Source organism: Dreissena polymorpha, chromosome 7 (assembly GCF_020536995.1).
Source record: "Dreissena polymorpha isolate Duluth1 chromosome 7, UMN_Dpol_1.0, whole genome shotgun sequence".
NCBI lineage: Eukaryota > Metazoa > Mollusca > Bivalvia > Myida > Dreissenidae > Dreissena > Dreissena polymorpha.
This window is the reverse complement of record NC_068361.1, coordinates 14,985,440-15,057,528: the sequence shown is the minus strand read 5'-3', so window position 1 is coordinate 15,057,528 and position 72,089 is coordinate 14,985,440. Positions and strand designations below refer to the sequence as shown.

Genomic DNA, 72,089 nt, shown 5'->3' with positions numbered 1-72,089 from the left:
GCTTTGTTTTTGGTAGATTTTTTTTATTATTGCTTGTTGTAAATTTTGAATGTTCAGATGTGTTACCTACTTTTTAACCAAGTTTTGAACTACTATTTTTTATGTAACCACTGTTAATATTTTATGCACTTATATGTATATGTAGTTGTATCGTTTTGGATGTTACAGTTTTGATTTGAATAAAACCCTCAAAACAGACAAAAAAATAAAACATTTTCAAATGGATTGGACATAACTTATTATTTTTCCATGATCCTGTCACTGGTATTTATTATGAAATGGAGTCTTACAATACAAATAATGAGGAGGAAATCACAGACCAACCGACTATAAACAAGAGGGCCAAAATGGACATATGTCGCTCACCTGTTGACCATCGCTCTTTTTGGGATCTATATTCAGATTCGACTTCCATTGTGTCTAGGTCAGCGCTAAAGTGTATGTACTTGTATCAAAATGAGCGATTTTGGCTAATTTTCTTTATTAAGTGTCACCAAGATCAGTCACGTGAAGTTTTACAGAAAATAAATGGCATAGTGTAAGAAGTCGTTTAAAGGCATTTCTATTTTTAGCTCTGATGGCCATCTTGTTCAGTGGTGCAGAACGATTTTAGCCATTTGTTTAAAGGTCATCCAAGAATCATTCCTGTGCAGTTTGGTCAAGATCCAATAATTGGTTAAGAATGAGATGTCATTAAAGTGAAATATCTTTTTTTTAGCTCTTGTTGCCTGATTAAGCATTGGAGCGGAACTGCTATTTTAATGAGAAAAGAGGATCATCAACTGATCATTCCTGTAAAGTTTAATCCAAATCGAGTCATTGGTTTAGGGTGGAATGTCGATTAAGTGCTCCTGTGACCTACTAGTATAATGCATGTTAACGGAACTAGTTATGTAACTTGGTAGAGTACCATCCGCGGATCATTCCTGTGAAGTTTGGTCAAGAGCCATGCATTGGTTAAATAGGAGATGTCGATTAAGTGGCAAATCATTTGTTTAGCTTATGTGACCTACTTATTCAGCGGAGCGGAACGATTTATATAACTTTTGTAGATGATTATCCACTGATCATTCCTGAAAATTTAATCAAAATCCAGTCAGCAGCTTCAGGGGACATGCTGTTTAAAGCAAATGTTGACGACGGACGGACGACGGACATCAGACCATCCTAAAAGCCCACCTTGAGCACTTCGTGCTCAGGAGAATAAAAAGCATGATTATTCTCTTAACAAAGCGCTGACCGCAGTTTTACTCCAATTTTTTGCATTGCAGCTTTCTGTTTTCATGTAATTTGTCGCTTCTCTCACAAAGACTAGCTAAAATGTAGTACGCATTGCTTGTCTGAAAACATTTCCAGGGAGGCATAATATTTGTTTACATGTGTGAATCCTCTGGTCTGGTCCAAGTTTAAGGTACAGCATGCCAACGGATTTAACCGATTTAAACCACCAATGCTTTCTGTAATATTAATTATGTTACTTTTAACATTAAATTTTTTATTAAGCGTTTAGGATAGAAATGTAATGTTTTAGACTAATTTCTGAACATGTATGTTAACAATATTAAAAATATTGCGATATCTTACGTTTTTTGTTACCGTTTTCGTAAATGTATAACAATGAATGATGATGGATTTTTTCATAGAATAAAATTATTTGTCCAACGAAAAGAAGCCTTTAATATAGATATGCGCTTCAAACAGCATTAAGTGAAGTATCTGAAAGCGTTCATTATTGTCGTCGGCATAATCTAAGTTAAATTCATATAAAGAAATAAATCTTTAACAAAAACATTTTGGCAACATAATGATCAGACCTGAAATAGCACATCACTATTTAAATAGTTGTACAATTAAAATCCAATATGCTTAGTTGAAATAGTTCATTGATTTTTATATTTCGTCATATTAATACTGAACTAGCTTTGCATAAACATATATCCTTTTCTTTGACATATGTTTTCTCTTAAAACACATGTGTAAACACAGATGATGGCATTGTCAACAATCTAGTTCATGATTATTCATACTTAGTCTGATAGCTTTATTATTATTTATTTTATATAAATTTCCAAAATTAGGTTGCATTTTCCCACGTGTGAAATTTTTGTTTAGTTTGATTCATTCGGATTAAATGCAGGAAAAAGGATCATAATTTGTGTTTTCATTTTATTATATTAATGGCTAATAAGTGTGTTTTTCAGCATTACGGGGAATTTTAAACAAAGCGCTTAAAAAACATATTCCTGGGATTGCATAACTTTTGTTAACATGTGTATACCCTGTTATCCATTCAGGACCATGTTTTATATTCAGCACGACTATAACGTTTTCTCAATATGTGTTCGATACATAAGAGTAAAGCTCTATTTGCTTCAGCGTTTATTTATGATATAAATAAAATGTTTTAAAGTACCCGTATTTACTAACCATGTACGTTAGCACAATTCCGAAAATTGTGATTTATTTTATATATTTTATTACCGTTTTCGTGAATGTATAAATATGTACCATGATGGGTTGAAATATTTTATTTATTTTTATGTTTCGTTATATTAATACTGATATAACTTTGCATAAAAATAAGTCCTTTTCTTAAGAAATTGCTTTCTCTTATAATAACATGTGTAAACACAGATGTTGGGAAAATAGCATTGGCAACAATCTAGTTGATAAAACATTGTATAATTATATCTGATTACCCATTCTTAGACGGATAGCTTTATTATCATGTATTTTTATATACATTTTCAGAATTAGGTTACATTTGCTACAGTCTGAAATGTATGGTTGGTTTAATTCATTCAGACTTGCTGGAAGAAAAAAGTACCAATAAGAAAGTTTTGAGTTGTCATGTTATTATATTAAGGGTTTGTTGCAGCTATGTGATCAGAATTTTAGATCGTGATAATTTCTTACATGCATTTATATTGTTTTCTACTAAAACAGTATTATGTCGAAGTATATGAACGCATTCTGTTGATGGGGTCAACTTAAATATCTTCATATACAATTAACAATACATAGTTAATGTAGATTTTATGTTGTACTTTTTATATAGAAAAAACGTCAACGCTTATTTTAAATTAACCTGATTCATCACCTATATTTTCTGGATAAATGTTAACTTCATAACATTGACACTCTCATTTGTACGAAAAACTGATTTTAATATCGCCATATAATTATGTAATATGCATACAGTGTACGCCTGAATACGCATCTATGGTAGTCAAATAAAACGCATGTAGAAAAATATACATTAAACCAAAATAGTTTAATTATTTCGCTTGCATGGACAAACTTATTCTTTCTGTATGTGTATGTCTAGAATTAGGTGGAATTTTGATCAAAGCGCTTTTTAAAACATATTCCTGGGGTTGCATAATTTGTTTTTGCTCGCGTATACCCTGTAATCCTTTCAGGACCATGTTTAATGTTCATGTCTTTAACGTGTTTTAAATATGCGATCATTATATAAGAGTTAAACTCTATATGCTCCAGCCTTTATTTAGGATAGAAATATTATGTTTTAAAGTACATGTAGTTTCTGATCATGGGCGTTAACACAATTCAACTGTTGTGATATCTTTTACCGGTATATATTTTATAAGCGTTTTTGTGAATGTATATTTACGTACCATACTGGGTTTCAGCATAGCATACAAGTTACTTGTCCAACGAAAAGGAGCCTGTACTATGGGTTTGCCCTTAAATCAGCATTTAGTCGAAGTACCTGAACGCTTTCATTTTTGTCGTCGGATAATTTAAGTTCAATTTATATACAGAAGTAGTCTAAAACAATGATTTTGGCAACAAAATCGTTCACGCCGAGGGGCTATGTCACTTTTGAAGGGCCCAAATGGGCAATGTCTTCAAAAAAACATGAAATTAAGAATATAATTTGAACATATAATACTGGTATAAACTGGAAATATCTCACGGGAAATGTATTTATGTATTTTGAAATAAAAATCATTTTATAAATTTGTGTACATATTGATGTCATAACTTTGAGGTTCAATGCCACTGTAATGAAGGTAAACAAGGTGAAACTTCAGCTGCCATAGCGGCACAGCATTCCCATCATCAACCGCGCCTGGTCCTTTATTTACGGCCTATGACCAATTACCGATCAGCACAGCATAGAACATAACAAAACAACACACATAACAAAGGCCGTTGAATAAAGCTGGTGTCACCGCATTGGAACGGTCAATGCTAAGCATTGGGGGTTTGAACCGGTTTTAGAGCGCTCAACCTCACATTTGGCCCAGCGATATTCAAAACACATATACGTGTAAATAAACATTTACCTGATAGGATTGTAACACAAATTAAAAGGCAATAAAAGAGAACTACAAATGTTCAATTTAATTACAAATTAAATACTCTATGGTAAGAAGAAACCAGAACAACAGCGCTACAATTTTCTGAGGCACGATGCAATGAACGAACAAGTATCAATTACTTCCCATCTTTTGAAAAAAAAAGCTTTCAAGAAATAACCTCATATAGTTAATTATTCAGAGCATTGTCGCACATGGTCAGGAAGAAGATGCAATTATGGGTGTAAAGAGCCAAATTGTACACCTTGGTTGTGTATATTAATAGAACCGAAATATAAAGTAAGGAAAATAAGTATAACTTATATGATATTTACCACCTAAAAAAAATTCCTTTACAAGCAGTAAAATATGTACTGAAGAGAGAGAGGATTGTTGATAATCATATAAAACTTAAAGACATTTAGAAAGTAAACTATGTAGAATTATACAAATAAAAAATCATAAAAACAAAAACATCAAGACTGAGAGGTATATAAATGAATGCTAGCTAGTCGAAGTCAGCAACTCATTGTACATGGAAAGTTCTTTAAGTGTTTAAGTGTCCGAGTGTCGTATTTTAACACTTTTATCCGCAACAGGCCAAAGGCGCTGTCTCATATTGTTCGCTCGTATGACCCGTCATTCATTAGTTCGATTTGTACTTCGTGTTTTATTTCTTTTTAAACATTCTTATGATTTGTTTCGACCAAATTTCTCTTTTGTCGTTTTTAATATTTGGTTTATTGTACAAATATGTATCAGCATGAGGTATATGTAAAATACAAACAATTTTTATTTAAAATGGGAATCAATTGTCTTGTTGACATCAACAAGCTTTATAATAATGTATTTTTGCATACATTTTAAGAATTCGGTTGCATTTTCCACAGTCTGAACTGTTATGTTTGGTTTCATTCTTTGGGACTTGCTGGAAGAAAAAAATATCAATAAAAAAGTTTTGTGTTGTCATGTTATTATATTAAGGGCTTGTTGCAGAAATGTGATCACAGTATTAGAATCTGATAATTTTATTTAGGAATTTATATTGTTTTCTACTAAAACAGTATCATGTCGAAGTATATGAATGAATTCTCTTTATGGGGTCAATTTAAATATCTTCTTATAAAACTTAACATAAACAATTAAGCATAATAGTTTAATTATTTTGATTGCGTGGACAAACGTATTCTTTCTATATGTGTGTATGTCCAGCATTAGGTGGAATTTTGAACAAAGCGCTTTTTAAAACATATTCCTGGGGTTGCATAATTTTTTATTCCTCGTGTATACCCTGTAATCCATCCAGGACCATGTTTTATGTTCAGCATGCCTTTAACGTGTTTTAAATATTCGATCATTATATAAGAGTAAAACTCTAGTTTCTACAGCCTTTATTTAGGATAGAAATGTTATGTATTAAAGAACATGTAATTTCTGATAGTGGACGTTAACAAATTAAAAAGTTGTGATATCTTTTATATATTTTATTACCGTTTTTGTGAATGTATATTTACGTACCCTGCTGGGTTTCAGCACAGCATACAAGTACTTGTCCAACGAAAAGAAGGCTGCGCTATGGGTTTGCCCTTAAATCAGCATTAAGTCGAAGTACCTTAAAGCTTTAATGTTTGTCGTCGGATAATTTAAGTTCAATTTATATAAAGAAATAAGTCTATAACAATGATTTTGGCAACAAAAACGTTGACAACTTTAATAGTATATCACCATTTAAACAGATGCAAAATTTAAATCCAACTGCTAAGATGAACTAGTTTTTTTGTTTCGTCATATTAATACTGAATGAACTTTGCATAAAAACCATTTTCTTTAACAAATGCTTTCTCTAATAATCACATGTGTAAACACAGATGTTGGGAAAGTAGCATTTCCAACAATCTAGTTCATAATATTATCTGATTATTCATACGTACACGGATAGCTTTATTTTTATTTATTTTATCTACATTTTCAGAATAAGGTTGCATTTTCAACATTGTGAAATGTTATGGTTGGTGTTTAGTTGTGAGCGTTAGCTCACAACTAATGTAGAGAGGCAGTTTTGCAATTCAGTCTGCTTTAGCTAGGCTATGAACGATAACTGCAAGTAAGTCTGCTGTAAGCTATGCTATGAACGATAACCACTTCCTGCCTGCACTACCTGCATTGACATTATGCAGAAGACGAATGTTAGGAGCGTCTGCGCTACTACTGCAGTGTGTGTATTTAATCAATAGTGTTTAACAGCTTGTAAGACGACATTGGCAAGTCTAGTGTTTATCATTGAAATCTGTACATATTGGCTGCTTTCAGAGAAAACGGGCCTTAATGCATGTCAAATATGATTAGCCTGTACACATTGAGCCTGTGTAATTCGCACAAGCTAATCAAGGACGACACTTTCTGATTGTATGGTGTTTTTCGTTTAAAGACAGTATCTGGTACTGGGATGACAATTAATGCATATGCAAAAAGCCCTGTTTTCCCAAAATGAAGCTTAAATTATCTTTTTTATTTATGTTATAAAAAAACCATCTCAACCTGTGCTTTAAGACACACTCTTTATAAATTGAATGGGGTGTATTCATTTCAAACTTGCGATATAAAATGCTATAACATAATTTTGAAAACTGAGTTGCGTCTAAGATTATACAACAGCGAACAACTTCAGTGCCCCTAGCGCTTTGATATTCACACGGACTTGCTGGAAGAAAAGAACGTATCAATAAAAAGTTTTGTGTTGCCATGTTATTATATTAAGGGCGTGTTGCAGCCATGTGATCAAAGTTTTAGCTTCTGTTATTTTCTTTCATACATTTAGTTTGTTTTCTACCAAAACAGTATTATGTCGAAGTATATAAACGCATTCTCTTGATGGTGTCAAATTAAATATCTATATCTATATAAAATTTAATGATATACAAAATGAAGATGTTATGATGTATTTTAATACCAAAAAAAAACGTTAACATATTCACGTATATTGTAAATTGACTTGACTCACTACTTATTTGTTCTGGTTAATATTAAACTTATATCATTGAAACTCTCATTTGTACGAAATAATATGATATCGCCTTATTGTTATGTAAGAATTATATGCAAACAGTGTACGCCTGAATAAACATATATGGTAGACAAATAAAAACGCATAAAGGAATATATACATTTTACCATAATAGTTGAATTATTTTGCATGCATGGACAAGCTGATAATTTCTATGCGTGTGTATTTCCATCATTACGGGGAATTTTAAACAAAGCGTTTAAAACATATTCATGTGGTTGCATAACGTTTGTTTACACGTGTTACCCCTGGAATCCATTCAGGACCATGTTTATGTTCAGCATGTCTATAACATTTTCTAAATATATATTCGTTATATAAGAGTATAACTCTAGTTGCCCGAGCGTTTATTTAGGATATAAATGTTATGTTTAAAGCACCTGTAATTACTGATCATGTGCCTTAACACAATTACGAAAATTGTAATATCTTTTATATATTTTATTACCGTTGATAATTATATACCATGATATATTTCAGCATAGCAAACAGGTATTTGTCCAACGAAAAGAAGACTACAATGGGTTTGCCCTTAAATGATCATTAAGTCGAAGTACCTGAACGCTTTCATTTTTGTCGTCGGATAATTTAAGTTCATGGACAAACTGATACTTTCTATGTGTGTGTATTTTCAGCATAATGGGGGATTCCAAACTAAGCGCTTTTCTAAACATATTTCGAGAATTATATGATTGTTGTTTACACGTATATAAACTGTAATTCATTCGGGACCCTGTTTTGTGTACAGCATGCCTACATAACTTTTACTACCTATGTGTTCATTGTTACGGTTAAATCTGAAGTTGCTCCAGCGTTTTATAGGATAGAAATGTTGATCTTACGTTTAAAATTGTTAATACTAAATTTACGTTTTAAATTCTGAGCATGTATGTCAACAAAATTTCAGAAGTTGTGATATTTTTATACATATTTTAACCGTTAAATGTTTAATTATGTGCCGTGTTGGATTTTAGCATAGTATACGAGTATTTGTCCTATGAAAAGGAGCCTGTACTATAGGTATGCCCATATGTAAGTTTTTAGTCAAAGACCCTGAAAGCTTCCATTTATTTGACGTCTCGATAATGCAGGGTTCGTTTAAATATAGAAATAAATATATAACAGCCATTTTGGCAATACAACTGAACACATATTACACGTATACACACAGATGTTGCGAGAATAGCATTGTCAACAATCAAAATAAGATCTGAATTAGCCAAAAGGAGGTTCTCATAACGAAGATTAAAATATTTATAAACTTCGCTCATTCAGACAGTTTTGTTCTTAATTTTCAAACGGGTTATTGACGAGAAGCATTTTTGAAGAACAGATAAAGACATGTTTTAAATTTTGCTGAAAAAATGGTAATACAAAAAAAACGAGTATGCTCTAACTTTTGTATATTTTTAAACAAATATTGACAATTATAAGACCAATTTTCGTTTAAAATGGTAAAAATAAACTTTTTAGCACAATCAATCTTTAATATGACCAACAACACAACTAAAACGACCAAAGAATTAGTTTGACTCATACTATAATTGTTGTTATATAATGTTGACGCTGTAATACAATTTTAATATTCGAATTTGAATGAAATGACTATATACCGTTAAAATTGGTAAGCGCAGCAAGATCAAAATCAGCGTTAAGGTGCTGAGCTTCTTAAGTCTGTAATTGCTACCATTAACTGCGTAGCAGTTTCCGGTTTAGAAAAGAAAACTTAGTGTTTTTGGACAAGTCGAAATTTTGAAATGTATTTCTTATATATTAAACAACAAAACAACGAAATGTAAAATGTACAGACATCTGCAGCTTTCGAAACTTGTTCTTTACAGGGTCCAACCGAAAACATATATTATTGGTTTAGAAGAATAAAATCCACATATTTTAAAATGCGCCCTAAGGCTGGATTTCATAACCACATACATACTTTTTTTAAAGAAAAATCATGAAAAATGCATGTTCTATTGTAAAACGTCTTCAAATGTATTAATATACTTGCTATATCATGCTCTACAAGCATACCAATTTTTAAAGCGGAATAGTTAACAGGTAATTAATAATTAATTAAGAGAATTAAGTCACCTTCGCCATAATGGTCGAGGTCGACTTAACTCTGCAAAATTGAATTTCGGCTTCGCCCAACGGTCGCGATAGTATTTATATATATATATATATATATATATATATATATATATATATGCTTATTTTCAGTTATAATGTAAATACGTACTGATTTGAGAAAGATATTATATCAGTTATAAATTATATAAACAAATTCAAACTTTAGCTAGGTATTAAGTCAATTGAAATCAAACAATTATATAGTCACTTGAAACGTAACATAATCAGTTCCTCAATAAGAGTATTTTACATTTATTTACCAATTCTAGTATTATTGTTTTACGGTCTCAAATTTTTCTATTATGTTATCTAATTTATTGAATATTATAAACCTGTATCTCTGTATGCTTGATTTATCAACTCTGATGCTATTTTAAACTATATGTTTGCTTTTTCTTTTGTCATAAGCAGATACAACTTAGTTTATGTGTAATATATTCTTAATGTACCATGTTGTACAAATTGTTAAAATATGAAATGAATGAATGAATGAATAAAACTGAACCCTATATGCTATGAATGGATTCTGCAAAAACGGTATTCAAGCAATTTCCTAGGCAGAAAAACATAGATATGAAAATTAGTAATATCGATAACGGAAATATGTTCGAAAAAATATTTCCGGTCACAATAAGTTTTTTCTCAACGAGATAAACACACATTTTTGCGATAAAATTTCTAACAAAATCACTTTTTAGCAAATATTATTGTCCTGATAAAAGTTATAGCCGATTATAAACAAGACACTTGTAAGACAGTTTGTTTAAAATGTGCTTTCATCTGCAATCTATTTTAAGACTTTACACATCAATTACTCAACACAAAATAATTACCTAAATTCATTTAATTAGCATCTTATTCTTAGCATTGCTCTTTGATCCTATAAACAATGAAAGTACTCACTATTTATAAATGCGTTTTATCAATGCCTAGTAACTGACAAATTGATCAATGTAAACGTTTTACATCAAAATTCGATCAAAAACATATTGATGGCTGTTCACTGGACTCCCTTCCATAATCATCCTCTCGCGAACCTCCGTCACTATGTCATCCATTCTTTTCGTTATTGCCTGCAGCATAACATCTGTCTCATCAACCACATAGTTCTTATCCATACAAAGGAGAAATCTGTTATGTCTTTTGAGCTCCAGCATCTCCAGCTCCATTCTCCTCCTGCTGTACCATCGGAATGGTTCAGGATGTGCAACAAGGACTTGTCGTATCTTTGGAAGTCTCAAGATCATCCTCGGCCCTTCATTCATCATTTCTGAAATCGTTGATATCCATATACGCTTCTGTTCCTCCCCAAGTCCACAGGCGGCCATCAGATTTCTACCTGGAATCATATAATATGGAAGCTTTTGGGTTACCAACGCAGCTCTTAACACTTCCAATCCTACATGCAACCAGTGCAACTGACTTCTTTCATGGAACAAGGACTGAGGATTTTTTTTCCGCAATCCATAATACAATGTTTTTCAACGTGTACGACGAAACTTCTTTCTTACGTGGATTTAATACAGCGCTCTTAACCATTTTCAATAACACATACACTTTAATTTGAGTGTCGTTAAGATTGTTTACTAGTTCAATCTCCCCGGCGTTGAAACAAACTCTCCATTCAAAATCTTTATGTTCACTTCCTTTAAAACCAACAGGCGCAAGAAATGCCCCAAGTGATACGACTTTCTGAACGGCTTCCGGTGGCGGCCAGTGGCGAGGTCTTGCGGCCCATTTTGACAGGATGTGTGGGCAGTGGTAACGGAATGCATGTACATTGTCATAGTGTAATACTCCCCTCAATGTAGTTGGTAATGACGGTCCCGCACGCGCCACGTTCTCCCCAGGTAGTTTCTTCGACCAGTTTTTAAGATATAAGTCATTGCTGAGAATTTCTCGACCATACTCATCATCACAAAACGCATCGTTAACTTTCGATGGAATCGGTGTACCGCTTCTCTCTAGTAGCAATCTACAGTGTCCGGGGTAACTCAAACGGCTGTATGATCTCAACACGGTCATCTCCCTATGAAAGGTACTAGCATTAACACCATCTTCTAAACAGATGACACTATTGAGTATTTTTAACATGTCTTGATCACTTTCAAAGACGCAGGTCAGCCCCTCAGCCTTGCTACCCACAATGCTCCACGTTACCACTCCAGAGCTATTGTTCTTGCCTAATTTCCTGTATTCGTCTCCTCGTGCCCGCCGGATCTCCGGCCCATAGCCAAGCCAGCTCATTACAGTGCTTGTCTCTTTGGAGGCATTTTCCTGAAATATGTTTCAATCAAACAAAAATATGTTATATTTTATATATTGTATATGTTATTGATCATTGTCGTCAAAACATAACCAATAATAACATTTTGGATACATTTGCCTTATTTAATTCGATAAACTCCAATTAAATGACACGAGATGACTTGAGTACTTGCATGTAAATGTATCACGCACTTTGCATGTAAATAAAACTGCTATTTATAAGTTATGATCCCTTAATTGGGTGATCAGCTGTATCGGCATACGACGTGTCATCAATTTTAAAGCAACAAATTGTGAAAGAATACAAAATGTTAATATGTAAGTTCGCTATGTCAATTATATGATACTTTTATCGATTAAATTACCATGATTCAAATGAAGAAAATAAGCGACAATAAACGGAGGGTTAATAAAAAAAAATTCTATTAGCAAATACTTTATCAATTATCTCCATTATCTGAAAGTTTAACCAAACATTTTTATGTATTAGTTATTGATAAGAATCTCAAATTCAATTGATTCAAGCTGCATAATTAAACATTAGTATCTAAACTATTAAATTTGAGAACTTATTTGAGCTACTAAAACAACTAATAATTAAAACCGCTTTAGTAAACACTGTGAACGTTTAACGTAAGATTGTAGTTTTGCAATTTAAATGGGGCGGGGGTCAAAGTCAAAGATATATCATGTAACAAAGAATTTTCGTACTTTGCCATGTGTAGAAACTGATAAATTAATTTTAAAAGACTGGTAAGAATGGCATGTTAATTCCATTTATGAACTTTGCGTTTAATGTTGTTACGTTGTCTAAAGTTAACGCACACCTGCCTTTAAGAATGCGAACATTTTACCAATCAAGTTCGTCGTAAAAACTTTTGATATATCATACGGAAGTGCCGAATTATGTTGGAGGAAACGCTGCCTCAAATGTGTCTCTCATATGAAATAAATTGCAAACTACATGGCATTTTACCAGGGCTTGATTGGACATAGGGACCTGTCTATGGAACCCTGGTGTATCACGTCTGGCGCCACCTTCAGTCATCTTTACAGTGCTACTGTTATGTCTTTTACATCTGCAAGTTTATTAAAGTAATAGTTTAGTATAAAGAAGTGAAACTCCAGCTGCTGGAGCAGTGTTGAATTTTCATTATACACAATAAGTTGGTCCTTTCTTTGGCAAGGCAAGTGACCAATTGCAATAACAGCACAAAAAATATTCATGATACATTTAAGTGTAAATTAAATTTAACCTCATAGTTTAACCTTCAACAGTGAAAAATGCCCATAATATCACTTAAATGATTCCAAATTTTAAGAAAAGAAAGATATAGTGAATCGAAAACCAACAAACACGTGTTTGTAAGTACGTTAGCATCATATCCTTTTGTTAAAAACGAGTTAATTAAATTGAAAAGTTTCATATAAACATTTTCTTTAACATATTTTAATTTGCGAACACGCTTGAAAACATCTCCATAAAATGATGGATGGGAAATTCCATTAGTTTAATGCCATTTTAAAGAAACATTATATTTAGAAATTAAATCACCATACTTTGAGTGAAATTTAGCGAATTTACTTCTTAGGTTATGATACAAAAAACCTTGTTTTAGCAATTTCTTCGTTAATATAAGATTACGATCATAAAAATCTTTAAAACATGAGCATGCTCTGGCATAACGAACCAACTGCGAAATGTATATACCATAGGATGGACCTTTAGGGATATTACCATCTAGGAACGGAAAATTCACAATTTCAAAGTTAAAGTCGTCCCGTTTTTCGTATAAACTAGTTTTAATGGTATTATTATTAATAGTAAGATGTAAGTCTAAATACGCAGCGTCTGTGTTGGATTGACACGATCGATTTTAGACTAGTTAATTTGGGTAGATTTTGTGAATATATTGTTCAAAGAATGGATTATCTAAATTTAGTATGTCATCAATGTACCTACTATTAAGGTTAAAACATTGAATCAAATCTAGTTGTTTAGTTTTAGATAAATCTAACATAAATTCGCTTTCATAACAATATAAAAAAAGATCAGCTATAAGTGGCGCACAATTAGTACCCATAGGAACGCCGATAATTTGTTGTTGACATATTTTACCATAAAATTCAACAAACAAGTTATCCAGAAGAAAAGTAAGTGCTGCACAAAAGTCAAGACAGGTCCAAATGATGTAATTATCTAATATCTGATCTGGGCCAAAATGCAATCTGCAAGTAAGCTACCATTATAAAAAATGTCAAATAAAACTCATCTAATCGAGAGGAAACGTTTCTTTTACTTATAAACAATGACCTTTATCTTGACCCAACTGATCGCAAATGAATTAAACAGGTATGTTAAAAAAAGCTACATAAACTCAAACGTTTAAAACAATCTATCCACACTCAAGTTATTGATACAAACCCGTTTCTTTCTGTTTTGAATAACAGTAAACTTAACCTAAACCAACAAGAAATCCCATTATAGTTCAGCACATTAGCAACATACTCACCGCAATATCTCAATCAAAACTCTAACTATTTAACGGAAACCATTTTTTTCTTTTTTCAGAAACAGTGAACATGACCCAAACCAGACAGGCCCTAAATTCAATCTCAAGCTAGGAGTTCTTGCAATCTAACTACGCACACACTTCAGTATAATACTTCTATGCAATCTCAAGTAATTGAAATTAAGCCATTTTTCTATTTTCAATTAAAATTACATTAACCACCTGACTTCTATTTTCAATAAAATGTACATTAACTGGTACCCGACACGCCCGAAATACAATGCCCAGGTAAGTCACCCTGCAAGCTTGCAATATCCTAAGAATCATAAAGATAAGTCAATGTAAATTTATACGACTGAAACATTTAACCGGTGTTTTTTATTAACAGTGACATTGAAATTGATCGGTCTGGCCTCAAATACAATTCAAAGCTTAGTGTTCATGTAAGCTACATTCACACAAATTGCCATTACAATATGTCCATTTAAACTCAAGTTATTTAGAATCTCCAAATAACACAAATAAATGTTGGCAGATTTTTGTGCAATGGTGCATAATTGAATAAAGTTAAAAGAAAAATAATTATGATTTATAATGCGCTACTGGAAATATACCTATACAGTGCAGATTGCAAATGTTCTTATGCACCAGCAGTGTTCACATATACAGCTAGACAGACGACGAAAAAGAAGCATATCAGGTAACCAGACGATACATTTTTCCACAGAAGAAAAAACTGAGCTTGCGCAACAGGTTAGTAAAATAGAAATCATGCTCACGGTATTATTATAAACTTAAGCGCGCACAACCGATAAGTTAAAAATTAAGCGTGCACAATATATTTATAGAACATAAAGCGTTCATAATAGGCTGTTGAAAAATAAAGCGTGTACAACATGTTAGTAGAAGATACACAATAATAGAACATAAACCGTACACAACATATTAGTAGAAGGTAGAGCGTACACAGCATGTTAGTAGACGATAGAGCGTGTACAACAGTTTAGTAGAAAATATAGCGTGCTCAACAAGATAGTAGGTGATGAAGAGTGTGCTCAACAAGAAAGTAGGTGATGGAGAGTGTGCTCAACAAAATAGTAGGTGATGAAGAGTGTGTTCAACAATATTGTTGGTGATGAAGAGCGTGCTCAACAAGATAGTAGGTGATGAAGAGCGTGCTCAACAAGATAGTAGGTGATGAGGAGCGTGCTCAACAAGATAGTAGGTGATGAAGAGCGTGCTCAACAAGATAGTAGGTGATGAGGAGCGTGCTCAACAAGATAGTAGGTGATGAAGAGAGCGTGTTCAACAAGATAGTAGGTGATGAAGAGCGTGCTCAACAAGATAGTAGGTGATGAAGAGTGTGCTCCACGAGCTGTTAGGTGATGAAGAGCGTGCTCAACAAGATATTGGGTGATGAAGAGTGTGCTCAACAGGTTATCAAATATGATTTTGTAATTTTAACAGTTTGCCACTTGAATATCCTTTGTATTTTCGAATAACAGAACAAATAAAAAGAAGTTAATTGTGTAAGTTTAATCAGGTCCTTAAAAGATTTTAAAAATATATGCAAATGCATTAAAGTATTATTTCAAACATTAACCCGTTGAATGGTTTAGCTTGGTGTATATGTTTATCATCTTTATGTATTTCTACAACCAAACTTCATAGGACTAATTCACATCCATAAAAAATATTACTTCAAACATTACAACGTTGATTAGTTTATTTATGTAGAGAACAAAATCTTGTCTAATACAGTACCTTTTTCATTTTGTTCCAATTAATCAATTAATCAATTAAAGTGATATTAGACGTATTTGTCACTGTTGAATTGAGCTGAAAGGAATTAACTGGTCAAAAGAGTTAGTTAAAATGTGGTTACTGACCAATTATCTGCAACTCATTTTGCGTCGAGTTGTTTATAAAAAATATATATTATATTTAATAATAGTAAAGCCAAGCGGAACTTCCGCTTATATCATTCCCGCTGAACTACGTTACAATGAGAGGTGCGACAATGCGATACGGCGTCATAACTACAACGGTTACAGCGTCTTGACATACCTGCCTGCCTGCCTGCCTGCCTGCCTGCCTGCCTGCCTGCCTGCCTGCCTGCCTGCCTGCCTGCCTGCCTGCCTGCCTACCTACCTACCTACCTACCTACCTACCTACCTACCTACCTACCTACCTACCTATCTACCTATCTATACTGTCCTACCTACCTACCTACCTACCTACCTATTTATACTGTCTAACTCCCCTTTCGGATATTATGTGACATACACACGCGTCTACACAGGTAAATTCTTTGTTTAAACGTACATGTAAAACGGAATTTGGCATTTATGTTCTTGTTATAATGTTTCTTTTATCGCTACCTAAGCTATTGATGCATTTTCTCAACATGACATCATGATGAAAGAAAGATGTTCAAGCTCATAACATAGAAAATCCAATTAATTCGTTGTTTTTGGCTTGCAGTTTCTGTCACGATGATTATTTTCAATGATTTGCATCAAGTTCACGTTTTTACACACATGTGATGACCATGTGTATTCTATTATTGTCGCACAGGCGCACCTCTCAATGTAACGTAGTTCAGCGGGAGTGTATATAGTCCCAGATTTTAAACTTACCAACTTTTCGTCAAAAACGAAAGTACGGTTGATATTCTAATGCATAAGTTTTCTCTTTCCGGGTTATTGTTTAAGTATGTTGATGCTGCATTAACACATTTTAGTGTATATGAAGTGAAAACATCAAAAATAAACCACGGTTGCGATAGACACCTTTATACTGTTAGATGCGTCTAATAACACTTTAATATTTTATAAGATGAATGTAAATCGTACATATTGGTATTACTACATCATAGAACATGTTGAATACTTTGCTTCATTCACTTCACATGTTTAAAATATTGTTATGCATACGTTTCCAATCTGGCAACCATTATCAATGTCACACATTGCTTATTTACTCATAATTGTTGTAAGTAAATTGTGATTTACATTTTAAATCTTGCACTAGCCAAATTATATGCAATATACGTGTATGTTTTTCAAGCCTAATGTTAACCTTGCTGAAATACTCAATGATAAATTATGATATGTTTCTAATCAATGACACTTGATACTCATTAATCATAACAACACTTGTACTCATCCTCCCCCCCTCCCTCCCAATCACTCATCCATGCCTTTCAAATTTAGACTAAAAAAGACTTCATTTGCCATGTGTAAACTTACACAAGTACATGCACAGTATTGCATGGCATGCAATTTTACTACTGTAGGTCAAATTGACGCATGTTAGTACATTATTATATACAGCTACTTGATGAAACGATAACATAAAATTTTACTTACGTATCACATGGTCACTGACACAGGTCAAACATGGACATAGTTATCTGGCCTGACAATGTTGTGAAAAAGCATCGGTCAATGTCACGTGAATGTGTCCTTTCACATTTGCCAAATGTGAAATTACACGTTCACGTGACATTGACCGATAATTATTTGGAGTGTATAAATGAATTTATGACCAAATGATTAGGTCATTAATTCATTTGAACACTCCAAATAATTCCAAGTTGAATTACTTTAAACAGACAATTACAGTCCATAAATTTTAAATCTCTATATCACTTTAGTTAATATGCAAACTATAAATTAATCACTCTTCGTGAATATTCAGCAGATAAAACAGTGAAAACACAAACAAAACGCAAATGTCTGACCTAATGCCAGGGTTTACACACAGATAAGCGAGCGCCCTAGATAAAAATATATAAAACAATCAAATTAACCGGGTTTTAAATAGGCAGGAATGGTATTTGTACTCGGTAAGAAAATTTCGTTCAAAGGCTTCTTTTTTGTCCTACCAATTAAAATAATAATACAAATAACAATAATAATAATAATAATAATAATAATAATAATAATCATAATAATAATAATAATAATGATAATGATAATACAAATAATAATAATAAAAATAATAATAAGAAGAAGAAAAAGTAGAATTATAATTATAATAATGATATTAATAATAATAATTATGATAATAATAATGAAAATGATAATAATAATAATATGGTAGTTTATTTGTTATTGAATATTAACTTTCTTATCCCGCAAAACAACGTGCAAGGTGAGTAAGACGTCGTTAAGTAGTAATATAGCTACAATTATAAAGTCGAAGAAGTGAGAACCTTTCTTCATTAAATGTGTGCTTTTATGATTCAATCCTAACAATTATAGCATTATATGATACTTATGCGTACAGTGGTATTCAATGTTGTTGCCTTTTATTTCCATATGCTAATGTCTTAATTTCTGAAAAAAGTTATGAATAAGAATGTATTGAACTTTGGAATCCTTATGATTTCTTAATACAATAACAAACACTATAACACCGTTACGTGATCGATCACTGAAGTTGTTCTCCATCAGGATGAAAACTAAAGTGTCTCACCTGACTTGTATATATATATCCTGTGGACCACCAAACAGCTGTTTTATTCAAGAGTTTTCAATTGTCGTCCTGAAAATACTAAGAATATTATGTACGCAATAAGAAAACACAATTTTAATCAACGGAAATGATTAGAAATGACAAAACAAGCATGTCTTTATTCGCGAAATAAGCACAATCACACACAAATACGTATGCTACGAGTTATACTACGTTTCTGTTATAAATATTCATACACATGGATGGTGTATTTGCACACGGCGTAACAACGTAAGTAAACAGAAAGGAATGTTATCTTTTAGTTACCTGCATGTGTACACATTTGGGTGTGTGTTTGCTTTCGAGGGGAGGGATGCCGAATAATAATGATTAAACTCTCAGCATTTACTGAGATAATATCAATCGGTATTAACCCGGCTATTTTCGTATTGCTTTTGAGTATATTTGTTAAGATCTGTTACGCACGTAATATTTTATATAGTTTCATGTGAGACAACAATCAACAATTATTGTGGATTTCAAAATGTGTTTATTGAGGCTGCTACGTGGGACTGTCACATGTTAGTGTCGTATTGACCTTAACCACAATAAGGCACACATAACCCTGTAAAGTACACAGTGGGTGTAGGATGAAGTCAGGAAAACACAGGAAACACGGCGACAAGACCTGGATTTCAAGGTTTAAAATTTCAAGTTAATGTAGTGTGCGATCACAAGCTGGGTCTGCATTTATGCTAAATAAACATAAAATATCCGTGCAATATCTCCATTAAAACTCAAGTTACATAGTTGATAATAGATTTTATTTCTTTTTTAATTAACAGTAACCTTGAAATTGATTTAATTGGTCCACATAAATTCTGCATGTAAGCTACCATCATACAAAATTTCAGAAAAGCAGGTTATCAAAAGGACACATTGTTTCTTTTATTTCGAAAAAAAAAGACCTTACGCTTGAACAAACTTAGTGCGTTAAATCCCAAGCTAGATACAAATAAGCTACAAAAACCAAACAATCAATCCAAACTCAAGGTATTGGGAAAAAATGATTTCTTTCTTTTTTGAATAACAGTTATTTGTACCTAAACATGAACGGGCATAAAAGACATGTCTTGCTAAGTCTGCGCATAAGCAGCAAACACTTACAATTTCAGCACAATACCTAGATTCAATCTATTTTTTTAACATTATCCATATTTTTCCCAGTGAAGTGGATTTAAGTCTTAAATATCACACATGCCATTAATGATTTAGCTGCTTTTGATCAGAATCAATAAAATGAACATGGAATATCTTATCAAGTTATGATGATTACAGCACAATGTACCCAGTCGAATCTTTTATATGTCAATATTGCATCAAGAATCAAGATGGCGTTGTAACAACACCTTAAACGTAACAATATGTGGAATAGGCATGCGAACTTAGATATGAGCCTCGCTGTCTGAAACAAGGTGTTTAATGCATGTGCTTAAAATGTCGTCTCAGATTAGCTCGTGCAGTCCCCACAGGCTGATCAGGGACGACACGTTCCGACTAAACTGGAATTGTGCTAAGAAGACATTTTCTTTAAACGAAAAATATCAAAGAAGCGGAAAGTGTCGTCCCTTATTAGCCTGTGTAGACTGCAAGGGCTAATCTTAGACGACACTTTAAGCACATGCATAAACCCAGTTTTCACAAAGCGAGGCTCATATGCAGGCCAGACGGCATACTACTCAAATAAAATCATGTTCGTGGACATTAAAACGTCAACAAGCCTACAATCTACCATGTGTCAACACTTTGCATGTGTATTACTCAAACAATAACACCACCACATGTAAATCGATTATTTAAGACAACACAAACAAAAGCGAAATCCTCTTAAGATGAGAAACGATTATTTTACAAATACGTTTTTTAATAAAAGAAATTACAAATATTGATGTGATGATCATATTATGGAAAATATCTGTTGACAATTTCCAAAGCAATTTACAATTATAACCCAATTAAACACAAAAAACAGATACTTGTGTAACGTGTCTACCGTTCCTTCGGGATATATATATAATGGCTTTTCCTCGGGCTTTCCTTAGCCGTGTGATTTGATAAACAAATAATATAATTTGCCTCTATACAAGCCGGTTCCGTATGCCCTGTGCGACTTGGATTGCTTTGATCACTTGGGTTGACTTGGGTCGACTTGGGTCGACTCGGGTTGACTTGGGTTTGATTTGGGTTTACTTGGGTTGACTTGGGTCGACTTGGGTCGACTTGGGTTGACTTGGGTCGACTTGGGTTGACTTGGGTCAACTTGGGTCGACTTGGGTCGACTTGGGTTGACTTGGGTCGACCTGGGTTGACTTGGGTCGACTTAGGTTGACTTGGGTCGACTTGGGTCGACCTGGGTTGACTTGGGTCGACTAAGGTTGACTTTGGTGACTTGGGTCACCTCGGTTGTCTTGGGTGACTTGGGTCACCCCGGGTGTCTAACACCTATTGCAACTAGTCTGCAGTGTCTCCCCTCTGCGTTACGCAAGGGAGACAATCAATGCCCTCCCTCTGCGTTATGCAAGGAAGACAATCGGTCAGTGTTGTATAAGCGACAATCAGTAGCTTGACAGACTCAGGCTGACCTACGAGACCTGACACGTGCACTAACTGGAATGGAAACCTCTGACCCGGACTTATATACGAGTCTCTAGGCTACCCAGCAAGCTATGGTATGTTGTGCGCAAAGTTGCCAGGGTCACCTCCACTCGAAAGTATCCAAAGTCACAGAGATGCCCCTTGCTCAGGCTGACCTAAGAGACCAGAAACGTGCACTGTCTTATATTACCAAAGTTGACTGCGCCCGGACTAGTATGAGTCTCAAGCTTACCCACCAAGCTATGGTATGTTATGCGCACAGTTGCCTGGGTCACCCCCACTCAATAGGCATTCAAAGTCACAGATACTTCCAATGGTATTTGGTCTCTATAACGTATTAAACGTTGTGTTTTGTTCGACGATCGAACGCAAACTGCTCCCCATAAGAGCAGCGCTTTATATACTGATATACATACCACGTGACCCGCATGCTAAAGACATCACCCTACTATTTAATGTAAACACAACCCTACCGTTTCAAACAGTAACTGTATTATACTACTACTATATCCTGCAAAAACATATTGTGCATGTTTGTAACCGACTTTTTGTATTATTAAATAATTAAATTATGTACATGAAAATACAATGATCAATCTTAAATGCACATACTATGTGCGTGAAACTTACCGAAAAGTTAACGATTTGCCAACGGGAAACGTACTTTCGTTTTGATGTAAACAATATGAATGTACTCAAAGAATAATGAACCTAAAGGATAAAATACCGGCCAAAATCGTCACACTTGACTTACACCAACGTATTTAAATATGTTCCTTTTAAAAGGAAAGAAGGCACTTTCGATTTAAAAAAAATGCGTTGAACAGCCGATATATTTAAAATAGTATAGAACCTTCGCGTTTCATTTACATTTTTTGCGCATAAAATATAAATCCTTAGCATAAACCACATGAATCAAGAGAACAAATAATACAAATAAAATTAAACAGAAAGAATCGTTCGCTTCAACTATACATTTCGAAATCAGACAAAATTCCAAGTGGTCCGTTCCCCCAGGCAGAGTATACACTTGATTGTCAAGATGGCGACGTCCATGCCGAGACAGGTATTTTTCGCCGTGTTATACCCTTTATTACTTATATGAATTTGTTAAATGCCGCTCACTGTCCTGCCATACCAGCAAGAAAGTGATAAGTGTTTATTTCGTGGTAATATTCGTTTTTTATCTCGACTTTACTCGCTACGAATTTCATCAGCGGGAGCTGTAATTTTGTGATCCCGCTATGAAATTTCGTAGCGAGTAAAGTCGAGATATAAAGCGAATATGGACTTCGGAATCTAGTATATCTCAGTCCCTTTAACATGTCAATCTCCGCGCAGCTCATTGTATACATACCGTGACGTCACTACGTGTTTGTCATCCTATACGGATCCGTTAACGCACTTCTACATCGGCATATACTAATACATAATCCGCAAAACGATAATATTATTTCTTTACACGGATACTTTTGTTGCATTAAAAACGTTGATGTGTAAAAGTTATAACGTTAAAATTGTATATGCTTAAAATAACTAGAAACAGAGCACATGTTTGTTCTACAAAGTAGGTGTACTTGAATAGTCAAGGGAGTTTTTACTTTCACTGCCGAAGACACTCGAGTTAGTGAGTGTGTTTATTAATCGAATCCGGTGGATAAGAATTGTGTTATTGATATAAAGGGGCCTTTTCACAGATTTTTGCCTGTTTTGAAGTTAGTCATTAAATGCTTTATATTGATAAATATAAACATTGGATCTTAAAAGCTCCAGTAAAACATCAAGAATAAAATTAAAACAAGGAAAAAAAAGTTGCCCGCTGTAGGGTTTAAGCCAGTGACCCCCAGAGTCCTGAAGTAAAAACGCATTAGCCCTTTCGGCTATTCTGCCAAGTATACATAGAGGGCGTATTTTATACGTTATAAGCAACCTTCGTAGTTTCACAAAATTAAACGACAACAACAGAACTCTTCCAAATTATTCAATCGTTTCGCGTGGCAACGCTTTATAAGTTTTAGGTTTATAAATCGTCTAAAGATGCATATAATGGCTATATTAGACCATGGTAAATGTTCAGTTATACTTTTTCTCCACACATATCATAACTAATTCGAAAATTTGCGAATCTGAAACAACTTTTTTCAATTTTGTCAATTTACCAAAACGTGAAAAGATCCCTTTCAATGATCGACATAATTTCGTTCAACCAATAAACAGAATGAAAATGTTTAGTGGAATCGTCTCATGTACATTTTGGCGCAAAATAAAATAGTATGACGATATAACCCATCATACATCACGAATAAGAACATACGTTAGTTGAAAAATGACACATGTGGACATAATAACGCAGTGGTTACCTCCCCTGTCAATAACAGAAAGGTAAGACACTACTCAAACTCAGTCAATTAAACGTGTCAACCTCTGCGTAGGTCATAGCTCAAATCTCTGCAGCAATTGCACCAAGTTATGAATGTAGATACCGTAGATTTGAATTTTGTTGATATTAAATGTATTTTATATAAATACAAATTAAATGTTATTTTCTTTCACAGGTTTCACATGTTTAATTGCAAATCGTGTATTATAAGTTAAAGAATGTAAGGATAAACTCATTGATTCTCGATACAGAAACTAGAAAACTCTACAAACTAAAAATCATTCCAGACCAGATGGGAATATTTACACGTGAACGCAGTGGCTGTTTACCTGTTTTAGGAGAAGAGTTTGATCATGCTTCATCCTTAAATGGCGTTTGTCATGCTTTAAATATTCATTTTTTGGGAAGATTGGTATCAAATTCACTTAGTTGCTATTGAATGTCAATGAAAAAAAACGTGATTTGGTAAGAACGACATCTCTTGTGGATGCAGGCACCGATAAAAATTGTTACTTGACTGTATAATTATTACACGCAAACATAGAATGCTATATATTAGGAACCGTTTGCACAATATTTTCACAGAAACATAATTTATCGTAAAACATGTTTGGAATATTTGAAGCACGTACTCAAATATTCGAAATTATTCGTTTATCATACCTTTCCAATCATCAAATGATTATTTCACTAAGCAATGTGCCGGAAATCAAAGTGTTTCAATTTCTAGAGATATTATATGTAATAAAAAACAACACGATAGTGCATGCTCATTGTATTTGCATAAGTTAATTTGAACTTATTTAAAATAAATCGTTAACGATATTTCCTTTAGTGTGGATACAATGAAGTGTTTCAAAAACATTAATATAACATATCTCTCTTCATTTGTGTGTCTTTGCGTAATGAGCAGTAGTACTGGTTTTAACTGTTGTCATTAAATAAGCTCCTCCTTAGACAACACATGTTACTTTCCTTACATTAAATAAAGTGTTTACATAATCACATATTCGCTTTGCGATGTTTCAGCTGTTTACGTGTCTGATATCTGAAACTTTTCCGGATTAACTTGTTTTTCTTCAAGCACAACCCCCTTCAACAGTTTACGTGCCTCATGTTTTTGCTTAATATAGCCATAATTTATATGTGATAAGCATGTAGCGGTCATTTACAGCTTATTTTCCATATGGCAGTGATAACGTAATATAGATCTCGGACAGTTACTAAAGTTCTTTCCAAATGGATTAATTACTCAATTTCGCCCAATCAGTATGAATTATGTGGAATGTAAAATAGAAATCGAAGCCGTAGTATGAGAAATAGCAGTGCTTCTTCGGGCATTTATTTTTCAAAAGGTACTGGGATTCAGGTTAACAAGTTTACCGTATTCATGGACATTTTTAGTTAGTTTTTTGTCATTTACAATGCGATATTCACTGCGTTCACTGGACGCAACGGTCAAAATATGTTTGTGGTACTGGTAAATAATTGGGTAATTTGATATGTTAACAGCGTAAATGTAAACCCTGCATGTCAATTACTAAGATCCCTTTTAATGATACCAGCCATGGGCAATGTACAAACAAATGCAAAGACTGACACCAATGTACTTGAAAATTAATGTATTCACAATGTCACAAGAAACATTTAATCTGGATCTGGCGCTATTTTACTGTATAGTGTTTAACAAAATATTTTGTTTGAACATATACATGGCATATTTGACACGGATCAACGAAGCTGCTTCTTTTTTGAATTGTTCACAAAAACAAATGTATATAAACATTTATATGATATCGAAACTAATTAACTTACATACGATTGATGGGTGTGGTGTTTATAAAGGACTTTAATCGCTATGTGTAATACTAGTGTAGATGAAAGATAAGTAATTTCTTGTTTAACGAATAGGGAACCTGGTAACATATTTCGGTTAAACAAAACGAATAATGTTCATATTAGGCAATCATAGAAATTTCGTCGAACCCGTCTGTTGGTGTAGTAACAAAGGAAATGATAGGGCAAGTTTTTGTATTACAAATAGCTGTTTACATCTCCACATTCGCACTCGAAAATACATCACTTAAATATTTGTAAATATTTGTAAGGTAATTTACCATGAAAATCGACTATTTCAGTTATATACACCATACACCGAACAGTCACATATTTGTAGTGTTTTAATGTTTCAAAAATCACGTGCATGGTCTTTCACAAAGTTAAACGGATGTGGTGGAATATGTTATACTCCAACTAAGAATGTATTGCAAAGCTGAACCTTCTCATATGGTATATCTGGATACAAATTTTAGTACTTAAAAGACCCATCGATGATGTTGGGGTTTATTCTAGACCCACTTCATGTGCAGACATGCATTTCAAGTACAAATACTCGAATTGCTTGTCGGACGTCAACATTCATAATGTTATGTTTGACCTGTCTGTTGTATTATGCAGTGAACACATTGACATGTTTGTTGCATAATGCAGTGAACACATTGACCTGATTGTTGTATTATGCAGTGTACACACTGATTTGTTTGTTGCATTATGCAGCGAGCACATTAGCCTGATTGTTGTATTATGCAGTGAACATATTGACCTGTTTGTTGCATTATGCAGCAAACATATTGACCTGATTGTTGCATTATGCAACAAACACATTGACATCAACATTGCATTATTCAGTGAACACCATTGATCTGATTGTTGTATTATACACCAAACACACTCAACATATTAAGCTGTTTTATGCAGTGAACACAGTACCCCGATTGTTGCATTATGCAGCAAACACATTGACCTGATTTAGTTTTATTATGCAGTAAAAACATTGAGCTGATTTAGTTGTTTTAAGCAGCGAACACATTGACCTGTTTGTTGCATTATGCAGCAAACACATTTACCTGATTGATGCATTATGCGTTGACCACATTGACCTGTTTGTCGCATTATGCAGTGAACATATTGACCTGATTGTTGAAGTATACAGTAAACATATTGACCTGTTTGTTGCCTTATGCAGCAAACACATTGACCTGATTGTTGTATTATGCAACAAACACATTTACATGATTTAGTTGTTTTAAGCAGCGAACACATTGACCTGTTTGTTGCATTATGCAGCGATCAAATTGACCTGCTTGTTGCATTATGCAGTAAACACATTGATATGTTTGTTTCATTATGCAGCGAACACATTGACCTGATTGTATTATGCAGTGAAAACATTCACCTGATTGTATTATGCAGTGCACACATTGACCTGATTGTATTATACAGTGAACACATTGACTTGATTGTATTATGCAGTGAACACATTGATCTGATTGTATTATGCAGTGAACACATTGACCTGCTTGTTGCATCATGTAGCAAACACATTCACCTCATTGTTGCATAATGCAGCAAACACAATTTGACACGATTTAGTTGTATTATGCGGAAAACACATTTACCTGATTTAGTTTCATTATGCAGTGAACACATTTACCTGATTGTTGTATTATGCAGAAATCACATATCCCGGATTTAGTTGTATTATACAGCAAACATATTCATGTGATTTAGTTGATTTACGCAGCGAACACATTGACGTGATTTAGTTGTTTCGCGCAGCGAAACAATTGACCTGGTTTAGTTGTATTATGCAGCAAACACATTGACCTGACTTAGTTTTACTGTACAGCGAACACATTGACCTGGTTTAATTGTTTTATGCAGCAAACACATCGACCAGCTTTAGGTGTATTATGCAGCAAAGACATTGACCTGATTTTCAAAATCTTCATTGAAATAGGTTTATGTTAATTCATAATCTACATGGCTATCCGGTTAGCGCAGTGGATGGTACTTGCACGTCTCTCTTCTGCAATTGGGGTTCCATCTGGGCCCATCCCAGGGCACGTGAGTTTGGTAGGTGGTCACCAAACCGCAAAGGTGGGTTTCCTCCGGGCACTCCGGTTGCCCCCCCCCCCCCCCCCGCACACACACAGCATAAGACCACACGAAAATTGAATAACTTTCAGTAAAACCTAAATACACATATAGCTGAAAACTGAAGCTTTAATTTCAAATTCGTTTCAACTTTCGTGAGTCTAGTAATTAAATTAGGTAGGAGTGGCAGGACAAACTATGGGTCTCCACATAATGCAGGCCCTATTCCGGAAGGACCTCATAAACTTCGAACATTATCTATCATTATAATCTTCTATTTTTGGTAACACGCCCCATCAATTTACGTAGATCACTTTCGAGTGGTTAGGCAATGAATGGTTATCAGCATGTTTCTCAGCATGTGACATCCTGCCAATCCATCTAAGAGTAATATTTACCTCTACATGTAGTCTCGAATAGCAACACGCACATCAGGGTGTTATATTTTACTACGCAAGTATATCTGTTGCTACATAGACAATATTTAAATGAAGCACATGACCACAAAAGCCAATAAGAAACATAGAAATATTATTAAACACAAATAATGCTACATTTATGAATACAATCAGTCAATATGTTAGGGTCTAATGGTATAACAAGACGGTATACAAATACAATAATATTCTGCGACAGAAAGTGCAAGTTTATCTCCTTGGAAAATAATTACAAAGTATTTTACTCAGGTTCAAAATGGTATTCACGCACATAAAAGGGAGAACACATATACGTTTCCCTCCTACCAGTTTATAATACACACATAATAAGTTTAAACAAAATAAGCATACTAGTATTATGCATGAGGAATTTGAATTAAAACCTTTGTTACTATTTTTATGCCAGACACTGGGCATACATTTGTATTAAATGATCTAGTCTGATCGGGATATAGGTTAATCCAACCTTGGCATATTCACATCATTCAGGGATTGGCTTCAATATTTTACGATTGCCATTAACGGAGGATGTGCCGAGTCGTGTAAGGACACACTCATCAAAGCGCAGAGCTATTTCCAGAGTATATCGCTTATCGTGTTACAAAGCTTCTTCCAGAAGATGTTAGCTATTGGTGGCATAATGATAGATACAGCACTGAAATCACTATCTTCAGGAACATTTGCTTCCTTTGACACGCGTGGAAAGCACACTCCCCATAACAAAACCCCAGATGCAATCATAGATGTTCGTAATCATATATAATTATTTCCTACAGTAGAAGCACATTATACACGCCAATACACTAAAAGGCGTTTTCAAGGATCTGATTTTAATATTAGTAAAATATATTAATTTTACAAAGAAAAGTGTAAAGAAACGGACAGGCAATACATATCAAGTTTAATGTATCGTACACATTTTCTGTGAGGAGTTTACCTATTCATTCCATATAACCAAAAAGGACAAGTGTCCGATGTATATAGAAATAAGGAGCATGCGAGCTGATCACCGACTTTAAAAGACCAGATCAAAAACAAAAACAGAGCTTGAGATAAAAAGAAGTCGGATAAGTCTCGTGCAAAACAAAACAAGTCATAACATGTTGCAACATTTGATCTAGAGCCTATTTTACCGATCCCAGGTTCTCTTGTGCGTAAAGTGTATTATTAGACTTATTTTCCCTGTACACTAGAATATCTTAATTGTTCACAACAAATATAAAGTCCTCTGGCCGTTTGAAATCGATTACCTCACTAGAATCCTCAGAATAGGCTCTTCGATATCCGGTATGTTGATGACGTTACTTGACTCAGCAAGTGCGCCGCAAAACATGGCGTGAAACACCGGACTGCGACTGCAGAATAAATTTGTGACATTTCAGACGATTGTGGTCGTTTCCGGCAGCTAATATGACGTCACACAAATGCTCATCATCAAGCATCTTTAGATTCGTGTCGGCGAAGGATTCCGAATGCTGGCACACGGTCGTCATTTTCTGTGAAATAATGAACACATCTGGTGTAGATGACAACTGAATGGCTTAATTACCACAGATTGTTGGAAGCATACGCCGGTACCTTTGTATTTCAAAACATTATCACAAGTATATTTTGTTTTCTTTCATTCAATCATTATTGAGAACAACGTAAAGTATTGAACCGTACACGGCTGATTGTAGAACCAATAGAAGACATATACTGAGGCCTAAACATGTTTGTTAAACACTTACCCGACCATAATTCTTGGTGCCGACTTTATTAATATTCCAGCTTGATATTTTGACCAAATTGTTTATTCGATTACAATATTGAAATTGAATTTAACTTATTAACATATGTATTGCGAAGCGATTTTGAAGATTTATGGCATAAAGTGGGATTACATGTGTACAGCAAAACGAAAACGAAAGTTGTCTGACTAGATTTGTGTACCTGTAATGAAAAAACAACAACACTTGTTTGCCTGATTGCAACTATAAACTATGCTATCCAGAGAAAAAAATGTTTTGGAAAAGTTGTATAATAAAAGAGATTGGTTAGCAACTCGAAGTTGTTAAAAATATGTCGTAATATAATATTTTACGACTATGGCAGGTAACCACACACAACAACATGAAATACTTCAAGACAACATACTGATGAATAATATATTGCAGAACACAAAGTATCTCATAAATTGTTATATATCGCACGTTTATATCAATGAGCTTTAATTTTGCAACTCTGTATTTCAATAATGTTAAAATAATATTCTTTTTTTTTGCAAAAACAAGTAGTCTTTTCATCATATTTTAAAACAGAAAAACACTTAGAATCAACGAGTATTTCGTGATATATTTCGTAAAAATAAAGTTAACACAAACGCAATTATTGTTCCTTAGAGCAGTAACCACAATTTTAACGCAAGATGTTGTCTGGGCTTGTATTCATAAAGCTCTTAAGAATAAACTAAAGAAAATTCCTTAAATAATTAAAAATTCCTTGAGTCTTTTGCCTTTTTATTTTGGTGTCTTTTTAATTTAATTGGTTTATTTTAGTAAATTCTGCATAGAAGATTAGTATTTTGGCATTACAAAACTGAAATCATTAGAATTTTAATAGAAAATTGAATTTTAAAATGTTCCCTTAAATCCAGCTTATGTAAAGATTTGCCTTAGGAGCTTTATGAATACCAGCCCTGGTAAAATTAATTAAACGAGCTACTAAATGCTCGTTTTTATTTTGTGTGTGACAATAAAGTTAATACATTAATGAGGAGAACTTCCATGCACAAGAACCACAACCACACAGTTACTTTAATAAGAGTTATTGCCCTTTGCGTTTTAGCATGATGTAAATGTTAACTATATACCATATATTTCACAAGATTTCAACACGAAACTTCACTGGTGTATTTATATTAATGGCGAAAAATGCCATGCGTAAGAACCATCACCCTTCACTTTCTTAAGTTAAGTTTAAATGCCCTTTGTTTTGTTTTGCAAGAAGTATCATTTCAGGGTTAATAGCTGATACGATAAAATATTTTATGGCATTTTACTAATGGAATTTCTAACCCATCATTTTATGGAGATGTTTGGAAACGTGTTCGCAAATTAAAATATCTTAAAAAACATGTTTATATTAAACTACTCAATTTTATCAAAAGGATATGATGTTAACGTACATAAAAATACATGCTAGTTGGTTTTCGATTCACGACATCTTTCTTCTCTTAAAATTTGGAATTATTAATGGAATGACCATGTATACGTTTGATTCTTAAATATTCAATCATCAAAGCTGGTTAAATTGGTAATTGTATTTTACAGGAACTGCCCCTTTAATATTTTTATTTTGCAATTTAAAGTACTGCCCCTTTAATTATATTGGATTTTTTTCACGTCATTGCTTCTAAATTCCGTCATACGACACACTTTCACTGTTCTGAGATACATTGACTTTTATGACGTCCTCGTGTCATCGCTTCTATATTACGACACGCTTTCACTGTTTTAGGCTACATGCATAATTCATCGGGTTTATAGCGTTAAACTTTACTAATATTTTCTCTCTGACGGGCGTTTCTTGTTTGATTTATTTTTTATTTTTGTTTTTAAGCAGTCACATACACAACCAAGCTATGTAATATTAATCTTGCACACCCATTATTGCTGCTTCTTCCTGTATTTGCGCGATTATGATATGAAATATTAACTATATGATGATTTATTTTTAAATCTATTTTTGCTAAAAAGAAGGGATGTAGCTGACATTTGTTCGTAATTTCATTTCATCGTTCTTCAAAAAGTTGTAACTCTGTTGCTCTGGTCTCTTTCCTACCATTGAGAAATTAAATGGTAATTAAATTGAATGCGTTTTAATTTCATTTTATTATTGTTTAATTTGATTTGCAATGCTATGAGGTTAAATTTTATTTACATTTATATGTGTCATGAATATTGCTGGGCCAAGTGTGATGTTGAGCGCTCTGAAACCGGTTTAAACCCCCAATTTTTTTTGCATTGACCGTTCCAAGGCGGTGACCCCAGCTTTATTATTCTTATATGTGTTTATGTTGGTTTGTATTGTGCTGTTTTGTACTGTTTAGACAATTGGTCACTTGCCTTAAATAAAATACAAACTAATTTTACATAATGATAATGCAATACTGCTCCAGCAGCTGAAGTTTCACTTCTTTACATTCAACATGAAAGTTAATGGTTTTATATGTATCAAAAAGTGAATTGCCTTGCAAAAGAACCAGAACTCTACACTTTGTTTTAAATAAGAGTTATTGCCTTTTTTATGATGCACTTGTTCTTGGCTATATCTCAGACACGCTACAAGACTTCAACATGAAACTTCATGGGTGTATATATATAAATGAGGAAAATTGCAATGAATACACACAATTAACTATATTAATTAATGTTTTGATAATTACACCGTATTTCCATGGATTTTATCCTATCAATTAACAAAATGTATTATGAGGGGGATATATATTCAGCAAATTTGCGTGTAGCCTATGTTCGTAACCTGTCTTCTGTCATGTTGTATGAAGGTTTTGCACTTTGTAAATTAAGAACCATATTAAAGGCGTTCTTTTAATTAATCTGCTAGTGATTCACTTACCGAGCGTCATTTTGGGTATTTGTTCTACTTTCGATTTAAAGACTTAATTAAACCAAAATTCAAACGAATACGAAAGGCACGGCTAGATTCATTGCATCGTATTGACTTGAAGTGCTTTTGTTTTACTAAAATCATCTTAACATCATTGTGTAATTTATCTTGGTCCGATATATATTTATTTTTAGTTTCTTTATTGCAAAATAACAACTTACCTGAGTCTACGTCATCCAACAGTACGATTATAAAGAAGCAGGTGAATATTTCCTTATACACTGTATTCTGTGTAGAATGTATAGTGTTGAATGTAAGCTTTAATACATTTATTAATTTAATAAATATTGAAGCGCTCGTCTGACTAGTCGATAAACCGTTCATCCCGACAGGTATGAACCACGTATTAAAATTGAAATAAGAAGTGTATGCCTGTATTATGTGTACTGCGCGAGATTACCGAAACCACTTTCGCATTGAAATTAAATTGTCTAATTAAAATTAACCTAGATAAGAACAGGACAGAACAGAATATTTTATTCAGACTTAAGCACGCAAGGGCAGAAGGGGGGATGCTTTGCATTTGTATAACCTATGTTTTTTTCTTTGCATATCTGCACGGTTAATCTATACAATAACTGTCGTCACCTACTTTATTAATAATTACTCTTGCGACAAGATTTGATTTTTAAAGAGTAAAAGCCATTTAGAGTGTTAAAGGAATTTAAAATTCAACAAATTCATAATCCATATAAAATAAAAGTGTTTCACTGACTAAATGGATGCGATATAAATCCCATAGAAGTTGACATAAGAAATGCCATTAAAAAGGCGATCGGCGTTAAATTTAATAATATGCTGTTATGTCCTAAATAAACAACAAAAGAAACAAGGAAACGATGATAACGTCATCATTGTTTTTTTTTACATGTTATTAATTATTTTGTTTAATGATAATCCCTAACAATTGCCTTTGTATATACACAGCCGCGCCCATATTTTCGAGGAGACCCGGTTGCTACCAACCTGAATAAATTCACATTTTGAGAAGTCAGTTACAACATGCAATACAAATTTGATATAATCATAATATAGGAATTAATTAGGCGCGATCTATAATGATAGATGTATTAACATTATGCCCATCTGGAAACTATCATTAATCCACCATCTGGATACTACCATTTTTCCACCACTCAAACGTGTTTATGTTCAGAATATACCGTACAACTTTCAATAGGCAGACGTGAGAGATACATAGTAAGCTAGTTCCAAAATCGTGCACCAACATTATGATAACTTAGCATATGTTATGCAACATTGGTTTCGCACTTGTTGAATAAAAAACCTAGTTAATGGTTTTCTATTCATTATAGTGCTATTTTGATGGCTACCTGTTTAACATTTAGTTGATATAGTTTAACTTTGATACACTAAACTCAAACTTAAACACATTGTGTAATACATCTGTGTCCGATATAGATATATTTGTTTAGTAATAACAAGCAACCTACTTACCTTCGTATACGTCACCCAACAGCAAGTATGGTATTTTAGTTACAATTGAATCTGCCCTTATGCACTGTTATCTGTGTAGTATGTATAGTGTTAAATGTAGACTTAAATTTATTTTATTAATGATAAAACGCTCATAGAGATAACACGTCTATAAATCGTCAGCCAATCCGACAGACTTAAAGGGACCGTCAACCACGAATGACGAAAAAAGAAAAGTTCTCAAATACCGTATTTTTTTTACAATTATTAGTTTAAATTGATAATATTTCACGACTGATATATTACATAACTTGGAAAAAGTAATGACGGTCCCTTTAAGCCACGTATTACAATCGAAAGTGTATGCAAAGTGCTATGTGTGAAGCGCGGATATACTACGTTTTTGAACCAAGAATATCGCGTCGATATCGCCACATTGTTAATTACATTTATCTAGGTTATTTTACAAAATAAATACTTCCATTTCATATTTATAAGCAAATAGGTCACGGTGTCACTAAGTACGTTTTACACATTCAGCATGGTGTCCGATCTCTAATTTAAGTAGATTTCATCCGATCTTCACAACACTTGATCAGAAGTTGTATCTAGATGATGTGTAGGTCAAGTTTGAACATGGGCCAAGCCGCATCAAAAACTAGGTCACGGGTCACTTAGTGCGTTTTAAACATTGAGCATGGAGTCCGCTGTTTCTGTGAAGACAACATGCAAAATATTATGTGTCAATGCGGCATGTGGGGGTATTTGTCACGTCTGTGACAAAGCTCTAATTAATATTGCGACAATATTTGTTTTGAAAATGCAAAAGCCATTTAGAATGCTTCAATAATTTATGAATAGACGAACATTCAATGCATATATAACAAAACTGTTTGACTGACAAAATGTAGGCGTTGATATAAATCGCATAGCAGTTGAAACCAGGAATACTCTTACAAAAGACAACCGGCGTTGAAATTAATACATATATCATTTTCGCCCTAAAAACACAACAGCACGAACAACATGATAAAATGATAATTGTTAATTGTCGAATTTATTAATTCCGTTGGTTATGAGTTTTACTTTAGCGAGTGCAATGATCGTATAAATACATCCTCGCGCGCTACTTTTTGAAGGAGACACGGTTGTTACCAGCCTAAACAAAATCACGGGTCGAGAAGTCATTTACAGCATTCAACACCATTTCGATATAATAATACATACAATGAATACAAGCTCACACGTATCTGGTATTATCATTAAGCTTCTTATTTGCAAAATACCAATAATCTAGGATTTTTATTGTTTCATGTTTAGATGAACAATAACACTATCAATAGGCAGACGTTATGCACAGATGTACATAGAAAATTTGTTCCCGAATATAGACTTTTTTTAAAGTGTGTTGTTGTAGTAAGCCTCTGAATTCTGTGTATGAATATAGTATTCTTATAATAGCATGCACTTTTTATAAATATGTTCTGTTCTAGAATGTATGTCGATCACATGATTTTTACTATATTTTACAAGCTTATTTAAACAACTATGTGGATTGTATACAGTTTTAAACAGTTATTGATTGTTATGTTAAAACATACAATCGTTGCTTAAACTTTAAAATGTGTCAACATCTATCAGATGGCAATGTTTCCGCTGCATAAAAATATCGCAAGTAATCTCAAAACCCGTTTTAGAAATGTACACCGAAACAACTACATCGCCAGACTGTCAGATTACATACAAATGTGCGAATCTTGTAGAGAAAATACAAATATATTTGGGTCCTCGCATCTCATTTGGTTGGGATGTTTAAAAAAATATTTATCTTTCTTAGAAAAACAGAATAACCCCATAATAGACATCCGAAATTTGATAGATTTTGAAGAACCCTATAAATCTTGTTAAAGTTTTGAGTTAAGTGATAATTTCTATGCAAAGGGTGATGCTGAGCGCGCATTTAAACTGGTAAAAGCCCCAAGTTTCGTTTCATGGCAGTGGGAGCATTTTGTTTTATTCTTTATGTTTTTAATTGTGCTTTTTACAGTGTTGCGTAATGTTGCATGTTATTTGTATTAATCGCTTTACTGAAATTAAACACTTTGCCTAAACTAAATCCACCGATTGAAACACAAGAATCATAATTTTTCAAGCTGCCATTTTATTAAAGACAACAATAACTACTTGTGTTAAGAAAATATTTAGCTTTTAACGTTTGTCTTGCGTTTATTTTTAAGCATATATGTATATTGGTAAAATTGAGCAGCTTCTTTTAAAATACATGGATTGTCAAGAAGCTGTTGACCATCCTCGTTCTAAATAAAATGTATGTTTATGAGTAAAATGAAGCATATCGAGTTTCCAAGTTACAAAAGCAGTTTGAGGGTTTTTCGATCTCATCAATCCATTTTTCATTAGCCCTAATGAAAGCCCTTTTCAGTTTCATGTTCCGAATGTTAACAAGTTCTTGATGCAATAGATTGATCTGTTCCATGATTTCAATTGTTTTTATGTTCAATGCCTATACTTGCTTAAACAATATAATATTCTACCTCTTTTGTCTTTTTGGATTTGATGTTTGATCATGATATGGCCTTATCTCTGATTTCCATTAATACATTTTTTAAACAGTTGATCATGCATATATGACAGTTTAAAGTCATTTTCTATAGTATTAAGATATTGCATAGTATAAACAGTTAAGACATTCTGCTGCTTAATAACATTAATTATTTGATTAATATACAAGGGACAAAATTGTCACAAACCAGGCTATCGATAAAAAGTCTGATAAAGGGAGACAATTCAAAATGTGCATTGTAACTGATTGTTCCTTGTTACCCACCTTGTGTCAAATTCAATCTATTTTAGTCGCGGCGACCTTGACCTTGGAGATATCGACGTAATTCTTTCGCATGACACACCGTCTTATGATTGTGAACAAATGTACTGAGTTATTTTTTAATCTAACAATGAATGACATAGTAATGGCCAGGACAAATCATTTATGGCCATTTTTACCTTTGAACTCAAAGTGTGACCTTAACGTTGCAGATATCAACGTAATTCTTTCGCATGACACACCGCCCAATGATAGTGAACAAATGTGCAAAATGATTTTAAAATCTCACAATGAACGACATAGTTAAGTCCCTGACAAGCTTGTTCCGCCCGCCCGCCCGCCCGCCCGCCCGCCTGCCGACATTTACCAATCAAATAACCTTTTTTTAAATAAATATATATATATTATTAATTCAATTATTAATAAATTTCGTATTGGATTTCTTTTAAGATTGTGCACTTTAAATAACATGTTTATCAAACTCTTTTTAAATAAAATGCATACTCCTCCTAAATTAGAATTGCCAAAACTAAAACATCTCATTTTGCGTAATCTTTTTTTCCCATTGAATTGACAAAATATACGGGCATATAGACTTTTAAGATATTTAAAAACACCAGGTCTTTTCGACATATCATTAAGCTCACGACAGTTGTATGATACTATCTTTACATTATCCATTCTCAATATATGGGATGACATGTTCGTTGACATACCTTAGACAACATGAAGCATTATCATTTACTGCTGTCCATTTACAATACATTTTATTATATTCCAAGCAAATACAATTGCAAAGCAGATTAATCACACACATACAAATTTACAATAATATTTATACAAGCACTTTAGCGAGAACTAAATGTACAAAAGTAGTTCTAAGTGCAAGATAAATTGCCCTAAATATAAGACAATAAGATTGGGTTGCTCAACATATACTAACGAAAACACACACCCACGAGCGTTGAGGTATATTAATATTCAGTAGTCTGTCTATAGTCAAGTTTAGTCTTAAAATTAAAAAAGCGATTTTACAATAAAATAACTATTGTATTAATGGAAGAAATTAGATGGTTGCACAATTTTAATCAAATAACAAACACAGCAAAAAGTACACAAACCCTCTACCAATTGTATTAACGGCAGAAAATAAAAAGCACAAATATAATCAATAAAAAACACATAAAATAAACCGTGTATGCAATGGAAGAAATTTGCTGAAATAAAATATAAGTACATATAATGAAAGTAATTGATAAAGGTTACACTTACCAGTTGTTGTGTTTTTTTTATCGGAAAGAATGACACTGATTATACCTAGCACACATTACAAACATGTGAAATATTTGCAAAAGGCTGAGATACATATTCGATACAGAAAACGGATCGCTGAATTACTTATTTTATGTCAATTCCATACCATTAAAGTAAGCAATATTTTGTAAACAAAGGGAATCAAACCTAACAAATATAAATAAATTAAATTTCAACGTAGACTGAGAAATAGTACAATAAATTGGAGCAAGCATGGGGTGTTTATTTCATCATAAAGCTTGTGTAGCTATTGTGGTTATTTGTATCTTTTAGTGTTGTCTTCGCAGCACGTGCTGCTTATACAAATAGTAATGACACAAGCGATTTAATACACAATTGCTCGCATGGCATCATGTTTGTTTTCATTTTTTTGTTATATATAGGAACTCTACAGATCTTAGTTGTACATGTGGTATACGTTATGCTCTATTGTCTAGTTTATATATAGATAGTGTTCGAACTACCAACAACTTTGCTGGCAAATGTCAAGAGTATATGTTTTATGCATTCACTATACCCACGTAATTGCACTATAATACAAGTAATAAAACCAATACATTTATTTTAAAGTTTTATAACGATGATCCCATTACATAATATAAACTTTCAGGTCACACAGTAGACTAGCATGTTTATGTTTCTCCAAACTGTGAAAAAAATGAATTATACTATAAACGTTTAAGGAAAGTCCTTGTGTTTGGATCATGCTCAGTGAAATTTCCAATACGGTGACCACACGATTGATAATTATTTATGTTAACTTGAATAACATGTGCCCTCTTATTGGATAGGCGAGTTAACATTTGTCATCAATAAAAGACAAGCTACACAAACCATTTATTCTTGATAATTTTGATTTATTTTCAAGGCAGTATGGATGCCATTTAATTTATTTCCATAAATATCTTAAAATTGTCATTTTTCTTAGCAAGTGAGAACCCGTAATATACCTTGTGTGTGAGTTATTTATTCTGACGTTTTGATTCAGTACAGCACGCATTTAAACTGGCCGTGCCACGACGGTGGTGAGAGTAATTGACCTAAGCAATCTGTAATTGTTTTGTTAAGTTCTGATATGTAAAATCCATCCGTTAATAAATAAGCGTAAATACAGACTAACAGATAGAAGCAAAATGTTTTTCGCTGGTGACATTTCAGGAATTTTATTTTTCCAATTTGTAACACCACTTGAAATAAACCACTTAATGTAATGCAAATAATCTGCTTAAAAACACTTTATAAAAGGAAATCGTTAGTTGTACGTTAGTTAAGGATCATTTATGATTGTTTCTGTCATTTGTTTCTTTCACAATATAAACTAGAAATAGCGCGGCAGAGGCCGACGCGTATCCCCACGCCGCATGTTTGACACAGGGGCGACCCAGGGTTGGTAATGGGGCCATGCGTAGTTGAGATTGACCGTATTGTCATAAGAGATGTTCAGTATAAATTTGAAGTAATTCAATGTAGAAATGAAGAAGTTCATGTAAAATAACCCAAAAAATGAGTGAAAATATATACTCTAATTTCTCCTCCTCATCCTGCTCTCCTAACAAATCTAATAATGAATAAACTTCACTGTAGTCAATTATGTACAGGTCATCCTAATTGGAATGACTTATGAGATGGCTGAACATGCTCTTTTATAGCCAATCTTCTTGCTTCTGTTTTGGAAAAGTTATGTTTTGAGGTTAAATCATTGACTAAATAGTAGCGTCTCAGAAATTTTCTATCGCAATCTTGTACACAACAATGGATATATTAAATTTCATGTCTGTCTTTGATGTGCCTGTTCAAAGTCCATCTTGCTTTAAATTGTTTCTCACAATTTTACCACTTGAACATTTTGACAGATTTTCAGTAATGAGTCTAAAATTGTAATTGCACAAGTTGAAAGTTTCAGTCCTTTTATAGATTCTTGAGGCTCTATTCCATGAGTTTCTCATGCTTTTTATGCTTGACTGCATTCTATCTCTTCTCTCATATGCAGGTGTCCCTTTGCGCCAATATTTTATAATCCCTTGTATAAACATTAGATGAATGAGCTAAACCATTTCACAGATGAGTTTACACAAACAATTGAATACTAAATACATCTCTGCGCTACTACTGTGTAACTCTATGTGCCGCTTTGATTTTTTTTAAATCATTTGGCAGGTTATTTACTTACCTCCCTTTAAAGCTTATTACTTCCCTTGGATTTGTTTTTTTTAACCTTTGACCTTGAAGGATGACCTTGACCTTAACCTTTAACCATTCAAAATGTGCAGCTCCATGAGATGCGTGCCAAATATCAAGTTGCTATCATCAATATTGCAAAAGTTATGGCCAATGCACCATACCGGTGGCATAAAAATAAGTGAAAATCTCTGACCCGTTCCCGCCCCAACCCCCATAACTTTTGACCCATGGGTCAGATCAAAATTCCATCACTGTCACCGTCGCACATATGCTCATAGCTTCCATGTATGTAAGTTTCAAGGTTCTAGTGCTAATAGTGTAGGAGGAGCAGGTGGCCAGGACGGACGGGCGGACGGAAAGACGGACGGACGGACGGACGGACAGACGCACATCACCACAATATCCCCACTTTTTCTCTGAAAAACGTGGGAATAAAGATGGTAAAATTGCCTGTTTGCTGATCGTCACAAATATGACACAATTAGTTGAATTGATATCTAAAGCCAAATATATTTCGAGTGCCAATTCTATGTCCCAGCCTTTTGCTGGGGTAAAAATGGGGTCGCCCTTTATTATTTTTAGAGAATCGAATTATCTTACAATACCGTATATATTTGTTACAAATCGAAAATTTCGGATACCCAAGTTCGACCCATTCCGCTCCTCTCCATTTATCGACCGTGGTATATTATGAACTCTTTTCACCGTTTAAGGGTGTGTCAAATCCAGTAATTTCATTGGATCCCTCATGATTTCATGAGGATTTTTTTACCAATGATACAACTCGTTCTGTAGAAACTTCGGGTTTGTTGTCAAAATAGCGTAGTCCACAGAAATTGAATTTCCTCGTGCATGCGAATACTTTTAAATTGATAATTTAGACAACTTTCAGAGTATAACAAAACACACGTTTATTTTCTATGGTGGCCGCCATTATCCAATCGAAGAATTGACACTTTAAAAGCGAAGATTATTCTTTTTGTAAACTGCGATTTCATTGGTCTTCTGAAAGGTTACAGTAAAGGTCAAAACGGCGTGTATTGCTTGTATTGTCCCACGGCTAATGCTGGAGAGTAACGGAATGAATAAGTCGTGGTTATCCGACGATGGGGACACAACGATGTTACAAATCTTAAGTTTTGGCATTCTGTTGTCGTGTAAAATATATGAAAACGCAATACATGTTCATATTGTTGTTGATTAAAATGACAAAGATGCTTGGCATTTTAATACAGTAAATTAAATGTAGGCAACCATAAAATATAGATCAAAGATATTGAAAGAAAGCCGTGATTTGTTTCCACAATTATTTTGAGAAAGGCTTCGATAAAGCTTTATTATCAGAAAATGATGAAAACAAAAGTGTCAATGTACATTATATGTAAAAAAAACGATCAAATTATACCAAATAAATTGTAATGCTTCATTAAAAACTAGGGATGTCAACGAATATCCGAATATCCGAATATTCGGTCCCGAACCGAATATTCGGATACTATTTTTCGAATCGAATATTCGGAAGAAAAAAATCAAAAAAATCGAGTAATTTCAAAGACTTTGTATTCGTGAAATTTGCTTCAAACATTGTACAAAAAGTCGTTCCTCGTGTCATAATGTTTAGTCCGGATAATTCGTCGCTATGGTGATGACAGTATACCGGTCATAAATCCCGCTAATTGCCTAACAAAGACAGTCACTTTGTGTCAAAATTATGAAAGGTTCTAATCGCATCGGCAATCAAAACACCGACCTGCACTTGATCCAATGACTCGAATTACATTTAAAATTATCAAAGATTAAATGAGTAAAGGAAAAGCCGACTTGGTGTAAAAAAACAAATAAGACCGTATGGCAATTAAAACACAGACCCGTCTTGATCTAATAACTCGAATTACATTTAACATGATAAAAGATTAAATAAGTAAAGGAAGTGCCGACTTGGTGTGAAAAACAAAAAAGATCGTATGGTTATAATCACGTTGTCCAATCAAAAAAGCTTTTAGAAAATAATTTACTCAACCTCTAACCGAGCAAGAGAATTCTGACGAACTTTAGAGATATTTGCTTGTGAAAATGGAGCCAAACGCTAAACCTCTTGACTGGTGGAAACGTCACGAGAGCGAATTTTCGAAAGTCGCGTATGTTGCTAGGAGTGTTCTATATGTACCTGCAACTTCTATGCCATCTGAGCGCATATTCTCAACCACTGGATTGCTCATCAATAAACTAAGAAATAGACTCGCCAGTGATCTGGTCGACGCAATCGTGTTTTTAAATAAGAACAATGTTCATGTGCCCAGTGACGCCGATCCGAGTGACTTTTAAATGTGGCAACGGTGATCTAACTGTTTTGTTATGTTATTGTTTTGTCGTCATGTAAATATTATGTTTCTCGTTCTATTGTTGATTTACAATATTAAAAGTTTAAAAACAGTTTTCGTCATTCAATTTTAACAATTAGCGACGGCAATGCTGTGTCAATATTTAGTCACTTCCGGGGAACTTCCGGTAAAAACGAAAGTAGAATTCATGGAGTAATGTTACGGTAAACATAGTTGATTTTTTTCTAACAGATGTTGACCGAATATCCGAATATTCGTTCGGAAGGATGACCGAATATCCGAATACCAATATCGGTATTCGTTGCCATCCCTATTTAAAACCGAGAGATAATAAACGTCGTATTTCTATCAATTATATGAGGATTCCGAAGGCAAATGTAATTTTCGGTTTTAAATTATAATAACTTATTACTCCCACCCACTTGTTAACCAGACGTGTATTTTGTATTTGTATATGTAAACCTTTTCCTACGTTCAATGAATATTTGAGTTCATATTTGGAGCAATGAAATAATTGTATCAACAATGAACATGTATAATAAGAAAAACAAAAACAACTTCATCTCTTTATGTTAGCTTATTTAGTTTTTACGACACACGTATTACCGTGACATTGAAATGATCGTGTGTATCTAGTGCAATTGACAATGTTGAGCAAGCATGCGCGCGAATCCAATTATATATTGTAAATGTATAACAAGTGGCTTTTAATGTTGAGTATTTTTAACTTAATAAAGGAACAATAAACGCACACGTATAATCGGTTGTAATGTAGTTTCAAAATGACTTTATTGGAAAAAAAGTTTCACCATGGATTCTATGATGCTTTGATCAGAATAATTGATCCAAATAAAGCTGAGGCATGTTTGTGCTCTGGACAATGTACCATTTGTCCGACCGTCAAGCGCATTCATTTAAATATTGCTATTATTTGTGATCTATTTTCACGTATTACATGAAGCCTTATATGTAAGATGAAAAGGCAACAGTACTATGCGTATCTAGGCAATTAAACACTTCTAATATATATATTTGCAGCGTTTAGCTCCCAGATGCCTTATTACTAAACATGGTCTCTGTTTGATGGCTTAAATTCTTGGTTGTCACACAGATAATTTTTCCTCTTAAAGAGAGCACACATCTAAGCCATGAACACAATATCAAAATCATCATGTCCGGTAGCGGTGTCCTATTGTTGAGATTCCGAAACACGCCTCATCAGTCTCTCAGCAAAACATTTGTCATTCATGTGGTGTTAAACACTTTGTAAAAAATCGTTTCTGTTTAAATTCATACATATTTAAACATATTTTGACAGACATGTATTAGCTTACAGGCCGACTAAATTTTAGATTGCAGTAGCACAACACAATGTTTAAATACAATGGGCTTCTTGGCTGCTTTTAGTATGTGTTTAATCAGGAAGCCACTCTTCATCCACGTGCATGGTCAAATGTTTAGAGGGCTCTTTCATATATACATTCACATATTTCGTTTAGTTGGTCAAATGTTTAGAGGGCTCTTTCATATATAAATTCACATATTTCGTTTAGTTGCATATTGCAAGAAACATTATTACAAACATATCCAGCCTAACCTGCAAATTAAAAGTATGCCAAATACACAAATAAAGGACGATAGTCAGATATGTATTTTATGAAAGCATGCTTCACATTACATGCTTTACATGCAAGTCAAATGTATTGATTAAAAGTGCAAACCCATGAAACTGTCAAGATTATTTTTCATTAAAAAGGCCTTACTTGTCAGTCGAATGTTATTATTAAAAGCTCAAATCCGTAAAATTGGCCGATGTCAACGGTCGTTCCATTATCACTTGTTCCGACCGTCAAGTTGACCAACCTCAAAGTGACATTTTGAACGCTAATTTGCGCTACACCAGAAGTGCATCTATACACACTTGCTCCATTCATTCTCTGTCTGATCGAATATTCCTGCTGACCAATAAGATGAATTGGTTTGTCAAGACTTATGAGTTTGTGCTGCAGTCCAGGAGTGTAACACAACTTAACATTTTGTGAATGTATAATTTTAGTACCTTCCAAAATCTCCAATATGCCATCAACAGAACCTTCTGATAGGGGAAGAAACATATCAATAGCTGTCATTTTACATTCATTTAAAACTGTGAAAGTGAGACCATCTTGCTTGCCATTATATTTCCATGGTTTATTACTTGCACCAACCTCAACCGTTCTGACAAACAGGTATTTTTCACATGTCATTCCTCTAGGATCCTTCTTAAACTTCGAGCCATTTGTCTTTTTTGATATTGTTTGATAAACGGAGACTAATTCTTCTTTAGTGAGAACATCATCATTAGACACAACATCCGTGAACTCTTCTGAAGTCATGCTAGGGAATCTTATAAGGTTGATAATCTCGTCTCCCAATTCATTCCGAATGTGTTCTCCTGTTGCCTGTTGTCCAGTGGATTCAATCCTCTTTGAGGCCCATCGCTTGCAGGCCAAGTACACTTCACATTCACTTGACAACATTTTGTTCATTTCTAAAACTTTTTTAAGTCCTTTCATTGACATTTCAACAAAGGCGTCAGATTCAAAAACGCCTTTCGAGTTATATTGTATTAAGTCTAAGCAATGATGTTTTAGATTTTGGCAGTCAAAACGTATGGCCTGATCAAGGATTGTACAAACATTACGTGTTTCTACAATTTCTTTCAAGAATAACTCACACATGGTTTCCAAACCAGAAGCATCGTATTTCTTCGCAGCGTATATCAAAGGCATGACGTTGTCCGCGGTAAGGTCTACTTTTCCGCTATATAAATATCTAAAGAAAACAAATTATGTTCAATGTCACAAAACAATGTTTATTTAAAAGCGCGTATCAAGTAGTCACATTATAGATTAACAACATGACTTAACACATTTAAAACACATGGGTGTTTTATTTCGACTTCTTAGAACATTGTATTTTTATTTTAAAAAAAAGCCAATCAAATGCAAATCGTTCATAAACGCATACACGCACGCACGTACGCACGCAGGAACGCACGCACGAACGCAAGCACACACATACACACACACACACGCACACACACCCGCATACAACACACGCGCACACACACACACTACTATGATCGATTTTACAGAGGACAATATCGTGTCTGCCCACCATTTGCATTTTCGAATGCCACACATCTGCTACGCACCAATTGACTTTTTCTGGCGATGTCTTGCTGTGTATTTTGTCTGTTGCAGGAACACGTGTGTCTATGGCAGCTACACAAAGTTCCTACCATGTTTACGGGGTGGGGCGGGGTTAAATCGTTAAACAATGCATGTCTTTAACGTGTCCAACAACAGTGACATGTCGGGAGAGAGCGCTGGCCATTTAAGCAGATTAACACGACTGCTGACAAGGAAAGTTCTTGTAACAATGGCTGTATTAGGACAAGCATTATCCTGCTGCATGATATCGTTACCGTTAGGGAAATATAGCGCTAGAAAAGCCAATACAATTGGCCTAAACACAACATATATGTAGATGTTTGCATTTACATTATGTTCAGCAATGAATAGTGAAGTTGTGTGGTTACATGTTATGTCATTTGTAACGATGAAGCAAGCAGTGTTTGGGTTCAAATTTTTTTTTTTAATGATATAGGTATCCATTAACCTTGAACGGGTTAAAATAATTGATTACCCACCAAGTCAAATTATCGTATAGTGTGCAATAATCGTTTTTCTATACATCTTTAAAATTCTGAGAAATCGAAATTAACAGTATATGTGCGTTACAGACGTGTTAAGTTATAATGCAAAGTGTCCAATGATTTAAAAAACATCTGTTTTAGTTAAAAGTGTCTAAACCAGGTAAGGAATATATATGTTTATTTTTTAAACAGTTAAGCAAGTGTGAACACATAACACGGTTGTTCCTCAGAAATTATTTATTTTGTATTTTTTAATTATGAGTATATGTAGCATTCAAATATTCATCAAATAGATGAAAATAAGTCTTATTTTCCATATAGCATGGTTAACAACTACATTGTCATATTGTCAATAAAAATCGATTACCTTACTAGAATCCGCAGTATAGGCTCTTCGATATCCGGTATGTTTATAACGTCACTTGATTCAGCGAGAGTGCCGCAAAACATGGCATGGAACACCGGACTGCGGCTGGCAAGAATGAATTTGTGACATTTTAGACGTTTGAGGTCGTTGCCGGCAGCTAATATGATGTCACACAAATACCCATCATCAAGCATCTTAAGGTTCGTGTCGGCGAAGGATTCCAAATGCTGCCAGACGGTCGTCATTTCCTGTCAAAATGTAATAATAAACTCATCTCGTGTATTGCAGATGAGAATTGCATAATGACCATAAATAGTTTGAAGAGTACGCCAGTACTTTTGAATTTCGTGTATGCAATCAATAATGTTGTGTATTGATCCGTACACGAATGGTTATATTACGCATAGAAGTAACATACTGACATCTACAGAAATTTGCTCCCAATAACCCGACCGACAATAAATGTTGTTGCAGACGCTTTTTGTGTTTAATTTTCGACCAGTATTGCTTCATTTGATAACATTCGCATAATGAACGTGTACATATACAAATAAATGGTTTTAAAGCGATTAAGAATATATCTGTCCGCGAAAACCCTTAATGAAGTGGCAAAATGTGTGTATAGTATACAGTAATCGAACATGCAAATCTGACCGTCCTATCTACCCTATTGTTTGGAACTCTAGGCGGGTAAAACGTTTTGATCGAAATACCAGTACCAGTTATGTTATTCAGAACAAGTTAAAACACCTGTAAACGATTTTCTATTGTAAAAGCGCATTGGTCACATAACTAGAGTGAAAAATGTACGGAGTTAACAAATCATTTGTAAATCAAAATCTTTGACAAATATTAACACGAAATTTAACAACATACATCAACCAAAACTACTTTAAGACAACACACAATTATATATAATTTAATTTGGAACTTACAGTATCACAGAATGTGTTTTACCACAAGTCTATATAAACAAGCAAATTCGTTGAATTGAAATCCCCAGCCAAATACTTCTGGACACAAATATTTCTGGACGGATGGACAACGCCAACATCATCCTCTTATCCATTTATATACTCATACCAAGTTTAAATGAAATCCAAGATATGGCTCCGGACACACACAAAAAACATTTTTTTAAGATACAAAGGGTCATAACTCCGTTATTATCAAATGGTGTACAATGCCATTTGGCGTTCATCATCCTCTTACCCATATATCTACTCATACCAAGTTTCAATGATATCCCCCAAAGCACTTCCAATAAATGGCTCCGGACACAAAAAAGCTTTTTTTTTCAAGATACAAAGGGCGATAACTCCGTTATTAACAGATGGTGTACACTGCCATTTGGCGTTCATCATCCTCTTATCTATATATATATATATATATATATATATATATATATATATATATATATATATATAGATATATATATTCTCATACCAAGTTTCAATGAAATCCGCCAAAGCACTTCCAAGATATAGCTCCGGACACAAAAGTGCCGGACGGACGGAAGGACGGACGGACGGAAGGACGGAAAGATGGACGGACGGACGGACAACGCCAAAACAATATCCCTCCGCCTATGGTCGGGGGATAATAAGCTTCAAATGTGCTACTCTGCTTTTGTTTAATATTTAGTACATGTAGTATAATGTTTAATACAAAAACTGGCGATGATTTAAGTTATTTACATTACATAAATATATATATGCGTGTAACGCTTTGATTTCCGATGCTTTATTTGAAATATTTATTAATTGCGATATGAGGACTAAATTAAATATAATTTAAAAGACCACTGTCGTATGCACGCTAGCTATCTATCATCCAGTTAACTGATTTTACATTTGATGTATTATACTAAAACTAAAACACATTATGTAATATATCTTTTTTCCGAGATAAACACACACACACACACACACACACACACACATATATATATATATATATATATATATATATATATATATATATATATATATATATATATATATATATATATATATATATATATAACGGAGTGTTATTCATTGATGCCTGTACACTAGCTGTTACAACCCTAAGTTCATCGATAACGAACCGTATAACGCGTCCACTTTCGACGGAAGCTTCGCTTTTTTTACTTAATTTACTATTGCCGTCAACATATTTAGCCCAATAAATTATTAAAAGCGCCGTTCTAGTTTAGTAACGATAATATACTACTCACAATTTGCTAAGGATCACTTTTTATAGTATGTGTAATTTGAAGTTCAATCCTAGCTAGATTCAGCCAGCGTCACGCATCAATGATAAATCAGTACATAAAAATTAAAAACACACATTCTTATATCAAAATCTGCAAAAAAACAATTTATATTAAATTTAATTTAATTGAAGATAATGTGAAAATAAAAAGTGATACTTAGCAAAAATTCAAGAATAGGTAAATTTTCTTTCATCATTGAAGTTTAAAAGTTGAAATATATCGGATAACGATTTAAGGCATTGTTTTACAGCCCGTTTTTCATTGCCTTGCAGCAAAATGAACCGTTATCTTATCTTAAGATGATTATTATTTATAATGCACATGCTTTCGGATGCCAACATAATCGGATATATATTTTAATGTACAAGGATTTAGTGTCATTTTGAATTTTGTGTTTTCTGCAGATTTGCCTTGATCAGGAAAATAATGGCCTTGTACAGTCGACCTCCTGCCAGTGTCCCATGGGACAATACAAATGCCATCATGTAGCAGCAGCACTATTGTTTGGGTTAATTTCAAAAATATGTTTTAATTCATCTTTTGGGGTGCAGGCTTTAGCGCACCATTATCAAAGCGTACCAGTGCATTACTGTAGCGAACCAGTTTAGGCTTAAGTGTACCATCGAATTAAATGGATGTGTTTATACAGTAAGGCTCACACTTTAATTCTTGAAATGGTGTTGTAAACTTCTTAACATCATTGAACATGTGTGAATTTATAGATGTTTATGTGGGATACATACAGTCCATATTTGATACATTATTCGATTTAAACAGAATATAAATCATTGTTTTTTATATTAATACTGAGTTTTTTGTTCTTAATTATAATTGTATATAATTAGAATATATTAAGTAAAAGAGACATCAATAACACATTTATTTAAAATCAACAACACATAATAAACAAAATGTACCACAGATTGAGATACTAACAAATTATTATTACATTCATTAACTATTATTATAATAATAACACTATAGGGTGGTATGCTTCAGTCTGCGTAGAGGTACGCTTAAGCCTGGTACGCTTTGGTATAAATGGTACGCTTAAGCCAACATTCTATCTTTTTTCTTTGTTACTTTTCTAATTGATGCCTTTGTGTGACATATATTTCATTTAAAATTGTATATGAAATAATGAACTCTTTTGAGTTTCTGTATGTTTTAACAAGTATGATTTGACAACATTTCCTAACAATGCACAATATCTCATACCTGTTTCCAGCATAACATGCCTTTATGAATAAGGTTTTATTCCACTTTCATTTCAAAATTATTACAATTAAAAAATCAATAATGCTCTTGAATTGTTCAAGCAAGCAGGTGTTTTATCAGTCTTCACTTTATCACATTTAAAAAGCCTAAAGCATGCTTTAATAAAATCAGATGAAAATGTTATCTAGCCTGTCTATTAAAATTTATTCATTTGACTAACAATAATTGCATGTCACTAGGATGGGTACTGAGGCTAGCGATTAAAATGATTACTGCGTTAGTTCTCTCATTGCCATTACTGGCTACAATTATACTACAATCAGCTAATAGTATTCTTTAACCTGGACATCTTAATCCTATAGATATAGTTCTATTTATTAGATCAGTTATGTTTGTATACTTTTTCAGGTAAAAGAGAGCTAGCAAAACTGATGTCAAGTGTAGTTGGATGAAACGTCCCAAGTCTGCGCCACCAAAGGCTACAGTGACCATGAGTGAACTTTGTCCTGAAAAGCAAACTGGATACAGGTATGTTGATATTGCAGTGAATGTTATATTAATTGACTCACTTCATTGAATTGAATTGTTTAGTGACAAAATTGCACAGTAAAGTACTAATACTATACTAAAATACCGACGAGTCATTGACCATACTGAATTTTTATTTGTAAACCCTTTTGAGACCCTATGACAGAATATCTTTTCATAATATGAAGTGTTATGATTTAACAATTACATATTATTATGACATTATCTGCATTACCGGTACCCCCTTTTTGAAATGAAGAAAATATTAAAAAACATTTAATCCATTTTCATTTAGAGCACTTAAGGGGAGTGTTACTGCTGAGAACAGGTCCTTTTTATATAATGAACTTGGAAAGCTAGGGCGATTTACAGGTTGCCAAACTGTTCCAGTTCATTGTTCATGAATTACATTATTCTAGCAAGTTTATTATTTTGTATGGGATAATTCAGTCATACATGCATGTAACAAAAGTACTTCGAAAGTTTAAAAGTTAAAGAAACTTTACAAACGTTTTCGATGTCATGTTCCTTGATACAAAAGCATGTCATTGCCTTAAAATTGTTTCTTAACATTAAAATAATGTTGTGATTCCTTTTCGCACAGTGTTGGTTAAAACTCTATGCTACCATTATTTGGTATGAATCTATGATCCCATACTTTTGAGATTTTTTGTTGAAGTGTTTTATTTAGATTCTTTCTATGTTTATTTTTTATGCAAGACCTCCTATTTTTACTTAGTTATTTTTGTACCAAGATGATGAAATCTCATGTATGCTATCAGTTGATAGAATTTTAGCATTGATATTACATTTGTTGTGCAAATCTCTGTTGCAAATCATTGTAACTCTGATTTTATATATTTTAATATGTAAAATGGTTAATATGTGAGACAGGCAATGGTTTATAATAATGGCATGTGTATACATATACAATATTTGATTATTTTAGGCTCTGTTCAAAACAATAATTCCCTTCATGTATTCAACAAATAATAAATTATGTGTGTGTTGTAATTATTATTATATATTATATATGTATATAAGCAATAGTTATTGTAAATCTTTCATTGTCTGCTCTCTGAGTTGACATTTACACTTGAGTCTGTGTGACTTTTTTTTTCAATGCAATGAGTTTAGTATAAATATCGGATAAATGGAAAGTGGGAAAAGGGGTTGCGCTGGTGAACCAAGGATTACTGACAATTGGGACAAATGTTGTAAATTCATAATAGTGAGTTTTATTGTATTCTATTCTGGCTTTACATTGGATACTGTTGGAGGAGCAAGCATCTCAGGCAGCGCCAGTGCCATTGGTTGAAGACATGTTGCAGAGCCCTGAATACCTGTCAGCCTCACAGCCACATAAATGGTTATTGGGTAAACAAGTGTTGAGTACAGAAGAAATAAAAATCGACTGCATCTGTGACTAGTGGCCAAAGGGAAAATGCATTGACGGCTGCAGTCAGAAAGCTCAGATGTACTGCCTCCAACCTTTGACAGATCATACCGGCTGCAAAACGCAAACAGGTGAATCATGAAGTGTTTATTAAATGAAGAACATATTAGTTTTTATGCCCCCGGTAGGGTGTCATATAGCAGTTGAGCTGTCAGTCCATTTTTCTGTCTGCCTGTGTTTCCGTCAGAAAACATTGGCCTTAACTTTTGCAATATTGAAGATAGCAACTTGATATTTTGCATGCATGTGTATCTCATAAAGCTGCACATTTTGAGTGGTGAAAGGTCAAGGTCAAGCTAATCCTTCAAGGTCAAAAATAAAAAATACAATCCAAGGGAAGTAATAAGCTTTAAAAAGGAGATATTTTGTAAACCTGCCAAATGAAATATTGAAACTTTATTTTAAAGCGGCGCAATAGGGGGCATTGTGTATTTGACAAACGCATCTCTTGTTTAGATCTAGATAAATCCTCAAGTTTTACTTAATTTTCTTCATTGAAAATTCTATTAAGATGAAGTGCAAAAATCAGTAATTTTCTTCAATGCTTGCTTACGTTCCACAGGTTGGCGTTATACCTGAAGACACGCCTTCTCAGTGCTTACAAACTTGAAAAACAGGCCCCTATCCAGTGGGGCATTACCCACGAGAGAAATGCCATAGACGACTACTGCAAAGCAGGAAGTGCAACTGTATTACCGACAGGCATGTGTATACATATATTTTAGTTTATTCTCATATTCTCGATTTTATTCTTTTAAACATTTAAAATGAAATGCCATATGCAAGATTTCAAATAAAGATGCATGACAAATTGCCTTATTTCCATTAGTTTAATAAATAATACAAGAAAATGTACTGTAGAGACTGTAGTAGAGTAGAACATAGTAAACAGATGAATATGTATGTTTGCACCAGCACAGTTCATATGGGTATTATTTCAAGGCAAAATTTGATAAAAATGTTAAACAGTGTCATACAGCATACGAGGTGAAGTAACTTGTATGGGTACATATTTTTTATATCACAGGTATTTGGCTTCACCAGTCTGGTATCATTGGTGCCTCTCATGATGGACTCGTTCAGGGGGAGTACAGTGGATCTTTTCACTTGCAGCGAAAAGGACAACATCTATTGTCACCAGACATCATAGAAATCAAATGCCCATTTTCGGCAAAGGACATGAATGTTGCAGAGGCATACTGTTCCAATAACGACTTCTTCTTAGGTAAATGATTTCATTTAAATAAATTCATTTAAGTGCCTTTGATATAATAACAACTTTTTTATTTTTATTTTTAGTTCGACTGTTATATATGAAATATATATAGTGGAGCTATCCTACTCACCCCGGCGTCGGCGTTCCCGTTCCCGTGAGCGTTGGAATGTTAAAGTTTGCGTACTACCTCATATATGTTCAATGTCCCTTAACATATTGATTTCATATTTTGTCAATATCTATAACAAGAGCAGACAACTGTAACAAGCATATTTTAAGAATTATGGCCCTTTTTCACTTAGAATATGCGTTATATTGATAAATCTATGTTAAAGTTTGCGTACCACCTCAAATATTCCCAATGTCCCTTGACATATTGCTTTCATATTTTGCATACTTCTTTACTAACATGACCCCAATCTATAAACACGAGCAGACAACTGTAGCAAGCATTTTGTAAGAATTATGGCATTTTTTCCACTTAGAATATGCATATTATCGATAAATCTATGTGAAAGTCTGCGCAACACCTCAATATTTTCTATATACCTTGTCTGTCCTATTGCTTTTATATTTTGCATACCTGTTTATCAACATGACCCCAATCTATAAACAAGAGCAGACAACTGTATTAATCATTTTGTAAGAACTATGCTCCTTTTATATACTTAGAAAATTGAAAATTTGTTTAAGTTTTGTGTTTAGGTTCACTTTATTCCTAAAGTATCAAAGCTATTGCTTTCATACTTGCAACACTTACTAACTATCATAAGGGAACTGTGCAGGCAAAGTAATGTAACTCTGACTGGCATTTTGGCAGAATTATGGCCCCTTTTATACTAAGATAATTGAATATTTGGTTAAGTTTTGTGTTTTGGTCTTTTTTACTCCTAAAGTATCATAGCTTTTGCTTTCAGACTTGGAAAACTCGCTTACTTTTGTACGGAGACTGTAAAGGCAAGATGCATAACTCTGGTTGGCATTTTAACGGAATTTTGGTCCTTTTTGTCTTAGTAACTTTGAATACTTTGTTAATTTGTGTGTTTAGATCCACTTTACTCATAAAGTATCAAGAATATTGCTCTCAAACTTCTAATACCTTCTAAATATCATGAGGGTACTGTATCTAGCAAGTTGAATTTGGACTTGACCTTTAAATGACCTTGACTATCAAGGTCAAATAGTTAATAAATTTTGCTTAAATTACCATAACTTCTTATTTATGATTACATTTGATAAATGCTTTGACAAAACAACACTTACCTGACATACCACAAGGGACTCTACCCACACCATCCCCCACGCCCCACCCCATAATCAGAATCCCCGCCCCCCCCCCCCCCCCCAAAAAAAAAAAAAACAACAACAAACAACAAATATATTTTATTTTCTCTTTTTGTTCTTATTTTTGAAAGATCATCCAATAAATGATCACGTCCCACAATATACCCCCTCTCCACCCCCATAGGAAAGAACATGGTAAAAATCCCAACAAATATTTATTTTATTTTTAAGGACCGTCCAACCATCCCAACCAAGCTATTGCTAACAAACTTGAAATAATATCTTATTAGTTTATTTTATGTCTTTACAAATGTTCAATAGATTGTGAAAAAATATACCTGAACTCAAAATCGTCTATAAAGTACATCTTTTTAAAACATAAGCGATCAATATGTTTCAAGTATGGTCCTCTTTCACTTAGAATATGACAATATTACTTTGATTGTATTGAATATGTACACTTTTCCCATCATGGCTTAGGTTGATATTATTTACTTATACTGCCAAGCATTCGAATAGTCAAGCACGCTGTCTTCTGGCAGCTCTTGTTCCAAAAAAGAGGTTGATCAATTAAAAAACAAATAACTGATTTTATTTCTTTTCTAATCATTAAAAGAAATTTAATGTCTTTATTGAATACCACAACTAGAACAGTTTTATTTAAAATTGAATCTGCAAATTGAACACTTCCACCCAGTGCAATGGTGCTTATGGTATTTGATTTTACAGAGCAATTCAATGATGTATGTTTTTTGTTTCAGAGCAATCATCTCACGAAGGGTTGATGTTAAAAGAGACCCATGACTACTGGCACCAAATTTAGGGTCAACTCTACCTGAAAGGGACATATTGTTGTGATATGATTGTAAAGACCCCAAAAGACATGCAGATCATTCGTATAGTGAAAGATGATTCTTGGGCAATGAACATTCCAATTATGATTGACTTTGATTAGTTCAAAACATTCTTACCCTCTTAATTAAAGGCAGTACAATCCTTCTGTTTAATGAAATTTAACAAAGTGTGGATATATCTATTGAGATATTGTGACATTTAGTACCCACATGTGTTATTTCAGTTTGTCAATTGTAAATGTGTTATTCCCTATGTTTCATTTATACGCGTGTCTATCATTATGCAAATTGTGTCGTGCTTTGATATGCTCGAATGTTATATTACGTATTTACATTTTGAAACGTTGCAAGAATAATTGACTTTTTATTGATATACATATGTCTATGTTAACAGATAACATGGTATGACATAATAATAACAAATGAATATGAATACAGTTTTACAATTTTATAAATTCTAACTATGTTATGTCATATTTATAAGCAATATCCTTCAGCAATGGTGCTTGAAGGTTCACAAGACAACAACATAGTTGAACTATTTTGTTTGACAAATGCCTATATTGTGACGGAATATGGTTTAACATATCATAGTTATTTATTACTTCATTGGCTCGCTCTCAAATCACCTGGCTGTAGCTGGTCTAAAACTTTACAGTGTTCTACAATAGCTGAATCTGATGTAGAGCCAGGATAAAGATCTGAACAATATACTAAAGATGCATTTAGTGCCACAAAAGTAACCGCAACACACATATGAAGGTATTAATGCTATTTAAAACAGTACCACTGCTAGTATTGAACCGAACTTCCAAATCCAAGTCCTAAAAATTAAACCGCAGCTTCATTAATGTCATGAGGAGTTGGTCCTCAACCGTAAAACATGACACTGTCCAGCCAGACTAGTAATTGAAGGGTGACACCCTGTTGACCATGTTCACCAATACTTGAAAGACATCTGGTGAAAATGATGTATACAACAGCATCTACAATAATTAACATCAATTTATATTAGATGTTTAAGCGGGTTAACATTCTACAGAGGGATGATACAAACTAATTTGTCAACTACATTATAAATAGTATTCCCTTTCTAACTGCTAATTTATTTTTTTTTAATGTGACAAAGTATAGCGTTTACTTTTGCAAAACCACCATATCATATTTTTTGTTTGATTTTAATCAAATATGCATAGGGAATATAATAACGGATTTTAAAATAAATATTTATGATAGGGCACCTTAAGCTTGAAGCTAGCATTAATTTGTTTTTTGGTTCACATACCTTGTCTGTTTCATTAATAATATATTTTATGGAGAATCATCTTTTCCGCGTTTTTAGCACTCTGAGCTCGTTTTCCAGTTCATGAATGTTCTTTTTCAATTATTGAACTGAAAGACAAATCAAGAACATTGTATTAGATTCTGTAAAAATAGCAAATACAAAGTACAGCTATGGCAAATCATGTTTAATTGGTAAGGTAAACTTTTTGCCATTTTCATGTCTATTAATTAAAGGCAGAAAGATTTATTTTAAATGGGTCCCAATGAATTATGATCAGCATAGGTATGTTGTCTGCTATGGTAGTGGTTGTTGATGAGATGGGCTATGTAATCAAGGAAAAACATCAATGAAGCTAGTTTAACACATTTGACACAACATGTACGTGAAAGATCAATATGGTTTATCAACCATCTTTAGTTTGCTTGGCAAGTAATTTTCACACAAATCAGTTCTAATAACACTTTTATCAATTCAATGTTTATAAATGACGACCTGGTCAAATCAAAAATAAAAAGTAAACAATTAAAATGACACAATTTTGTAAATCTACAGAAAAATCTAAATAAAGTATACAAATACACTAAGAATTTTACCTTCTATTGCATGATTTGTTGGGTTCTCCGCATGGACATCATCAGTATATGGCTGCACTAGATGATAGCTGTGATCCATGACAGCTCCAGTTGAAATGGCTTGATCATAAGGAACATCAACTATCTGGGTATCATCTAGCTTAGGCCTTTTTCGTCTGATTGTGAAAGAAGAAAATGTATTGACTTATTGAGGAACAAGCTATATAATGAGAATATTGTCCTTCAAAATTCATACAAACTGGGGTCAACTTTTATTATGTACTATCGACATCTACAATGCATCATAATGTTATAAATAAAATGTGAATATGGGTAAATTCAATGAAACACCTTTAGACAATCACATTGAATAAATTGTGAATAATTTATATTTCAAATGGTGTAACCCCCCCATATTCCATCCTACCAAAAAAGGAGAATTTCAATTGTCCACGTACTCGGTATTCATCTGTTCATTTACCTGTGTTTTGTAGGTACTTCTGGGAAGCTACAAACATTTTTGCTGTACAAAAAACTTGTTGGTCGATTCTCCTTAAGGCCATCACAAAGTGACAGCTGCAAATTATGTCATGGCTGTTGACCTTTCTGTCTGCGCGCCTGAAAAATATCGTGTAGACGCTTGCCCTGAACATCTAGGCTAAAGAGTTACTAAAATTAAAAACTAAATAAAGAGAAACAAATAGACTTTTTAATGCCTAAGGACACTCGATTATCATGAATTTGACCCAGATGATGGACATCCCAGTGACTGTAAACACCTACCTATGATCGCATTCGAGCTTTATTAAAATGTTATGTATATGAACTGTTCCACAATTTATGTATGGTTTATGAAAGATTTAGAAGCCTCAATGACTGTTAAGAGAATTTCACATTCGTTTTAATGCTATTGATAGTGGGTTTTGTTTTTACACCTATGTTGAAATCTAAATTTTAGAATTAAACCGCCTTACTAAAAAGTATGCATATCGGATGTTGTTTACATACTACATTTAAATATCAATACTAGTTCAAGTCTAAATGTAAAACAAAATAAAACATAAACAGCTTTCTTATGAAAACTAGTCTAATATATCATTTACAAGATTTAATACATTTTATCATTATGACAACACAAATAAATATCAGCAAAACGAGTTCTCTTTTAAATATTAGAATAAATGTAAGACTCCATACTATTCATCCGAAAGTTGTTGTATCCGAAATCGGTATAGAAACGCTTTTGGTAATTTTGTAATTCAAATAGTTGATGCTACTGTTAACATTTGATTATAAAACTTGCAAATTCAACATGACTTCGAAAATATGTGCTTATAATAAGTATGTTTTGCATATCAACATCTACATCGATTAACGCGATATTATTACGATATATAGACAGTGCAGACGAAATAAACATGATACAAATCAAATAAATAATTTAGTGCTCACCTGAATCTATTTGCCCACGTTTTTATTTCACTGGGGTCAACAGGAAATCTAAATAGGCTGCAAGAATGTGCACCTCCCGCCCGATGATTGCAACCAATCATATAACAATACACCACCCTTATATTATGCTACTCTGTCTGAGGAAGCATTGTCCCCAGAAGTAGAAATTCGAAAACGAAAGTAAACACACCCTAGTTACCTTCCTTACTTTCATGTCATGAATGTTGGCTCCTCCTCCACATCCTCGGCTTTTTCCGTAAAAATTGCCATGTATGGAAGTTGCAAAATAGTGTATAAATGTTAATCGCGTATGTTTGTAAAAGTCAAGTGTGAAGTTGTCAACCTGAGAGTGATAGCTGATGCAATTTCATTTCACCAACTGTAAGGTGTACGGCGTAAAGCGTGCCGTGTACGTACATTTGACACATGTGGCGAATTTAGTTTTGCAAGTTACAAAAGCGAATTGCATTTTAATAATTTGAAAGATATCAACTTCAAAGTAAAAAGTGAAAATTGAACTTGTAAAATGAGATAATCAAGCAACATTTCATATTTAAACAAATATATTCAGTGCGATCTTAGTATAAATAGTCATGTTGACAAGGCTGGATTTTTGGCAACGAATAGCCTTCATATGAATGACCACACATGTTGAATTGTGAATGAATACTACACGACAACATACAGTGTGAAACACATAGTATCTCAAACAAGTCTATAACACACGTTTAGATCAGTGAGTTGCAATGTTGAAGCTCTGTTTGTCACTTTTACAAAAACTAGTAGTGTCTTAATTATATTTAAGCTGTATTGCATTTTTGAGTTCAATTGTGTTTGATATGTAATGACGTTGTCCTCAGTTTGTTATAATTGTTTATCACCTGTCTTCGGTCATGTTGCATTGGTTTTCGCATTTGTTAAATTAACAACACTTTATTAAAATATCAACGCTTTGATTTTTCCTTGCGTCGTGTGTGCTATTCGTTCTACTTTCGATTTGAAGACTAAAATAACACATAATGCAACATAATATTGTCATAGACACGGCTAGTTTTATTAAATCTTGTGCTTTTACCTACACTAAACTCATCTTAACAGCTCTGTGTATTATAAATTGGTCAGATATAGATATATATGTTTAATTAAGTTGTTATAAAAAAAATCAACTTACCTTTTTGTGCGTCACCCAACAGTACGGTAATAAAGGTGCAAGTTGATATTTCCTAATCCACTGTATTCTGCGAAATATTTAAAGTATACACAGTAAACGTGCATGTAGTTATTACAACGCCCTCGTGTGACTAGTTTATACATCATTTATCCCAACCCGACATGTAAGAGCCACGTATTGAAATAGAAAGTGTACGCTAGTGCATTGTATAAAGTGCGTATTTATTGAGTGTTTGAACCGAGACGAATTTCGCGTCGAGATCGAGATAGTGTAAATTAAATTTACCTCGTTGACGGGCGGGATGGATGAGGATGCTTCGATGCATTTCTATAACCTATCTTTTCTTCGCATATTTCTTTGACTGTCGTCGCCTAATTCATTAATAATTAATCCTGAGAAAAGATTTGATTAATACAGAATGGAAGCCATGTTTCAATGTCATAATTGTTATATTTCAATTGTATTAAATATTTAGGTTAATGATTATTCCTCACGATTGTCTTTGTATAAACACAGCCGCGCGCCATATTTTGAAGCAGACCCGGTTGCTACCAATCTGAATAAATTCACATTTTCAGAAGTCAGTTACAACATGAAATACTACTTTGATATAATCATAATAGATGCATAATTTAAGCTCTATATTTTCTGATATGAACGCCTCGCCTATCTGGAAACTACCAATTAAAGGGATCTTTTCACGCTTTGGTAAATTGACAAAATTGAAAAAAGTTGTTTCAGATTCGTAAGTTTTCGTTTTAGTTATGATATTTGTGAGGAAACAGCAATACTGAACATTAACCATGCTCTAATATAGCAATTATATGCATCTTTTGACGATTTTAAAACCTAAAAATTATAAAGCGTAGCAACGCGAAACGATTGAATAATTTGGAGAGTTCTGTTTTTGTCGTTAAATTTTGTGAAACTACGAAGATTGCTTATATAAGGTATAAAATACGTCAAGCATGTGTACACGGCGTAATAGCTCAGTAGGTTAAAGCGTTTTTACTTCAGGACTCAGGCAGGACTCCAGGGGTCACTGGTTCGAAACCTGCTTCGGGCAATGTTCTTTTCCTTTTTTTAATTTTTTTCTTGATTTTTTACTGGAGCTTTTACGATCCAATGTTTACATTTATCAATATAAAGCATTTAATGAATAAGTTAAAAAAATGCCAAAATCTGTGAAAAGGCCCCTTTAAATACCACTTTTAAGTTTCATATTCAGAATTAATCGTACAATTTTTAATAGGCAGACGTGAGATATACACTGTAAGCTAGTTACAAACTATTGCAGCATTGAAACGATGTAGTCGAAGCAGGCTTCTTTATTTATGTGCATAAATATACCATAAATATACCATATTATAATACAATAAATACAATAAACGTGTTAATAAATATGTTCAGTTCTTTAATGTAAAATAATTTTAATTTTTATGTTTAATGCCTATTTGCAATTTAAGAGTTATTGATTGTTAAAGCTATACTAAAAATCGTTGTTTTAAGTTGTTGATGTAATTTAAATAGCTTCCATAAGCAGTAAATGTTTCCTCTTCATAAAAAATATTAAATAAGAAATAACAGAAATCTAGCTTAAAGCCCATTTAGACTTCTCCGACAAACAATATTTTACACTTCTCAGATAGCATAATACACTCGTACAAATAAAGCCAAGATTTTCGTTTTTTTTATATTAAGCATGTCAAGTAACTTGATTGGGTTGTGATACAAAGAACACTGTCTTCCTCTATGCAATGTACACCCAAATTGGGCTTAGCCCGAATACGTAAGATTGTGAAGACACCCCATCAATCTTTATAACGTGATTTCCTGAATTATAAGGGTGATAAACAGCGCCTTAAAATCGGTTTATCAGTTTAAGTCTAAAAACTCCGTTCCATGGCAATCTCCGCATTTTGTTTTACACTTTATGTTATTTTGTTGTGTTCACATGTTTATGTAATGTGTCTTGTAATTCTCATTAATCAGTTGGCTGATATAAAATACTAGACGTTTGCCTTAACCTACTTCACTTTTTGGAATACGATATATTTAAATTAAAATAAGCTTAAAATTGAAAAACACCATTCTATTCAAGAAAAAAATGTCACGTGACCGTTGTTTTTGAGTTTCCTGAGCACTCTACAGGCATACATACGCAAATCTTACTCTGTTCTAAAATAAAGGTATTTCACGCGTACTTGTAGATCTGACTGCTCGCATTCATCTTTTGACAGCGAATGAATATTGGATTCGACAAAGCACGAATTATTTAAGTTCGAGTATAGTGCTTCTAGCAAACACAATTTTGTTATACCTCGTGTGGAAATGTTGCTCAGTGACTAAAATATCGGATCTAGTGATGATTAAACGGATGTGCTCTAATAAGGTGCATGTTGTTACGTTATATTGGTCAAGTTGCTGTTACTGGCAGAAACGCTGCATTATGTTAAATATATGTTAAAATTTGATTGTGTTTAGGTATTATTGTTGATGTTGTTGTTTTTCAAAATGCGTACATAATTTTGAGTACATGTACATTAAATCCCTAAATGACATTGCTTTCGAACAATGTTCACATTTAAATGCAATTGTTCAATATAAAAAACACAAATATTAACGTGTAATTATTTGAGTTTTCGATCATGTATTGCGCGCTGTAATTTTGTTGGTATGTTTTCGATACCAGTTATTTACTGTGCCGCCCTTTAAATGTTACATAGATAATGAGCGACCAACATGATAATAGCGTTATCAGTAAGCATTAACATGTAAAGCCAGGCGTGTATTGTTTTTAAATGTTCGGGTATATTGTGATGTACTATATCTGGGGTTAAGACGAATGGACGCAATTCAACTTTAGACATTTTTCAGACGTCCGTCCGTATCCCACCAGTGAGCACTTACCATGACTGTCAACAGTTTGAGGTATGTTTAACAATAAAACAAGTTTTGTATATGTATCTTTTCCTTGTGCGGCGTAATATGTTATTGTTAAAAAAATATTTATCTGTATGGTGTTCAAACTGAAAAATTGACTATTAAATTTTAATTAGTTTGCGTCGTATTTAACTGATATTTAAGCTAAACCGTTTGGTTATTTTAAGATTTCAGATAACCTGACTTTGCACGTGACCCAATTTGAGCCAATAATTAATAGTTGTGCTATTCACCATATGCAACTGTTTGGATGCGAATTCGAAATGGAGACAAGGGTAGATTGTATCGTTCTTGAAAGTGGTCTTTTTACGTTTAGTTAAATTGACAACATTTATAAAACAAAATTAGATTCGCAAATATTTGTTGTAGTTATAATTTTTGTGAGGAAACAGTAATACTGAACATTAACCATGTTCTAAAATATGCATTATATGCATCTTTTGACCTTTGAAAAACCTGAAAATTATAAAGCGTGGTAACGTGAAACGATTGAATAATTTGGAGAGCTCTTTTGTTTTCGTTATATTTGTGATACTACGAGTACTGCTTATTTAAAGTATAAAATACATCAATCATTGTATGATCACGGATAGTCGAGTGGTCTCAGCAATAGACTTTTACTCCAGGGGTCATTGGTTCGAGCCCAGTTTCCGGTTACTTCTTTTTCTTATCTATAAATGTATTCTTATTTGTTTACTGGAGCTGTTCAGATTCAACGCTTAGATTTATCAATATAAAGCATTTAATGACAAACTTCAATGCATTCCATAATCTGTGAAAAGACCCCTTTAAAGGTGCCTTTTCACAGATTTGGGCATGTTTTAAAGTTTGCCATGAAATGCTTTAAATTGATAAATGTTAACATTGGATATAAAAGGCTCCAGTAAATTATCAAGAATAAAATAAAAAGTACTCTCAGCAGGGCTCGAACCACTGACGGGAGTCCTGGAGTAAAAAGTCTTCTTCTTAGACCACTCGGTCATCCTTCCGGATACAATGCCAGGTGTATTTTATACTTCATATAACAAATCCTCGTAGTTTCACAAAATACAACGACAACAACATTACTATCCAAATTATTCATTCGTTTCGCGTTGCAACGCTTTATAATTTTCGGGTTTTCTAAATCGTCAAAATATGCATATAATGGGTGTTTTAGAGCATGGTAAATGTTCAGTATTACTGTTTCCTCACACATATCATAACTAAAAAGAACATTTGCGAATCTGAAACAACTTTTTTTATTTTGTCAATTTATCTAATTGGAAAAGGACCCTTTAATATTACAAGGGTAATTAATAACAATTCTTTATATATGCAATAATGTTATGTGTAAAACGTACGACAAACACTTTAGCTTATTGAAACTACAGACACGGAAACTACGTAATATATAGCAACACATAACCAGAACCACATAAAATATCAGTAAAATTATCGTTAGTTTTACTGTTTGAACAAGCCCACTCAACGATAATATACGGGCATTATGATCCCGTGGTTTAACTTTCCATAACTAAAAAAGCAAGGTAATGATTGGTTGAAATTATTGTTGAGATAAAATGACCATGAACATAAGTAGAAAACGCCAATAGGATTTAGGATAATGTCACATTCAACATCTTAAAAGTTCTTGTTGGATTGGCATTTTCGCATTATAGATAAAATAAAGAGTTTGAATGCATGATCATTTAGACGACCACTAGACTAACATCAACCACCCTATTCATTCCAGTTTTATGTGAACCTGTTGAACCTGTAAGGTTTGTAAATATTGTACGCGCTTACGATTTCTTTGTCAGTCTCCGATTCCGTGAATCGGTTTTGATTGCCGATGTCGCTCCTGGATGGTTAAGTGGGACGTGGGCATGGAGGGAGTTATTGACATGCCCGAGGTGGCGGGTGTCCGCATTTGCAAGGGCTCCTTCATGTATCTTTTCCTCCAGATACACTGAAACAACCTGCAGCTACGAGTAGACTTTACAGGTGGGCATCCGATTAAAATAGTTATTTTAGTGTATTTATTTGAGCAGAACATGTCCGATTTCTGTCCGTGATATCTATGTTAAAGAGAACAAAAATCGCTGACAGTAAAAATCTTAAAAAACTCACGGACGGTAACGTCTTAATTCATTGTTTTGTGGCAGTTTTTATTCAAAAATGTATATGCATTGCATCAAATGTGCGGCTTTATATTTACACGGACATTTGATTGTTTATTTAATATAATACTAAGCAGCCGCAAAAATTCATAAAGTTGTCTTAAAGTTTCTTTTCTTAGGATTAAGTTCACAGGATGTTTGACTTTATGATATGCAATTTGACAGCTGGCAAACGATTATACAACTAACGGTATCTATAATGAACCAACAATATAAAAAATATAATACACATAGTATTACTTTCCTTCTATATTATGTTTCGGCTTTAACTTTAAGTAAACATTATTTCTCTTACAATACATGACTACGTCTTGTAAAATATATGACGAAATTAGCAATGATTGGAGTGTACTTTTGCTCGTGACTTTTTATGAATGTTGCTGTTGATACTCTTTCTGGATTTGCAATATTGCATATATAGTCAGCTGAATATTTAACAGACTACAAAGAACATAAAACGCGTGCCCTTGTTCGGGCTTCAACAATTTAATTGCTCGATTAGCAAACAAAACCTTACAGGTGTAAAGGAAGCAATTGACATAATAACAGACCGCGAAGTTTGGACGCGATTGGCTGAAGAGAGTTACTATGACTATAAGAGACCCACATGGCACCATCTGCGGCCGGCCGCCATATTTGAACCAGGTTATTGTTTACTAATTTATTTATATTGTTCACAAATATACATCTATGTGATGCTAATATTTTCCAGAAAAACTATTTTTTAAGTTTGGTCACGTGGAAGCTATGCAAATAGCGATATTAAAACAGTTGATCTTACTAGAAAGCCTGCGAACTACAGCAAACACTGCAACTCCAGAAACAATATCATGAGATACATTCTTGTTCTTATCCACTACTTGTGTCTTCGAGGGCTGGTCGAATCTCTTACTTACCCCATAATTAACCTACCCCAGGATCAATTACAAACAACGCTCAATGCAAAGCATAAGGAGGATATACTCGTGTTGTACTGCTAGCTGAGGCTCACAAGTGACACTACATTAATAAAAAACCAAATATTGTCCGAATAATATGAAGCAAATGTGCATATGCAGGCAGACAACAATGACATGGATGCCAAATCAAGGCGCTTGCATCGAATACTACACATATAATGTTAGTGCACCCGTGTCGGGAGTATCAAACATCTATTAAAATTATTTAAGGATATAGTTGTAAGTTATTAGCAAACAAACAAACAAACAAGGTGTAAGAAATAATGTAGATGTGGTTGAGCCTCGTATCCAGACAGTGATCTTCTGCTGACATTTTTTGAAGACTTAAATATAAAAATGTGCATTGCAATATTAAATTATAAATACGCTTATTTAAAGTAAAGTCCGACAAACCAAGTTGGAAGTTTCAACTATTTGTACACAACGAGAAGGTCATTAAACGCCTTGCTCTCTGAACAGCTTTCGCATTGTCATATTTATTTTGTCGTCAGGCCAGCAACAATAAGATAATAAGTCCCATAGTTTATGTTTATTTCATGTTTATGTCTCGTGTTTATACATGCAACAGTCTCCGATTGACGTGCTGGTATGACAGTAAAGCTGGACCTCGTGCAAGACAAAACGCCACAAACTTTTGCCAAGGGTCTCAGGTAGAAAAGAATGTCAAGTTTTATACCAGTAACTGATATTAAACTTTTACCGCTGTATTGGCACATTTTATAATCGTCGCGCTAATCTATATAAAAGAATGCTATATTATCAACGTGTTATTGTAGCATTTGTCTTTGAAATTTGGACCAATATTAGTGAAGTCAAAATTGTATTTATGTTTTCGTTCCCTATTTAACACAAAACAATACTACTCTTAAGTCGTTGGTATTAAAAAATATCTTGTGTGCTACTGTTGTAATTTTTTATTTCCTTGCGTAAAATAAAATACAATAAAATAAAAATATGTAATAACATAAAATACGTAGCCACATCGACAACAACATAGTTCTATTTCTTGTGTGCACATTTCCAGGCAGAGATGTGCTATGCCTTTATTCGCTACTACCCGCGTGTCATGGGCTTTGACCAATGTATCCAAAATGGAACGATCAACCTGAATTATTAATTTGTGTTATCACACATTGAATATAACACTTATTCCAGTTTAAACCTTTGCTTAATAAGTAAATATATTAAATGAAAGACATACGAGGCTGGACTTTTTGTTCGCATAAATTTAATGCATACTTTCCGATATAAGTGGTGAAAGACATTCCACTTAAAATTGTAATTGTGTGTTTTGCACATGCTGTTTATTATAATCCCACTTTTGGTTTATGTCATCTTAAGCTAATATTCTTTGTTTTTGTCGTTTTTATCATTAAAATGTTCAGTAGTACATATTAAGTGAAACACATTTATTGTATTACTTTCAAATTGCTATTGTTATTTTGTATTTAAACTGGGTAAACGGTTATTCTGAATTTATAACAGACGTGTTCAACATAAGTACTAAACAAGTCCCAAGGCAATGAAATAACTTTTGGTGTTTTGCAACTAATAAATGAGCGATAAGGGTGCTCTCAATTCAATTATATACATTTTTTTCAAATCAACCCGCTAGACAATACTACATACCAATCATGACATCAGGTCAACCTTTCCACCAGTGTGCATAATCCGAACACCTGTATACATGTATGGTCAATTGAAGTTCGTGCTATTTAGCGCTATAAAACCGTTCACAAACAAATCATACACATTATATCGTATTCAAGAAAGAAATTGATGCATTCATCTTTCAGATTCATTGTTAGTTTGGAATGATCGCGATATAAACGCAATAACGGAGTATATATTTAGGGTAAATAGAAACTTCCATAACAACAGTTTATGCATTTATTGAAACAAATGTCTTTCTGTGAGATAAATGTGCTTGACTGTTAGTAGAATGGATTTCATTTTGTTTAATATATTGAATTGTGTGATGGTGTCACGTGCTTTATTTGTCTAATAACTTTCGGTTAGCACTATTTATTCGGCTTAATCATGACAATATTTACCTATTGACTTTTTAATGTAAAACCATGTGTATTGTGATGCTTCAACATCAACGCGATGTTTAAAATTTATCCCCGTTGACATTGTATATTTTATAAAGCTTAATTTGTTAATACACTATGCGACTTAAACACTAAATCAGTTGTTTTCTTCCTGTAACACTATTAGTTTGCACGTCAATTGTCAATTGTATTTCATTGTACAATTTAAAAGTGTAAGTAGTAACTAACAGAAACGCATACAATAAACGTTCTGAAAACAGAGATACAACCTAAAGCTGGCCAGGTTTTCTAATTGTTCTTGTGATAGACGAATCCGTTTATATGTCTCTACACATTTGGTTTGGGTTGCATTCCTTCAGAGCCGCACAAGTCTCTTTAAAATGTCCATAAGATTTTTCCTTGCTCGTCGCAATCATCATCAACGAACAGTTTCAGTTCAAATCCGTAAAACTACCATCCGTAACCGACGTTCCATTATCGCATTCCAACCTTTAAATCGCAAAATGCCATGGTCACGCCATAGACGCTAACTCGTGGTTCAGTCATGTAGCAGCTGTGTACATTCGGTCCGTTCACTCGCTTCCTCACGGAGTAAATAATGCTCTGTCTCAATGTGATGTCAGTTCTTAAGGGAACGAGTTCGTGCTTCAAACCAGCACTATAGGCTAGTTTAAGTTTCTGTTTGTGCACAATAGAGGTGCCTTCGTGTATCTCTTAAACTCCTTCCACAGCCCCATCGATCTCAGGAAGAAACATATCAAGAGCACTCAAGACGCTGTCCTCTGATACCATGAAACTCAAACATCTTGTCCTCCGTTATACGACCACGGGAATCCTATTCTTGTTCGGAACACGCTTACTTTTTCTTCATTGGTGAGGACATCGTCCAGTGCTTCAACATCGCTCACCTAGCCGAGATGCAATCATCATGAACTGAAATTATCTCTTTTAAAGGAAGTATACGTATTTCTTTTGGGGTTTGTTGGACTCGTGGAAATGGTATCCGGATGTTACCCTTGTCTCTGTTTTGTCTTGCTGATCTTTCTAATCTATGGTTACTGTGCATGTTTTTACGTAGTACTTATAGTTTAAGTTTGAGATTTTATTGTTTTATTAATTGTCTTATAGCAATACACATTGAGTAGTTTTTATAGTGTCTTGTTGTTCTTCCTAATCTATGGTTACTGTGCATGTTTGTACGTAGTACTTATTGTATAAGTATAATACAGAAGTTTTATAGCATAATTGAGTAGTTTTGATCGATTTCTTTTGAAAGAGTGTTGCAACATGTATTCGTATCTGCGATACGTCAAATGGTCTTATGTAAAGCGCATTTGAACATGCACTCTTGCATGAAAAGGGCGCTATATAAATCCAGTATAATAATAATAATATACTAATAATAATGTGAAGTCACAAGGTCACAATATTCCTAATTGCAACATGCATTAACATGTCAATTATTTGAAGACTATTCGAGATGTTTTGTTGCGAGAAGTAGATAAATGAAGATAAATGGAAAACACTTTTACACTCACGTCGAGCATTACACTCTCGTCGAGCAATTTCAGTACATACTTACTCCAGTATAGGCTAGAATTTGTAAAACCAACATATCTTTGGAAACAACGCTGACTTATTTAAAATCTTTTCGAACGCACATACCGTAAAAACTGTATTAATTGAATGAATCTATCATTGGTTGATCAATCAGTCAGCTTTGCTTGTGCCTAAGGTGTTGATAGGTTTTCCCAAAGTGATGGAGAACTGGGCAATACCGATTCGCCAAATATGAATACACGTTTGTTTTATGGAATAGCGCGGGTGTTGTCGTCATATGGGTCATTGTACATATGTTCATATATTTTTCACCTGATAAAAAAGTTAAGGCATCCCAAAATCTAGGCCCCTAAGTCAATGAACAAAGGATTTGTTTAGTAAATCATGTTTTATGCAAGCATGTTAAGTATTTTTTTTAAAATTACAAGGATACAGGATCTGAATTTACACGAAACCTCCTGTTATTTCTTCATCGCTTGTATATTTTATCAAATGATGTATATTTGCATTTGGTTTACACAGTGTTTAGATATGTTGTTACTTAATATGTTAAATCGTTTAAATATGACAATGTACTGAGTGCGATTTTATTAAATAAACATCTACGTCGTTCAACCTATATGTGTATGTATTTCTTTCAGTAGAACGCTAACTTATATATTCGTCAATTGTGATATTTACATACGAACTTGATACCATTGCAGATACAATATACACTTACATTTCTCATGGAAATTGTTTAATACAAAATGTCGTTCGCTGTTAATAATTACAACGATCGAAATTTAATATCTAATTTCTTTTAAAACAATTAAAAAAAACGAAACTCCAGCATGTATCACCATAGTTCAAAGATCGTTAATCAATTTGTGTTTCGGACATACTCTTGATTGAAGACCGATAAACAAACCAATACTGTTGCGACTTCAGTCAACTCAATCCGAAAGCATTATTTTAATATAATATAGATCTATAAATAATAATCATAAATGGACTTATGACATGCTTCACACACACACACACACACACACACATATATATATATATTGTATATACTATCACAAACAAATGCGAATACAGCACGAATTGCGGACAATTGACTGTAACTGTTATAAATAACTTTTATATAACGATAATAGATCGATCCGAATTCGCATTAAAGCCCAGAAAGATAGTTTAATAAAAGGTGTCTTACTTACTTGGCAGCGTATTGAAAACTCAAAGCGGGATCTCTCATTTCTGGATCATCAATCATTTGCAAGAATTAACATGTATATATGCTTGAAAAAATATTTAATTCGAATATGCTTCTTCAGAATGTTTCACAAAATGATAAAAAATACATCGGTTAAATACTATAGATAGCATTGCGCAGTTGAATATTTTCATTCTTTTCAAATTAACATTAAACTTCTCCCTCAAAACGTCAGTTCTTTGTTTACTTGAATCAACGTTGAAATCAGTTCGCGACATAGTTACATCATATATCCACAAATTGTTGTTTTATAAATCACAATAAAACACAGGTGTATGTCTCGTTATCTGTTAATGCATTGTGCGACATTTTCTTGCTTTCAACACCAAGTTCACTATCTCTGTTTTCAGAATATACAATATCCGCACACTCGTCTAAGGTCAAGGCCGGGAAGTTTATCAAGCTGATAAGTTCATCCCCCAACTCCTGCCGGATATGTTCATTAGTAACATGTATGCCCGCCTCGCTATATATTTCAGTTACCCATCGTTTACACGCAAAATATAGTTCATACTGTTTGGTGTTAAACGTTTTTAGTTTCAAAACTTCTCCTAAGCCCAATTTTGACATTCGAACAAATGCTCGTGAGTTCAAAACATTCTCGTACTGGTCCATAATAAATTCTAAACTTGTATCTTTCAGATCTTCATCGTTAAAAACAACGGATTGGTCGAGAATTATGCACACATTTTCAGAGTCCATGTTGTCAATCAAGAATGATTTGCATTTAGATTCAAGTCCACGAACATCGTATTTCTTTGCAGCGTACAATACACTCATAACTGTATCAGCCTTTATTGAGACATTGCCGGTGTACACATAGCTAAAAGAAAGTATGCTCTT

At 33.5% G+C, this 72,089-nt stretch overlaps 3 protein-coding genes, 1 long non-coding RNA gene and 2 pseudogenes across 5 annotated transcripts in view; 1 reads left to right on the top strand and 5 right to left on the bottom strand.

Moving 5' to 3' along the window:
- Positions 1–9,604: 9,604 nt before the first annotated feature.
- LOC127838711 (uncharacterized) lies at positions 9,605–17,870 on the bottom strand. 2 transcript variants are annotated; one of them, XM_052366665.1, is made up of 3 exons: positions 17,672–17,870; positions 12,764–12,866; positions 9,605–11,796 (listed from the first exon to the last, which is right to left on the bottom strand). In XM_052366665.1, exons 2-3 carry the CDS (start codon positions 12,833–12,835, stop codon positions 10,948–10,950), a joined length of 921 nt encoding a protein of 306 aa, XP_052222625.1. In that variant the 5' UTR covers positions 12,836–12,866; positions 17,672–17,870; the 3' UTR covers positions 9,605–10,947. The 2 variants fall into 2 exon arrangements, with proteins under 2 accessions (XP_052222625.1, XP_052222624.1); XM_052366664.1 differs by lacking the exon at positions 17,672–17,870 and having other exon boundaries at positions 12,764–12,984.
- A 10,293-nt stretch (positions 17,871–28,163) lies between these two features.
- On the bottom strand, positions 28,164–33,272 carry LOC127838806 (uncharacterized). Its single transcript, XR_008029967.1, has 2 exons — positions 32,999–33,272; positions 28,164–29,665 (listed from the first exon to the last, which is right to left on the bottom strand). It is a non-coding gene; the product is annotated as an uncharacterized LOC127838806 (long non-coding RNA).
- A 10,491-nt stretch (positions 33,273–43,763) lies between these two features.
- Positions 43,764–60,522, bottom strand: LOC127838805 (BTB/POZ domain-containing protein 6-A-like). Its single transcript, XM_052366800.1, has 3 exons — positions 60,314–60,522; positions 47,021–47,268; positions 43,764–45,767 (listed from the first exon to the last, which is right to left on the bottom strand). The coding sequence occupies exons 2-3, from the start codon at positions 47,263–47,265 to the stop codon at positions 44,720–44,722; spliced, it is 1,293 nt and encodes a 430-aa protein (XP_052222760.1). The 5' UTR covers positions 47,266–47,268; positions 60,314–60,522; the 3' UTR covers positions 43,764–44,719.
- On the top strand, positions 50,944–55,802 carry LOC127839479 (uncharacterized; annotated as a pseudogene).
- LOC127839478 (uncharacterized) lies at positions 56,398–58,624 on the bottom strand (annotated as a pseudogene).
- A 10,747-nt stretch (positions 60,523–71,269) lies between the features above and the next one.
- Positions 71,270–72,089, bottom strand: part of LOC127839439 (BTB/POZ domain-containing protein 3-like) — a 3,803-nt gene continuing 2,983 nt past the window's right edge. Inside the window, exon 3 of the mRNA XM_052367818.1 lies at positions 71,270–72,069. Coding sequence (XP_052223778.1) covers positions 71,502–72,069 — 568 coding nt within the window. The 3' untranslated portion in view covers positions 71,270–71,501. The remainder of the gene's footprint in view (positions 72,070–72,089) is intronic.

Excerpts from the sequence above, each read along its gene's own strand:
- LOC127838711 (XM_052366665.1), bottom strand. The coding sequence starts at position 12,835 with ATGACTGAAGGTGGCGCCAGACGTGATACACCAGGGTTCCATAGACAG. Across the intron at positions 11,797-12,763 it reads CTATGTCCAATCAAGCCCTG|GAAAATGCCTCCAAAGAGAC; the intron begins GTAAAATGCCAT and ends AACATATTTCAG.
- LOC127838805 (XM_052366800.1), bottom strand. The coding sequence starts at position 47,265 with ATGACGACCGTCTGGCAGCATTTGGAATCCTTCGCCGACACGAACCTT. Across the intron at positions 45,768-47,020 it reads ATACTGCGGATTCTAGTAAG|ATATTTATATAGCGGAAAAG; the intron begins GTAATCGATTTT and ends TGTTTTCTTTAG.